We start from the raw sequence: 60,422 nt of genomic DNA on the forward strand, positions 1-60,422 counted from the left end.
GACACTTTTATAGTGAGGCTTTGGCTTTTTTTTTTTTTTTAAAGTAGGCTCCATACCCCGCTTTGATCTCACAACCCTGAGATCAAGACCTAAACTGAGATCAAGAGAGATGCTTAACTTACTGAGCAACCCAGGCACCTTCTGAGTCTCTAGCTTTTAAATAAGGCTTGCCCAACTAGACATCACTAGGTCCATCACCCCAGTGCTACCTTGCATTCAAGGCAGGTAGCAAATTATCAATCAGCTTAACTTGGATTCACTTGGATTAACTCATCAAGGATCAGTTCAACCATCTGCCCCACTTTGACTCTGATGATTTTTTTTTTAAGGTTTTATTTATTTACTTGACATAGAGAGATCACAAATAGGCAGAGAGGCAGGCAGAGAGAGAGAGAGGAGGAAGCAGACTCCCTGCTGAGCAGAGAGCCCGATGTGGGACTCGATCCCAGGACCCCGGGATCATGACCTGAGCTGAAGACAGAGGCTTTAACCCACTGAGCCACCCAGGTGCCCCACTGACTCTGATGATTTAATTCATGGGGGAAAAAAACCTTCATAGAATGTAGTTTTCTGAATCCTAAGCAACATCAACCCAAGGAGCAAGGGAAACAGTCTTGGGCACAAGATTGCAGGAACCCACTCACAAGAGAATATTGACAATAGGCTATGATATAGCATCTACATTACCTCTAGTCCCTTGAGGCTTGGATTACATCACAGGTCATGAAGCTTAAATATAGAAGAATTGTTTCAGATGAGTGGAAACTAAAGAGACATAACAACTAAATGCAACATATGATCATTGATTAAATCCAAGCTAGACCCCCAAAAAAATACTTTTCACTGTAAAAAGCATTAGCATCACAAAGAATTTGGGGAGAAATTTGAATATGGTCTACAGATTAGAAAATAATGTCATAGTAATGATAATTTCCTGATTTTAAAAATTGCACTATATTTGGATAGTAGACTACATTTGTTTTCAGGAAAGACATACCAAAGTACCTGGAAGTACAGTGTGAATGTGCAGGTAGGTGGGTAGGAGGATGGATGGATGGATGAATGGGCAGAGTTGAAGAAAACAGGGCTGGACAGTAGTTAAAGCAATAAAAGACAGGTTTTCTTCAGAACTGTTGCAACAGGGGAATAGAGACCTCAGTGAAGAACTGGGTTCAATTCTAAACATAACAAGGAAAAGTGGGTAATTATAGCCAAGAAGCAGGTTGGGGGAGGTCAGTGCATGGAAAATTATTAAGAGAAGACATAAGGGTAGGAGTAATTCTTGCAAAATAAACTTAAGAATTTTTTCTAAAGACAGACCAAGGTTTTATACATCAAAGATGGGGGATGAGGAATTTGATCAGACATAAAGGTAGGGAGGGTAATCAGATATCAAGTGTAGGAAGTCACTCTGGATTTCGCAGGATTCTTACTAAAACTGAGCAATACAGGGGCCCTGGGTAGCTCAGTCGGTTAAGTGTCTGCCTTCAGCTCAGTTCATGATCCTGGGGTCCTAGGATCAAATCCCGCCTCAGGCTCCTTGCTCAGCAAGAAGCCTGCTTCTCCTTCAGCCCCTCTCCCTGCTTGAGCTCAATTTCTCTCGTTCTCTGACAAATAAATAAATAAATCTTAAAAAAAATAAAACTGAGCAATGCAGGCTCAGTAAGGACAAAAACAGAAAGATGGATAGGTAGGTAGGTAGGTAGATGGATGGATAGAGAGGTGTTTGTAAATGTTTAATAACTGGCTCTTCAGAAGGGAAAAAATTCATGATCCATAGCATTTGTTTGTTTCCTTAGTGTAAATACTTGCACCGTAGACAATTTCAAACTATCAGTGTGGAGTCACTGGATGCAGCAGAGGGAAGAAATACTCACAATCGACTATAGTGAACCATTAACAGCAGTTCTAGCACACCACTGCCTGATGCTTTGTACTAATTTTGCAAATCTACTCTAAGTCTGAAATTATTTCAGAATTCAAAGTTAATAATTTTTAATATAAGTTACCTATATAATAAATGAATTGTAAAATTACTTTTTCTAGACATGGGGTAAAGCATTTTTTTAAACCTTAGGTCTCTCTCTCTCTCTCTCTCTCTAAGTAATGGTAGACCATATATAACTAGTCAAGCTTCATTGGTGGCTTCAACCCACACCTGAAGCTTCTGATGTAGAAAGAACACATACACTGAGGTCACACCTTCCCACCAAAGGGCCAAGGCATGAGGGAGGGAATGAGTTAACACAATTTGCCACTGATAATTTCTAAAGCTACCTGTAATGGTGGGTCAGCTGTGCCCTTTTAGGACAATATTTTTTTTGGCCATAGAAAATAGATTTTTTTTAAGTTTTTACTTAAATTCCAGTGGGTGCAATCTTGATTTCTGGTGTACAATTTAGTGATTCTACACTTACATACAACAGCCAGCACCCATCACCACAAGTGCACGCCTTAATCGCCATCACCTATTTAACCCATTCCCCCTCCTACCTCCCCTCTGGTAACCCTCAGTTTGTTCTCTATAGTTGGGTCTGTTTCTTGGTTTGCTTCTCATTTTTTCTCCCTATGCTTGCTTGTTTTGTTTCTTAAATTCCACATATGAGTGAAATCATATGGTATTTGTCTATCTCTGACTGACTTATTTCTCTTAGCATAATACTCTCTAGCTCCATCCACATCACCGCAAATGGGAAAATTCCATTCTTTTTTATTCATAATATATGAATACACACACACACACACACACACACACACACACATATCTCACATCTTCTTTATGCATTCATCAGTTGATGGACGCCTGGCTATTCCCATAGTTTAGCTATTGTTGATAATGCTGCTATAAATGGCCATAGGGAGATAGCAAAACTAATGGCTATTATGTCACTGATGAAACTCCACATTTTGTTCTCTAGCTCCTGCTTCCTGTACTTGTTTCTTTTCCTCAGACGCTAACAGAGATGGAAAGCTTACTAAACTTATTATTAAGCTTATTCCGTTCTGTTATAGTGACACCTAAAGAAAAAAAAACAAAAGGTTGGAAGCAAAATTTTGTCAACCTGGTATCACAAACTAGACTTTGAAATTCAATCAACCAATTAAATGCATAGACTTCTTAAGTATTCTAAACATACCTTACCTTTGGTAAGGTAAAAGGTTAACTCTAAGTGCTTTTCAAGTTCTTGGTGTTTTATAGAATATAAAATAAATCTTAAAATCCCAATCAAATTTATTAGCCATATACACAGACACAGGAGTCCTACTACAGTGATTGCTGAATTCTAACATAATATCTAAAACCAGAATGGACTGAAAATTTTTGATGAATTCAGATTTAACAATTCTTTTGTTTAAATGAATGAACTCCAAAAATATCACATGGTTGTTTTACACTTGACCCGGTCTGCATGTTGTATCTCATCCAGAACATTTCTGATGGTCTCAACACAAACTTCTCCTCTGTGATGCTTTTTTGATGCAAGATTCCATACATTTTCAAATTCTTCATCAGAAAGCTTGACACCAATATTACATAATATCTCTGCAATCTAGAAAAAAAAATTGAAGGTCAGACTAAGATTTGTGCTTTTATTTTATTTTTTTTAAGATTTTATTTATTTGACAGAGATCACAACTAGGCAGCGAGGCAGGTAGAGAGAGAGGAAGGGAAGCAGGCTCCCCGCGGAGCAGAGAGCTTGATGCGGGGCTTGATCCCAGGACCCTGGGATCATGACCTGAGCCGAAGGCAGAGGCTTTAACCCACTGAGCCACCCAGGTGCCCCAGATTTATTTTTTTTTAGGATTTTATTTATTTATTTATTTATTTATTTGACAGAGAGAGAGAGCACAAGCAGGCAGAGAGGCAGGCAGAGGCAGAGAGAGAAGCAGGCTCCCCACTGAGCAAGGAGCCCAATGCGGGGCTTGATCCCAGGATGCTGAGATCATGACCCAAGCCGAAGGCAGTGGCTTAACCCAATGAGCCACCCAGGCAGCCCTTTAAATTTGAATTTTAAAAATATCTTTATAACATCTAATACTATGGATATTTATCCCCCCAAAATTGTGCACCAACACGTGTATGTACATGTGTGCCTGTTATATATAATAATAATCAGCTATCAAAAATTCCAGTATTTTCAATTCAGGAATCATTTTGTTAATATGAAGATGAGAATATTCAACTATACTAGCCCATATACAAAATTGCTTGCAACTCTTTGTTTTTGGTTGAAAGAAGACTTGCTGGATCTGAGTTCTATCTCACTTCTTATCACTAGGATCTTGTATATGTCATGTCAATCCCTTGAAAATTAGTTTCTCTTCTCTAAAATAGGATCACTTATAAAATGTCTCTTACTGGCCTCTTATAAACCTTATAGTTATAGGTGTGCAAATGTCAGAAAGATAGAGTATGCATGAATAACTGAGCAAACTAAAATTTGAGCATATTGAAAACCAGCAAATTCTGGTTATTAGTAATTTTTCTGCAATGATAATTATTATGGGAAAACATATTTCTTACATCCCAGGGAAAATTTAAGAAAGGAAAGATAAGAACCAGCAGTGGAAAGAAATGTTAGAATGAGTAGAGGAAATAAAAGGTGTGGGAAAAAAATGAAACTAAATTTATTTTTTTTAATATTTTTTTCCATTTATTTATTTGAGCGAGAGAGTGAGAGAACACATGAGCAAGGGGAGAGGCAGGGAGCCTGATGCAGTGGGTGGGGGCTCTATCCCAGGACCCCAGGATCATGACCTGAGCCCAAGGCAGACACTTAACCGACTAAGCCATGCAGGTGCCCAAAATTAAATTTAAAAGAGGAAAAATATTTACTTTGAGGCATACAAAAAAAAAGCCAGGAGGGAAATGGAAAGAAAGGTTAGTGAATAGGAAAGCCAAAGAAATACAAGTGCTGCAGAATACATCTATTAAACAAAATCTTAACAAAATTAAAAGATCTCCTAGAAATGATGTGCCCTCATGGGAAATTAACAGTATAATCAAATACATTTGAAATTCAAAAAAGCAGAGCTGCAAGCAGCTGCAGTTGTACAACAAAAACACCTCAGTGCCCAAGTGCAGAGCTGTGGTTCCCCCCCATCCAGGGGCAGGTAAGGACTGTCCTGACAGAGCGAATTCCAGAAATAGCCCAAGTCAGTCTTGAGCATCCCAAACCTCCACCTCCATTTCCTTCCCACCTCCTCAGGAGGCCTCCCTCCCCTAGTTCCCTATTCCATCACAGTGCACTGATTTGCTATTATTTTCCAGAAGTCCATCCACTCTCAAGTTAGCATTACTACTCAACCACTCATTTGGGTTTTCTTTTTTTCTAGAAGTGTGAATTAAAGGACAACTTCCTAGTTAAAAGAATTTTAGGTATCATGCAACAAGCATGATTTTTGTTTCTTTTGGCAACTATTTCATAGGCCCTTTAGAGTAATCAAGGGAAGTGAAACACTTTGGGAGTGTCCCTTTGAGTTCCTTCATTGGAACACCCAGCAGGCATCTTCTCTGAGTTTCTCCTCCCTTCTTCTTTCTGTCTCCTACCTCAGTGGGGATTAAATGTTGGGATGAATGTATTATAATTAAGGTAGTAGTTAGTAAGTTTTCAAGCCATCAATGCTTCATCTGAAGTGCCAGAAGGTACCATATGACTGTCTCCTCAACCATTCCTAGTTCTGAATATGAAAATTCTGAAGAAGCTATTGCACCCTAGTTTACACCCTGCTTTTTATGAGTGCAGACCAAGGCAGGTTGGCCAAGCATTGCTATTAATCTTTGGCTCTTAGAACCTCAGTGGCTATTCTGACCTAGCCGGTTGTTTCTGTTTTATAACCCACGTAGGAAGAAAATCACCTACAATATGAGGACCATGTTTTCTAACAAACAAAAACCAGATACATGGGTTGACAAATGGTGTGGCAACAGGACAGAATAAATAAATCAGTGCTCTCACAGATAATCTAAGACAGAAGATAGCCACGGTACATAAAGAGGGCACAGAGTGGCCCTTCTCATACTTACTTCTTGGTTTTGGAGATACAAAACCATAAGATACTTACACAAGGAAGGGACCAATCTCTTCTGCTTTTTCTCAACTACGAATAGTGTTGAGTTCCTCAGGATAATGTTTTTCTTTTTATGTGTAGGTCATAGTGGATATATAATGTGAATGTAATGTTTCCTATGATAGAAGAAAAACTGCTCCAAGAATCGTATGAAAACATCAACCAGAACAACCAAACTGAACATTATCCTCAAGAATTCTGTATTTGGGGGTGCCTGGGTGGCTCAGTGGGTTAAAGCCTCTGCCTTCGGCTCAGGTCATGATTCCAGGGTCCTGGGATCGAGCCCCGCATCAGGATCTCTGCTTGGTGGGTAGCCTGGTTCCCTTCCTCTCTCTCTGCCTACTTGTGATCTCTGTCTGTGAAATAAATAAAATCTTAAAAAAAAAAATCCTGTATTTGAGGATCCTGATGACTTTTGTAATATCAAAGCTCACATTTTATACAGTCTAAAATTAAATAGTTGTGGATAAATAAACATTTTCATCTTTGTGTGTTTGTGTGAAGCTGACATTTCTTCCAAATCTTATGAAATAATATGCTGTACCTCTTTTTTTGATCTGGTCTTGAAGAAGTCTCTTTCAAACACTCCTTTCTGGCCAAAGATGGTAGGATGTAGTAAGGAATAGGCATTGCCCTCTTCGCCATAATTAGTTCTATCACTGACACGACGAATTCGGGGGGCAGGAATATCAGACCGAATGGTTGGAACACCATAGATGGGATAACCTAAGACACCAATGAGAAAGGGAAAAAAACATTCTAAAACTGAACTGTACAATATAGTAGCCACCAGCCACATGGAGCAATTGAGTGCATACTTGAAATGGGTCCAAACTGAGATGTGATATAAGTATAAAATACACACTGAATTTCAAAGATTTAGTACCCCCAAAAAAAGTGGCATATTTAATCATTTTATATTGATTAATTGTTGAAAAATATTTGGAAGCTCTATATACTATACATAAAGTATATATACTATTAAAATTTATTTCACCTGTTTCTTTTGCTTAATGTGGCTACTAAAAATTTTTAAATACATAGAACTCCAATTATATTTCTATTGGACAACACTATTCTAAAGGGAGTAGCAAGATCTCATTATACTAGAACATATATAACATGTCTATAAAATCCAGTTAAGAAAAATGCATAAAACTTTAATCATGTCCTTAGTCTAAGGAAGTGATCTTAGCCAACATAAAATAGTCTCTAACTAACCAAGAGTCATCATGCTCAATAATAAGGTATGAGTTGGGATGCCTGGGTGACTCAATCGGTTAAGCCACTGCCTTTGGATCAGGTCATGATCCCAGGGTCCTGGGACCGAGTAACGCATCTGGTTCCTTGCTCCGTGGGAAGCCTGCTTCTCTCTCTGCCTCTGCCTGCCACTCTGCCTGCGTTTGCTCTCTCTCTCTCTCTGACAAATAAATAAATAAACAAATAATAAGATATGAGGTGTTATGAGTTGAACTATATTCTCCCCAGATTTATATGTTAAAATCCTAATCACCAGTACCTCTAAATGTGACTTTATTTAAAAATAGAGCGATTTCAGGATGTCTGGCTGGCTCAGTTGGTAGATCTTGGGAGTATAAATTAGAGCCCCATGTTGGGTGTAGAAATTACTCAAAAGAAAAAGAGTCATTGCCTTTGTAATTAATTAAGACGAAGTCACACTGGAATAGAGTAGGTCGCTAATCCAATGTGACTGGGAGTCCCTATAAAAGGGGCCATTTGGACCCAGGCTTTCACACAACAGAACACCATGTGAAGTTGAAGGCAGAAATCAGGGTGATGCAGCAAAAGCAAAGGGACACCAAAGATTGCCAGCAACACACCAGAATCTAGGTGAGAAGCCCGGAACAGATTCCCCCTCACAGCCCCAGAAGGAGCCAACCCTACCAATACCCTGGCCTCAGACTTCCATCTCCCAAAACCATAGATGATAAATTTCTGTTCAGGTTTGTGGTACTTGTTATGGCAGCCCTAGCAAACTCACAGATGGAGAATGAAGATACAGAGAATTGTTTTGCAAAAGCTCTTCAAATATTTGAAGGTAATCTGCGTATATCTAAGAATCACATGGCTTATGGATTTCCTAACACTTGGCATAGTCTGTGTAACATTCAGTGTTAAGGAAATCATCTTACTTGGGTCATCATTAGCAATAGTTCCATTCAGCCTGCATTTATTGAGACCTCCTGGATGGTTCAAATACAGAACTGAATGAAAGGTCCTAGGCTTTGAGAAAAGCCTAGTGAAGGTAGCAGCTGGGGACAATACAAGGACAGACAAAGGACACTTCTATGTTTGCTGATTGTACTTCAAAAACTCAGCAAATAATGTGACATACTCACAAGTAGAAGGAAGAGCCCCTACAACTGCATTGATCTCAGAAGAAGTTGTCTTATAGTGACTAGAAACTTTATCACTTGGCCTCAGAAGTGTCCGAAGAGTCTTTTCTGAGCTCCCTGGTTCTTTTAAGACAATTTCTTCCGGCTTTATCAGGAGAGTTGGTTCAGATTCTTCAACATTAGCCTCATCAGGATTTGCACAAGCTGGTTTTTTACCTTTAAGCAAAGAGTTGAGGGTGGGGGACAAATTACTGGAAGAAATCACTATTGGGTGCTTGCTGCTCTGTAACAAAATCAGCTTTCCTGGTTAGTTTCTCCTTGCTGGTAGAGACTGAGACTGAGCAGAGGTCACTAATGCCAGCATCCCACTGTGGAAAAGCAAGGGCAGGCCAATGTCATACACCAGGAAATCTGAATGTGGCCTGTTTCTTCTCACCACTCCACCCACTTTAATCTAGAATAAAGCTTTTACATCTAAGACACCAGATGAAAAAATGAAACCTTTTTTTCCCTTTAAAAAAAAAATTAGAGTTTATTTTTATATTTAACTTGAACTACAGGATTACCAGAGTTGTTTCCAGAGTTGTGCCCCAAGGAGAGACTGGAGAAGACGCATGTGGAGTTGTAAATTCCACACATACCTGATGGTGAGGGGGAGCCCCCCACGTATTACAACATTCGGGGAGGCAATGAGAACACAGTGTGAGCTCAGGAACCGATTATATAAATAACCTTCTTCACATCGGTGTATAAAACAAAACCCTGAGGTAAAACTCGAATTGTAAGACTCAGTCCTTTTGAAGATCTGCTTTGTTGAGTCGTTCTGAAATTTAGGAGTAAATTCCTGGCGCACCTTTTTCACAGAGCTGGGAGCTCCACAACTATCACTAGAGGGCGCTGTGGTCTTTCAATCTGTGGACGAACGCTCGGGGTTTGGGGAAAGCCCAAGCAAGGATTATAAAGGCAAATTGGTGCCCCAGTATCCGGTTGGGGTGGGAACTGTGGCAAACCAGAAAAGACATGCCTATCTAAAATCTGGAGCCCCCATTCAGATCCTGGCAATCTGCCATGAACACATTCAGGTCTTGTGTTCCAAAACTTCTAATCTCCTCCCTGCGCCCCACAAAAAGCAGAAATCTGGACCAGTATGAGAAACAGTGTCTCGGAAAACTGTTTGAAAGCCACTGCCTTAGCATACTTACCCCTTTTGGGGCGCCGGGGTGGTTCATTGGGGTAAAGCCTCTGTCTTTGGCTCAGGTCATGATCCCGGGGGTCCCGGGATCGAGCTATCTGCTTGGCAGGGAGCCTGCTTCCCCCTCTCTCCCTCTGCCTGTCTCTCTGCCTACTTGTGATTTCTGTCAAATAGGTGAATAAACCCTTAAAAAAAAAGAAAGAAAGAAAGAATACTTACCCCTTTCCTCTGAAAGCGGAATTGGATATGAGAAAATTCCTGGCAAAACTTTCCTGAGCCCCTGACTGAACCACTGGCCACTGTCTTAGAAGATGGAAAATCTCAAGGACTCCATTGAAAGCGACTGATGAAGTCAGAACCCAAACACTAGGAACAATTTGAAAAATGATCTGGTTTGAAAACAGGCTTCTACTTTCCCCCACTACTCGAAGAGTTGTGCCAAGAAGAAAAAACTCTATCACCCCTTTGTATTTCTGAAAGGACTAGGGAAGAATTGTTTTCTATAAAATCTTCATTAGGCAAACATAATCCCCCTACTGTCCTAGCTGCTTGAACAGAAAGGTCATCTCAGAAACTCATAAGGGCTCCCATCATAAATAAGGCCCCAAATTTGGTTTTGGCCTTGCAGAAAGGCATGACCCAGGAATAAAAGTAAAAACAGTAATAACTTCACTTTTTAGAGGAGAATATTCCAGAGGAGATAGAAATGTAAACAATCTTTTTAAAAAAAGTTAATCCTCTCTAATAATCAAGATTTGAACATTAAAGTGAACAACGTGCCATAATAATAACTAAATTACAAGAATGATTGGAATAATACTCAGTGGTAGCAAAGTTAGAATAAAACCTCACAGATCTGGCTGATAAAATTGCAAATTGGTACAATCATTTAGAAAAGCAAAATGAAAATATAGTTACTTCTGGGACAATAATAACATTCATAAGAAATTAGATATAATTAGAAACAAAGATTTTTGAGAGATGATAATCATTATAGCGTTACTGATATTACTTTTAAAAATCTGGAAATAACCTAAATTTCAAAGAGTGAGGAAATAGCTTAGTAATTCATCTTACATCTGCATGAGGGAACTGAAAATGAAGTTCATAAAAAAGTTTACCATAAAATTATTTCTTAATTCCATAGAAATTTGAAAACTAAATTTTAAAAAGCCAAATAAAAATGGTACATTCACTGTGATTTTATATAGAGAGAGTACATCTATGTGTGTATGTATATACATACACACACACACACAGTGTTAGTGATGCAAGAAGTCAACGTGGAAACAGGAAAATATTTAAATAAAGGTAAAGATTGCTTTTCTTTCTCATATAAAATGCAAAAGAATAAATTTTCTTATGTCAAATCCTAGACTACTACTGAGTTTTCCTGGGGGAGGGGAGCTAATTACTCTAAGACAATGGTTTTTCAAACAGCTTTCTGAGGAACTATCTTTCATATTTTGGATTTTGGTGTAAACTGTTTTGCTTATAATTTTTTTTTTGAAGAGGTTATTGCATGGTTCCAAATTCAAAGACATAAAACACATAGATTAAAATGTGAGTCTTGCTGCCACCCTGTCCCCTAGCTACCTGGTTCCCCTTAAACATCACCAAACTCTTTCCTGTCCTTCCACAGATATTCTATGCATAAATAAGCAAATAATATGTATCTATGTGCATATTTTTTAATATAAAATATTAAAGTTGACAAGAGTAAAGCTCCTAGAAAACTGAAAATATAAAAGCCCATGTAAGAATTCAGCAATCTTTCAAAAATTAAATACCTTTAATAATGACCCTCTCTTCATGCTCTTTAAGAGGCATTCTATCTTTCCAGTTAAGAAAATTTGCAAATTCTAGGTAGTTAATCTGCCCATCATTATCGACATCACAGTAGTCAAAGAGCTGGTCCAGGAGCTTATCATCTAAGTGTAAGCTGGCTTGTTCACAAGCCTCCCGAAGCTCGGCTTTATCTATCACCCCATCTCCATTCTGTTAGACACAAAACAGAAAAAGATGAAGCAAGCATTGTCTTTAAGAGCAGAGTATGCAACATGTATTATCTCATTTAAGAAAAAAGAAAGAGATCACATAAATTCAAAGAATTTGTCTTATTTTTTACATAAGAGCAGTCAAATACTAAGTGAGTTCCTCATTGTGTTAACCTGATATACACACAGTAATTTGAACCCTGGTTGAAGCAGGATGTGACACAGAATCTTTGTTCATTCCACTTTAACATTTTTTTTCTTTGAATCATGCTATTTACACTGTGGCTGGGCAGGTGTAACCATGATTTGTGCTTGACATTTCATTTAACCAACATTGTGAACTCTTGATAGCTTTCTACATTTTCCCATGCTTTCAAAGTTTTTAACACCTCTGGTGTTCCAACTGAGCACTAAATGGTCCTCCATTCTTTTGTCTGGTAATGAGGAGAAATTGGGGAAGTAGTTATAGGCCAAACACAGGGAGGTAGACTCTAAGACCATTGCCTGTTTGTTGTCAACACTCCTGTGGGCAAGAGGGACATGCTAGCAATCTGGCCACAGTGTAACAATTAGCACTAAAATTCATCCTGGTATGGGGAGCAGGGGAAGTTCCACCTTCTTCCAGACAACAGTTAAAGACAGGAGTACCTACACTAAGTGAAAAAGGAGGGAAATTTATGAAGGCTCTGGGCAGGAACTAGTTGGTTCACATGGGAGATAAAAAGGTAGTCTATGTCCAAACCACTCTGAACACTCCCAATCTCATCTGATGTTGGGAGCTTAGCAGGGTCAGGCCTGGTTAGCACTTGGATGAGAGACAAAGGAGCCAAACACATAATGCTTGTTGTTTTAAGATTGTATTGATTTATTTGAGAAAGAGAGAGAGCGCAGAGCAGCAGAGAGGGGCAGAGAGAGAAACAGGCTTCCTGCTCAGCAGTCATGCTCCATCCCAAGACCCAAGATCATGACCTGAACTGAAGGCAGACACCTAACAGACTGAGCCACTCCGGGGCCCCACGTAATGCTTGTTAACAAAGAATGGCAAGACCTGAGGTATCTTACCTCTCAGCCCCTCCTGGAGTCTATCAAACCTAAAACCCACTTGGAGATGATAGTGAAAGATCTGAGTATTTTTGCAGTCGGTCCCGGTTGCTTTTTTTTTTTTTTTTTTTTTTTTTTTAGAGATTTTATTTATTTATTTGACAGACAGAGATCACAAGTAGGTAGAGAGGCAAAGAGAGAGGAGGAAGCAGGCTCTCCACGGAGCACATAGCCCAATGCAGGGCTTGATCCCAGGACCCTGGGATCATGACCTGAGCTGAAGGCAGAGGCTTTAACCCACTGAGCCACCCAGGCGCCCCCGGCTGCTATTAAGGGAGCTTTGACCTTCTCAGAGAAGTTTCTGAGACAAACTTCCCAGAGAAAAGATAAATGACTCATTGACTAGTGTTTCAGCTCTTATGCTCAGGATTAGTTTTAAAATGCTTATGAAGGTGATCCCTGGAGAATGGGGAACTCACCCAACAAACTCTAGATAAATTCCTGCAGTCAGATCCATAGGCCTGGAAAACATCCCTGATGCTTATATTGAAACAGAATGAGAATTTTAAACATATTATCTTGATAAGGGGTTGCAAAGGCCTTGGACTATAGACTCTTTTATGAAAACTTCTGCTACAAGCCCAAGTCAACCAAAAATGCAAACTCCATAGCCCTAGCTGAAAAGCTACCTGGGATATGGCAGTTGAATCAAGAGGTTCTCAAAACTGTAATAGATGGTACCAACAATGATGGCTTCATTGCCCAATATAGCAATTTGTATGGATTGAAAACATGATAAGCGTCCATTCTCTGCTCATTCTCAGATAGAAATCAAGCTTCTGACTGAACTTAAACCATCCATATGAAACCTTTGCTGCCTGGATCCACTGTTGTACCAGACATGGTAACACACTAATCATTAGAAAGTAAATCACACTATGTTTTGGAGGCAAAGGCTACCACACCATATGCCATACTTGTGACTCCTGACAAAAGTTGGCCAGTTTGTCTCATGGGGGGAAGACACATCCACATAAGGCATTGCCTCCATGCTCCTGGCATACTGACTACATGAACCTCTGTGGAATTGCTATCCCAGTTTTATCAGCCAACGCCAAGCATAAGCGTATGGCCCATGAAATTAATCTAACCCATGTGCTTTGCTTTCTGGACCATTCTCTGCCTGACAATGGTGTGTCTTATAGCCAAAGTGTTACTCAACAATGAGCTGTCAGTCAAGGTATTCAATGAACCTTTCCTACACCCAGCCATCCACAGACACCTGATAGGACTGAGCTTTGGAAAAAACTTTTCAAAAATTGTCTAACTTCCTCACCAGCTTCTGGCTCACACAACCAGTTTTATCACTGAATGTACCTGTCTCCAAAAAGGAATAATCTCATCTCAGCTCCTTCCTGGATAATGATTAGAATAAAAGGAATTGATCCTCAACTTTCTAGGCAACTAATCTTTGACAAAGCAGGAAAGAATGTCTAATGGAAAAAAGACAGTCTCTTCAACAAATGGTGTTGGGAAAACTGGACAGCCACATGCAGAAGAATGAAACTGGATCATTTCCCTATACCATACACAAAAATACTCAAAATGAATGGAAGACCTAAATATGAGACAGGAAACCATCAAAATCCTAGAGGAGAACACAGGCAACAACTTCTGTGACCTCAGCCATAGCAACTTCTTGCTACACACGTCTCCAAAAGCAAGGGAAACAAAGGCAAAAATGAACTATTAGGACTTCATCAAGACAAAAAGCTTTTGCACAGCAAAGGAAAACAGTTAACAAAACCCAAAGACAACCAACAGAATGGGAAAAGATATTTGCAAATGCCTTATCAGATAAAGGACTAGTATCTAAAATCTATAAAGAACTTGTCAAATTCAATCCCCAAACAACAAATAATCCAATCCAGAAATGGAAAGAAGACACCAATAGACAATTGCTCCAAAGAAAACATCCAAAAAACACATGAAAAAAATGTTCCACATCACTTGGCATCGGGAAAATGCAAATCAAAATCACAATGAAGTACCTCCTCACACTAGTCAGAATGGCTAAAATTAACAAGTCAGGAAACAACAGATGTTGGCAAGTATGTGGAGAAAAGGGAACCCTCTTACACTGTTGATGAGAATGCAAGCTGGTGCAGCCACTCTGGAAAACAGTATGGAGATTCCTCAAAAAGTCGAAAATATAGCTACCACGTGATCCAGCAATTGCACTACTGGGTATTTATGTCAAAGATACAAAGGTAGTATCCAAAGGGGCACTTGCACCCGAATGTTTACAGCAGCAATATCCACATTAGTCAAACTGTGGAAAGAGCCTAGATGTCCATCAACAGATGAATGGATAAAGAAGATGTGTTATAGATATACACAACAGAATACCACTCAGGAATCAAAAAATGACATCTTGCCATTGGCAATGACATGAACGGAACTAGAGGGTGTTATGCTAACAGAAATCAGCCAATCAGAGAAAGACAATTATCACAGGGCTTTACTCATATGTGGAATTTGAGAAACAAGACAGAGGATCATAGGGGAAGAGAGGAAAAATAAAACAAGATGATACCAGAGAGGGAGACAAACCATAAGAGACTTTTAATCCTAGGAAAAAATCTGAAGGTTACTGGAGGGGAGAGGGATGGGGTAACTGGGTGATGGAAAAAAAATAAATAAAAAGAAATTAAAATTTTCAAAAAAAATAATAAAAGGAATTAAAATAATATACTTATTTTGAAAATTTGGGACTCTACTGTGACCACTTGTTGACATGATGAGTCTTTTTATTTCCTCTCCAGATTTTAAATTTCCTAAGTGGAAAGACTGCATATTATCTGAAATAATGTTTGATGTACAGTGAGTGTTCAATAAATAACAGAATTAATCCTCTAAGCCAAGAAGATTCATTTAGAAAATCATGGCTTACTTATTCTGTTTTGTTTTGTGTTTTTCATTAAAGTAAATCTGGGCATTCAATAATAAAAGATTCAAATAATCAAAAATTATCCTACAGCTGTACTAGAAGACCCACATCTTATTACCCTCTCAGAAAAAAAGAAAAAGAAAAAGTTCCTAGAGGACACTGAGCACTGCATTGTGCATATTAAAAGTTAACCATTTAAAAGGTATATCAACATTAAATAATTCTCAGTAATTTCCTCCCTGCTTAATTTAATTTTATCATAAGGAATATGCCTGGTGGTTCACTAAGATAATCAGCAGCTATTAAGATGATCATTTTGCCTATAATTACATTTAAAGTGAAGAATTTTTAAAAAGCAGAGCTCTATGTATTGTGGTAAGTTCTCTGATTCATATCACTACTATCTAAATTTATCCTGCTATCATCTATCATCTTTGTAAAATACTTGTATTTATGTAAAGCTTAAAATGTACTTATTTGAGCTTACATATTTTAATTCTGAAGATTCATTTTTAAATTACCTATAAATAGCAATTGGTCTCTATTAAAAACCAGAGAAACAGTTGAATACTTACATTTTCTTTAAACACAACTTTGTGAGACATATAGTGAGTGACTGATTGGTGTTTGTCCCTACATAATTGGTACAAGCCTAAATGAGATACTTAACCCACTTTTTATTCATCAGTACAATACATGCACACAGGCCTCTAATCTAAAAACAAATAAAATGAATGGATTAAACTGAATAAGCCAATGAGTAATCAAGATTATTTTAAGATAAAAAATGTGAAGTATAACTTTTCTAAAATTGTGCTCAACATTGGAAGGGGGATACAAATATTATCTTTTCTTTTTGAGATAAAATAAAATTATTCTACTTTTTTCCCCCTTCTCATATCAAGATTATGATGCACTGCATCATTGCAGGTTTATTTATGAGCTTTTATTTGTTTAAATTAGACCCATTCTAAAGTAGTTTCAGGCTGCCTAGAAAAATAAGTACCATTAAAAAGAGCCTCAAAATTGAGGAAATCAGGACAAAGAGAAAATCAAGATAAAATAAAATAAGAAGAAGCACACAAAATGTGTGCTGTTAAGAACATGTTCACAAACTAGATGTACTTTGTTGAATTGGCTCTGAGCTTCCTGATGGCCAAGTCAAAAAGGTACTCACAATCAGTACAAAATTCATGCTGTTTATGAGGTAAAAACAAACCAGATACATAAATGAAGCATACTTATTTCCTTTAGGAAGACTGGGTTTCTTAATAAAGAGGATACGTGTGACAAAAATAAATAACAACACCATGGGCATAGAAACAAAATTGTGTGATGTTTCATAAGAGGTTGACACAATAGTGTACCTTACTATAGCTAAAGGCAGTGCAGCTTTGTGAAAGCAAATCTGTGATGGCCTAAAATGGTGTGAGGGAATTATGCAGGCCCAGATTGATCTGACTTTATGAAAGGACACAATTTAGAGTATGTTAGAAATGGAATCATCTTACACTCTCAAAACTGAAACTACATCCTGCTCCCCCTGGGGAGAAGCATTCCAAGCTTGACTTGAATGCAGACTGTCAGCCCTACATGTACATACTCAGTTTTAGGTATAGCCGGCCTAGACCCAGGAGTCTTCCCTGAGGATCTATGATGCCTGCCCCTCCCCCACCACCACCCCCTTGCTCCCAGCACAACACAGTTCATTCTGCCACGGTGGTTCTCAAGTTGTATCAGAACGGCCTGCAGTGCTTGTTAAAACACAATTGCTAGGCCCCAACCTGGAGTTCCCAGTTCAGTAGGTGGGCCTTAGAATAGACATTTCTAACACGTTCCCAAGTAACCCTGGTGATGATAAAAGGACCACACTTTGGCAACCACTGATCTACTCCAGGGATCAGCAAACTTTTACTGTCAAGGGTCAAAAAACAATATTTTAAGTTTTGCAGGCCATTCAGTCTCTGCATTTGTAGTGCAAAAGCAGCCATAGAAAATACTTAAAACAAATTGCCATGTAAAACTATTTACAAAGACAGGTGGTGGGCTAGATTTGACTCTCTCCAGCCATAGTCTGCTGACCCCTGATCTACACCAACCTGCCAGGATCTATAAGTCATGCATAGTCCAAAAAACTCCATTCAAATACTGGCCTTATCATAGTGCCTGAAGGCTGCCAACAAAGTGTCAAAGTTTTGGCAGTTAAATTTCTTCAAGTGATGTCGCACAGCTGCAATCAGGGCTCTCTGTCTATCCTTTCCTCGAAGATATTCACCTGGAAGTCTGTTATGGATGAGATCACCAGCTCCTATTAAAGCGGGAGGGGGGAGGGAGACTTTTATCTCAATTTAAAGTCTGTTAATATTATTCTGATCCTAAAAAAGAGAGATCTAGCAAAGTCTGTGAATGGAAAAAAAAAAAAAAAAAAAACCCTCGTGCCTAAATCTGACATTATTATGCAGCAGGACAGAAAACCCTTATGTATAAAAAAGTACATAAAGTAATTGATAAGGCTTAATATTTCTGTTTTATGTGACTTCTCTGCTCAGTGAAAAAGTTCTAACAAAATTAATTTGGGCCGGGGGTAGGGAGAGTGGGAAATCATCAGTCCTATTTGACTATCTTTCCTAGGACTTTAAGCCCTTGTCTCTACCTCTTTGCACACATTTGTCTACAATGCTGAAGATCTGAAAGCTAGGAAAGAGTCCATGTGGGGGCCACACTATATGCCTTGAAGTTTACTAAACCTCTGGGATCCCTTGCAAAAATTGAACTCAAAAACCCTCTTCCCTCCTAATATGAATTTCCAGTCTGCCTCCAGTATGGCTATCAAGCTCCCATTTCTCAGCCCTGCTTCCTGAGAACCACCACCTGCACACCGACCCTCACCCACAATTCTATTAACTGAGTCCCGACCCACAACCCCTCAGTTATCTGGAAGTAATAAACTCTCCAATCCACCTGCTACATTCCTCTAGGCCTGGCCCTTGTTTCCATTTATCATTAATGACTTAGGGGAACTTCCCCAGATTATGACACAAAGAAAGTACAAACATAGACACTGCCTAGAAGCATTCCTTGCCACTCCCTTTTGGGAAACATTCCTTGGATGTTAATGGTGACAGCAATCAGACTAGAGTTGACTACGTTGCTTCAGATGTTATGGCTTGGTAGATGTCACAAGACGGAACCTTTTCCCTCACTTCATTTTCTCCTGGCCTGTACTCCTCCCTTCCTGCTTTGTTGGGGCAGGATTATGTTGGCAGTTGGCTATGATATTCTAGATGGAATAATTTAAATCACTACATTTATTGCAGTTTACGGCAACTAATATTTATACCTACTCTGTGTAAGGCCCTGTATTAGGCTCTGTCAAGAGTCTCTTTTAATAGATACCCATTGCACCTCTAAGATTCTTACTTATTATAAAATCAGGAGCTGATCTCACATATTCTGATAAAAGTTACATTTTTACAGGTAGATAGGGGTGAGAAGCCCTCAAGAATGCTGGTTCCAGGAACTGGGCAAGTGCCTCAGACCAAAACATCTGAAATGGAATCAGCTACCATCAGATCATCCTGAAGTGGGCCAAACACAAGCAAGGCTCTGTGAGAGGAAATCAAGACAGTGAGACTGATTTTTGACAAATAAGCATGGCTTCCTCTCCTCCTCCACATTCCTGCCTCTGACATAAACACTGTGGGTGGCTCTTGTATATAATGGAGATCTTCCTTCTTCCACAAGGTGGCTCTTGGTTCAGTTTTTATCTTCAGAGGCCTTCCCTCTCTATTAATATGCAAAAATAACCATCTGATTGGTTGTTTTTTCAACTCCATGGGTTTTCCCATCATAATCCCACTAGGTGTAACTTCTGTTGAGTGAAATGTATCTGATATCTTCTTCTGGCTCTGCCCTGAAAGAATATGTTTGAAGCTCCTGTCATATCACTTGTAATTACTAGAGTCATCTCTCTATATAGCTAAAATCAAGAGCACAAGTTCTGACTCTGGGAGACCTATGACCTAGCTATCACACCATGGCTGTCAGAAAAGCCAAGCAAGCTCTTTAATTGTACTCTGCCTGCAACCAGTTCCCATTCAGCAGCACTGTCCACCAGTCCTGGATTTTCCTTTTACTTGCCTCTGCTCTGGTGCATCCTAGGAGCAGGCCACAACCCTTGCACTCTTCCTGGAGGTTTCTTAACATAACCAATAACTACAGGCCTTAGAGATGAGACATTCCTTGTACTGCTGCCTTTATTTCCATAAGTAAGCGTAAAGGAGAAATTAGGGCCCAGTTAAGAAATCAAGATGTTTCTAGAAGCAGCAGCTTTCTACAGAATAAATGCTATCAGGTTTTGTTTTGTTTTGTTTTTTTTTAATGCTATCAGTTGACCCCAATAATAGTCACAAAAGGGAGAACCTGGAGTTAATCTGCATCCATCCATAAACTCCAGGAAAAGTCCAAAGAGGCCTCAGTGTCCCCTTTCATAGTTAAACTATGCAGCACCAGTGCTGCTACTGATACTTATATATTTTTAAAATTATTAATGTCAGTGTTCTTCCTTTTCATTCTGTAACACTATCTCATTCCATTTGTAGGGATAACTTTGATCCATTATTGGAAGATTTGTCAATGTTGTCAAATTGTCAAAATGATAAACCATGTGTTGGATTCACCAATTCATGCCATAAATATTTGTGAAAAATGTACTGTGTGCTAGACCCTGAGGATCCAACAGACAGTAAGACAGAGCACACACCAGCATGGAGCCTCCCTCAAGAAAGCAGTATTTACCACGATTACCTATTTATTTTTTTAGGCCAGTTGATGGATTTCCTAAATCATCTCTTAACCACTCTTACCTGTAAGACAGCCTCTATGATGAACAGGCATACATCAAACATGTAACAGTTCATCTGAAGACAGAACTGAAATACAATCTTCTAATTAATGCAATTATGATAGTCTAAAATACTGTTTCATAAGCTCAATAAATATATATTTTGTCAGTGAATGGGCTTCAGCTAAAACATTTTCAGTAGCGGTTCTCAAACCTTAGCATACACAAGAGCCTACTGGATTAGAATGTCTGGGAACAACTCTCAAGAACCTGCATATTTAATAAATTCCCTGGATGATTTGAATGCAGGTGGACTACAGACTATATTTTTGAAAACCGCCAATATACAACCCAATCCTGATAAGCTTTAGCATAGTCTTTCCTTTGGATGTCTACCATATAGATTGCTTAGAAATAAAGACAAAATCTTGGCAAGTTTCTTCTGCCGATTTATAGCTTAACTGATTGATTGGCTGGTAGGAAGGGAGTGGTTCTTAATTCTGTGATCGAAGAGTACATTGGTTTCTCCAACTTGCATGTGCTTAGAATTAATCCAGGAATATCGTAAAATGCAGTTTCAGTTTCAGGAGTCTGATGTGGAGCCTGAGATTCTGCAATGCTAAGAAACTTACAGGGGACACCAACACGGCCAGTCTGCAGACCACATTCTGAGTAACAAGGGCCTAGTACAGTGCTGGAATTCATTAAAAAGCTGCCTCAAATCACCTTGGCTTATTTAATACAAGACATATTTATTTTCTAAATAAAGCCTTGACTACACTGAGCCTTGACTACACTTTAGGTATTCATTCACAAAAGCTTTAAACTGTACCTATTTCAAACACGATATGAACATTTTTTTGTGTGTGCTACAAACTGTTCATTAATGTTAATGTAACATTTGAAGCCTTTAAAATTAGAAGTTTGAAGGAAGGAGATGGTGAATTCAACCACATAACTTTGTGAGGATGTTACTGTTTTTTTTAAGGAGAAAGTTTGTATATTTACCATACTCCTCAGCACGAAGACAAGCTCCAAATGTGTGGTCTGGGGGAACATTCATTGTTTCTGCAATGCTATCAAAGAAAACAAATCCTTTAGTTAAAATACTCACCACATGGCATCTCTGGAATTTAAAATATGCTTGCCATATGTTTTTAATAGCCTGTATTTCTCCTGTAACTAAACTATGAAGATCAAACAGAAGTTCTCCTGCCCATCTTCCGTCTAATCTTCCACTGCATAGGCAATGCTTAAACACCTTCCCTAGCTTTCAAAAGCCAGGATTTAAAAAGAAAATTAAGAACATACTCAAAGCAGAATATGGAAATAGAGACAGATAGGAAGACAGACAAGAGACAGGGAAGAGAGAAAAAATGTAACATGGTAAGTTAAATTTCTAACACCCCAGAAATAAAGCTTTACATAAAATTCTCTTGCCCTCCTTCTGTGAATGCCCTCTTCATCTCCGAGGACTCAGCACCTTTCTAGAACCCCAAGCCCTAGAGATACTAAGAGAGTTCCCTGATGAACACAAAGGTATGACTTTCTTACTTAATGGATAGAACCTAATTGAAAACAAACCAACATTTACCCCAAGAGTGCTTCATCCAAAGACATTATCAATTTAAACAATTATTAACTTACGGGTCTAAAACTCTTCCAAGTTTATGCTGAAACTTTTCTTTGAAATCATCAACTCTTTTGGATATGATCTGAGCTCCTTTTTCCCTATAAAATTAGAAAACTGTCAAGCATTTCTATTACCAAGTATTCCTGGAAACCAAATACATATATACAATGAGGAATATCCAAGTGTCGTTTGTTCTTTTTTTTTCTTAAGTATTATTTATTTATTTATTTATTTATTTATTTACTTTAGAGAGAGAGAGCACCAGTAGGGAAGGGAGGGGGCAGAAAGAGGGAGAGAATCTTAGGCAGACTCCATATTCAGCATGGAGACCCACACGGGGCTTGAACTCAAGACCCTGAGATCCTGACCTGAGCTGAAATCAAGAGTTGGACACTTAACCAACTGAGCCATCCAGGTGCCCCTTGGAATACCATAGTATCATTCGGGCCATCAAAACATACACATAATTTCAAGAAAAGTTATATGCTAAAAAAAAAAGCTGTGTATGTTCATTCTTCTATCACTTATATTCTATTATAAAGATAAGTTTACAATTGAATAAAACATTTGGTCTAAAGAATAAGACAAGCAGATTTAAAATTTTTTCAGTAAACAGGGGCACCTGGGTGGCTCCGTTGGTTAAGCGACAGCCTTCAGCTCAGGTCATATCCTGGAGTCCCGGGATCAAGTTCCACATCAGGCTTCCTACTTGGTGGGGAGTCTGCTTCTCCCTCTGACCCTCCTTCTTCTCATGCTCTCTCTCTCATTCTCTCTCTCAAATAAATAAGTAAAATCTTAAAAAAAAAATTTAATTTTTCAATAAACAAAACCAAGGTGTTAACATCATCATCAAAAAATTCAACTACTGGGGCGCCTGGGTGGCTCAGTGGGTTAAAGCCTCTGCCTTCGGCTCAGGTCATGATCTCAGAGTCCTAGGATCGAGCCCCAAGTCAGGCTCTCTGCTCAGCAGGGAGCCTGCTTCCTCCTCTCTCTCTGCCTGCCTTTCTGCCTCCATGTGATTTCTGTCTGTCAAATAAATAAATAAACCTTAAAAAAAAAATAATGCAACTACTAAAATTTCTAGAAGAAAATTAAGCACCAAATAAGTAAATAACAGAAGTATATAAACAGATAATTCACATCTAGTAAGCAAATATATGGAGACTAATAAATATATAATAAAATAATATGAAAGTGGTACTTTGAACACAGTACATAAGCAAATAGAAACAGACAGACAGACAGAAAGAGAATACCCAACACTGATTGGCACAACGTATGATAAAACACTTGGTAGATAGCTTGTGCAAATTGCTATAATCCTTTTGGAAATAATTTGGTAACATGATTCAAAAAGCATAAAAATGGTCATTCCCTTTTATCTATGTCTGAGAACCAGTCCTAGGAAGATAGTCCACACAATAATGTAAAATGTGGGAAAGTTACAGATATAAAAATGATTGTAGCCTCACTGACTACAAAGGAAAAAAAAAAGGAGATAAATGTTTGATCATGGAGGGCAATTATGTCACATTAACAAGAATACACTTCACATGCATTTTAAATGTTAGTTATTAAGAATACACAACAATATAAAATTATTTTATGTTAAGTGAAAAAAGCAGGATATAAAATAGGATTGTGCTCTGATTAAAGCTATGCAAACGTTTACACAGGAAGCTACACTAGAAAGAAATACATTAAAAAGATAATAGTGGTTGAATTTTGGTGACAAGATTATGGGTGATTTTATTTTGCCAGTTTTCTGTAACATAATTTCATTACTTTTATCACCGTGATTAAATGAACAAGGTTTCTTTTGAGAACTGGAAAATTACAACACTACTATTTAATAACATTAAAATTAACAAACTCTTTATTGTTTTGTTAAGACTAAAAACAATGAACATTTAATTCTTAAACTTCATTTGCTTTTAAAACTATTTCCTCTACTAGAAATACTGAGCTGAATAAATTTCTGGAGAAGAGTGACACTCTGTGGAGAAACAAAAGATGAAATACAAAGTAATTCATCTCTTCTGTCTTCATTTACTTCCCATGAGTTCAAAAAAGGGAAAAAGAACAATATGGTATAGTCGGAATAAATCAATGGCAGTTTAAGGTCCATAATTTGAACAAATAAAGTTGATATTCTAAAAACCAGTTCCAAAGGCATAATTAAGAACATGCAGGGATGAAGCGGGGAAGGAATATAAATCACAAAGCCTATTCCTTTTGCCCTAAAATTGCCTGGATTATGTTTCTGGGAGAAGTAGGAAGTATCTGCAAGCATGTCTAAATATCCATAACTGCAACATCCATTGCACAGCCTCACAGTGTTCACTAAACAACTTGAAATAAAGGCTTCCATGTGAATTATTTCAATCCCACACACACTCACCTATCACATGAAGATTCTGATTTATGAAACCAAAGGTCGTAAAAAGAGTACAGATGGAGGTAGCTTTACAGAGGAAATACGCCCCTTAAAAGTTGAGTGTAAACCAAGTTTACATAAAAATATAAAATTGAGATACCTTGAAATGTAAACATACTTAAGGGTGAATTAGTGAGTTCTTTTTTAAAGATTTTATTTATTTATTTATTTGAGATAGAGACAGAGTGGGAGGGGCAGGGACAGAGGCAGAGGGAAAGAGAGAGAGAATATCAAGCAGATTTCATACTGAGTGTGGAGCCCAGAGCCTAGAGCCTGTTACGGGACTCAATCCCATGACCCTGAGGTCATGACCTGATCTCACAACCCTGAGATTATGACCTGAGCCAAAACCAAGAGTCAGACACTCAACACACTGAGCTACCCAGGGTGCCCCAGTGAGTCCTTTTTAAAATCCAGCAAACCAAAGTAATAATTATTGTTTTAGCAATAATTAAGTTTTGAAATATAAGAAGTATGATCAAATAAAACATAGTTCCAGTAACAACGTTTCCTTGGGGATAGAAACAAGTTGGATGAAAATGAACCCTGAATATTACCTGCTTTTACAAATTCAGCGTATTTTTTAAATTTTGATATAATTGGCATATAACATTGCATTGGTTTGGGGTATACTCAGTGTATTTTTCTATGACTATCCCACCAAAACATTGATAAATATGTCCTTGTTAATAATCTAACGGTTCTGCTCTTAAGATTTTCTTAAGGACCACATTATCAGGGCACCTGGGTGGCTCAGGTCATGATGCCCAAGTCCTGCATCGGGCTCCCTGCTCAGGGGGAAGCCTGCTTCTCCCTCTGCCTGCCACTCCCCCTGCTTAAGTTATCTCCCTCTCTTTCAAATAAATAAATAAAATCTATTAAAAAAAAAAAAGAACCGTATTATTGTTAATGTGTTTATTTCAGGTTTTTTATAAATTGATAGCAGGTTTCTAAGTGGGATAAACCATATTTTGTTATCACCCACTAAGCATTAATTTCTATATTCTATTTAATGATATTTATCAACAGTCCTTAAATATTTAAATAAATATTTAAATGACTTCATTTTTCCTTTATATGTGGTTTAACTGCTTTAATATTAATCAGTTAACAAATATTTGTTGTATGGCCTCTTTTGTACTCCAAAGAAAACTATCTCATATGGGTTTAATAGAATATTATAAGAACTTATTTGGTGTTTGTGTTTTACCTTTATTGTTTTTGAATAATTCAAGTATTGGAAACTCATTTAATAAAAAAGTAGAAGAGGAATGGAAATCGATATTCTGTGATCACAGCATCCAGTGGCTATAAACCTGGTATAGTGGTTAGGGGCAGTCTCTGGAGCCACACTGCCTGGGTTTTATTCCTACCCCTAGGACTTCTTAGCTGCACACTATTGGGTAAATGATTTAACTTCTGTGGACCTCAGTTTCTTCATCTGTAAAATGGAAAGGATAAAAATTATAATGCACCTACCTCCCAGAGTTATTGGTAGGATTAATTCACTACTATGTAAAGCACTTAGCCCTCCACATCTGTAACAGGGAGCTCCTATCACCGGGACCAGACAGACAAATGAGCCAGGCAGTTTGGGTATCTGTGGGAATGCAAACTTTACCCGCACACTGAGACCCATGGAGTCTTGGATGGCCAGTGTCTTCTTTAAAGAGGGCAGAGGGCAAAACAAATCCACTCCCAGCACTGATGTGTAGAAGTGCAAGTGCAAGGTATTAGGTTCCTGTGATTGCTGCAACAAATTCCCACAAACCAGTGACTTTAAACAACAAAAACTTTCTCCCACAACTCTGGAGGCCAAAAGTCAGAAGTCAAAATGTCAGCAAGGCTGTATTCTTTCCAAAGGCTCTAGAGGAGTGTCTATTCATTGCTCGTCCAACATTTGGAGGTTATTTGGCATTCTTTGACCTTTCTTGTGTTAAGGTCATATCACTCCAATCTCCTCCATGAACCTCTCCATCACCTCTTCTCTATGTATTTTCCTTTTCTTTCTCAAATATCCCTCCACCTTCCTTTATAAGGACACTTATCACTGGGTTTAGGGTCCACACCAATAATCCAAAATGACCTCTTTATCTCAGGATTGTTAACTTAATTACACTTATAAAGACCCTTTTCATACATAAGGTAACATTCATAGGTTCTAGGGATTAGAATAAATATGTGTCTTTTGCGGGGGAGAGCACCATTCAAGCCACTACTTCAGTATTTCCAATCTTCTGATTTTTTAAGCATAGTAAGAAATAAGAATTTTTATTGCTAACCTCTCAATGCTTAAATATCGGCTTATATATACAATATAACACAGAAAATAAAAAATTAAGGAACTTTAATTTTCTAGGTAAGTAGTCATATATAGAATTAAGCCATAAAAGGTCACAGTTTACAAGAGCTGAATCAAATACTCAGGTGCCCAAATAACTACTAAAAAAAACCAAATGATAAATGACAGTACAATTATATGTGATAAGATTGTGTTCTAGATATCAGAAAGCTGTATCTTTAAGAAACATGAATAGGGTTGGGGTGCCTGGGTGGCACAGTGGACTAAGCATCTGACTCTTGGTTTCAGCTCAGGTTGTGATCTTGGGGTCGCGAGATCTTGGGTTCATGAGATCAAGCCCCATGTCGAGCCCCACATTGGGTTCTGCGCTCAGCAGAGTCTGCCTGTGTTTCTCTTCCCCTCTCCCTATGCCCACCCCCTCTAAAATAAATCGTTAAAAAAAGAAAAGAAAAAAAACATGAATAGGTTTGATTCTATAGATGAAAAACATACATATATCTTCAGATCTGCTATTTATAAAGGCATGAAGTAATTTAGAATGACACACACAGTATCATGGTTATCTCTGCAAGAACTGGACATTTTGGAAGACATACTACTATATATATTTTCCTATTAGCTTTATGTTTGAACCATGTCAATGTATTACTCCCCTTAAAAAATAAATTTAATCAACAACTTGTTTATTTTTTTTTAAGATTTTATTCATTTATTTGACACAGAGAGAGATAACAAGTAGGCAGAGAGGCAGGCAGAAAGAGAGGGGGAAGCAGGCTTCCCACTGAGCAGAGAGCCCGATGCGAGTCTCGAACCCAGGACCCCAGGATCATGACCTGAGCCAAAGGCAGAGGCTTTAACCCACTGAGCCACCCAGGCACCCCAACAGCTCTTCTTTAAAGTCCATGTGACATATATTTAATACCTGTTTCAAGACCCAATATAATTAAACTTACATTTGTAGCTCATGGAGCCAATATAAAGTTTTTGCCATGGCTCTTCCATCATTAAAATGTGGTGTTGGAACCCCATACAAGTTAAACCTATGGAAACTTGATGGGTTATACTTTCGATTCTTTGCTTCTCCTGTGAAAAAAAGAGGAAGCAACACAAATAACCTTATCTTGCCAGAAGCACATTATGCTCTCACTGACGCTGAAAATGGGAGTGGGAACTAAATGCAATTGTAACAGTGCCAGGATTGCACAGATTTGGCTAGAGGACAAGCACCCTCCTATGTTAGCTGGGAGACTGGCAAAACAAGAGTTCCTGTGTTAATACTTGGTTAAGTAAGTCAAGAAATGATGTAGGAGAAAGACATATAAATGATGAAAAATTCAGGCCCCATTAATGTTACAGAAATCCTGAAGATCAGGGGAGGTACTGCAGTGCTTTGAGACCCCAGCTGTCCTTTCCATTCTGCTAAGATCTGAAAGGCTGTTGTTGTGTACTTGTTCTCACAGAGATTTGGTGAGATCATCAGAACATTGCAACCCTCCTTTTTCATTATAATCACTTATCTCATATTAGGAACTGAAGCCTGAGTACCCAAAGGGAGGTCTTTATATTTAAGATCTAATACTGTACTTTTTTCAAATCATGATGTAGTATTAGTTTTCTATTCTTTTTTTTTTTAAGATTTTATTTATTTGACAGAGAGAAATCACAAGTAGGCAGAGAGGCAGGCAGAGAGAGGGAGGGGAGGAAGCAGGCTCCCTGCGGAGAGCCCGACGTGGGGCTCGATCCCAGGACCCTGGGATCATGACCTGAGCCAAAGGCAGAGGTTTTAACCCACTGAGCCACCCAGGCGCCCCAGTTTTCTATTTTCTAGATAAGAAAAGTAAGACTAGGGGTGCCTGGGTAGTTCATTCGTTGAGTGTCTGCCGTCGGCTCAGGTCATGATGCCAGGGTCCTGGGGTCAAGCCCCGCATGAGGCTCCCTGCTCGGTGAGAGCCTGCTTCTCCATCTCCCACTCTCCCTTCTTGTGTTTACTATCTCGCTATGTCTTTCTCTGTCAAATAATGAAATAAAGAAATGAGGGCGATTCAGCCTCACTAGTAATCCAAACAATATAAATAAAAACAAAAAATATGTGAAATCATAATTTGTCTCTCAGTTAAATAAAAATAAAGAAGATGGGAAAGCTCACTATTAAGGAGGATGTGGAGAAATGTAAATTCTAATATACTATGGGTGTGAGGGCAAATTGGGGCAGCTATTTGGGTGAATGGTTTAACTCTAAGAGTAAATACTTCAAATGCTCATAAATCTAGGAATATATCCTTAAAAAATACATCATATTCACAAAGATATATAGGCAACATTACTTGTAATACTGAAAAATATGGTATAGATAACTGACATGAAAATGCAACTAAGGTATTTCATTAAATGGGGGAAAAGGAAATAGAAAAAAGTATATGCAGTGGGGAACAAAACACACGTATATTCTCATATACAAACACACAAAGAAAGGCATCTATGGAAGTATCATCTGGGGGTGCCTGGGTGGCTCAGTGGGTTAAAGCCTCTGCCTTCGGCTCAGGTCATGATCCCAGGGTTCTTGGATCCAGCCCCACATTGGGCTCTCTGCTCAGCAGGGAGCCTGCTTCCTCCTCTCTCTGCCTGCCTCTCTGCCTACTTGTGATCTCTGTCTGTCAAATAAATAAAATCTTAAAAAAAAAAAAAAGTATCACCTGTAAAAGATTGGGAATTAAAGAAGATTTTCTTTGTATTTTAATTACTTGTAATGACTAAAATTAAGTATATTTAAAAGATATTATATATTTGTTATTGAATGGTGCTCTTGACATAGTATTTTAAATAAAAAACATTTAATGTATAAAGCAAGTTCCCCAAAAGCATGGAGAATATCATCCCTCTTAAGGAAAGGTAGATGGCTTATTGCATGCAGGTTAGAAAGATGTTCAATGTATCAAATATAGTTATCTCTGGATAATGGAATTTCAATGTTATATTTACTTTCTCATTTTTTTGAGATTTGTATGTGTGTGTGTGTGTGTGTGTGTATTTGTTTTAATACTTATTTAAGTAAAGTAAACTCTACCCCCAATGTAGGGCTCGAACTCATGACTCCAAGATCAAGAGTCACATGCTCTTCCAACTGATCCAGCCAGACACCCCAAAGATTTGTTTTAAATAATTTCTACACCCAACATGGGGCTCGAACTTACATCCCCAAGATCAAGAGTTGCAGGCTCTAACAGCTGAATCAGCCAGATAGATGCCTGCCCTATTTTATCGAGATATTTAAATTCTCTACAATTATTATGTGCTTTTTAATAAAAAAATAAAGCTACTTTCATTAGGAGAAAAAATAAGGACAATATTAAAGAGATTGGATTCTGTGCCTTTTCAAGAGGTCAATGAGACTTCCATAAAAATCAGCAAATGAAGGTAATTTCAGTCATTTTATAGTCTATTAGAGCTCTTTTGAAAATAAAAAAAGAAATCTATACTCATTATCCTCCAACTGCTAAATGCATATAAGATATCTAATTACAGGTGGTCTACCTGTATTTTACAGGTTGTATTGAAAACAATTGAAAGTTATTGAATTTTATTGTGCAATACATACTAAACTTTTTCAAAAAATGAATAAGATATTTTCACAAGAGAGGGAGAGAACAAAGGAGGAATAAGGGAAGGGAGAACTGGAAGGAGGAAAGGAAGAAAAGGAGGGAGACAGGGAAGTAGATGGGGTACCAGTGACTGGTGATGGAGTAAAGGGAAGCAGGAGCGGCATGAAGGGGAAGGCAGAGATGATCTCAAGACGGGATGTGCTCAAGTGTAGGGGAAGCAGCAGAGACTGGCCATGAAAAAAGAGAATGACAGATTCCAGACAGCAGAGCAATGGGCATAGGAAACAGCACCAGCTATGAGCAGAATTAGGAGGAAGGGCACAGAGAAGAACTATGGTTGGTGTGAGAGGCTAGAGGAGGAGGAGAAAAAGTAAAGAATTAGAGAAAGGAAGGATGAGAGCATCCTTGTGCTGCAGTAAAAGGTAAGTCTTGCTTCTAGTTAATGAGGATTGAGCTCATGAATCAGTCACATACAATCCATTGGCTTTCTCAGGACATACATCAGAGTCCAATTCCCAATCTATTATATCAAGATGCCACTTAACATCAACATGTCAACAACTAAGCTGTATTTCATAGCACTGTAAACATCTAATGCCTTTTAGTTGTGCTATAGAACACTTCTAGTAATGAGCTACATTAGACAAGATCACATAATAGTAGTCGTAGTAGTAGTAGTAGCGGTGGTAGTAGTAGTAGTAGTAGTAGTAGTAATTGAGCACCTACTATGTTCTAGGCACTACGGATGCATTTTGCAGGTACTCACCTAATCCTCACAATATTATTATCACCATTTAAGAGATTAATGGACAAGCAAGTATTTGAAGCTATTCTATGTGATTCAAAAAATTGTGTACTGACCATTACCCAATCTAAGTCCTTAGAGTAATCCTGACATTTGAATAAGGACAGTATTTTTTAAGCCTAAAACTAAATGTAACCTTTCTTAGATGTTTTTCCTTTAAATAATACATACATTTCTACATCTGATATACAAAATGTCTAAATATATGTGTTCCTAGTTATGAGGGTTTATGACCTTATGAATAAGTTACTATTTACTGATCACTTACTATATGCCAGGCATTGCTTTATGCACATAATCTCCTTTATTCCTCTTCACAAATCTGAGAGTCCTCAGGTCTATTTTACACAGGGAGACACTTACCCACATAATAATCATTGTGAGAAACAATATACAAATCATGTCCTTCCTTTCCTTCCTTCAATACTTCTTCGTAGGATTTTGGTGGATTCACCACATCTCTAGCTGGTAAGTCTGAAGGAAGAATTAATGAAATCAGTTTTAAGGTAGCTTTTATCTATTTATAACATATTTAAATTGACCAGAACAAATAACAATGAGGTATGCCAATGACACAAACTACATGGGCATTCTGAGAACACAAATGAAGATTTAGCAAGAAAGACAGGACACCACCTACGTGTTACTGTCCTAGGGACTCCCACTTGACCTGTCATTCCCTCAAATTCTAAATAATATCCCAACTGTGTATTGGCTAACTATTTAGGTTATTCTGAGCTGTATTCCAAGCCTGGTTAAATTTTCTGATTCTGAGATGCTCAGGACAATTTTGATTTTAGTTTGCTCCAAACTTCCCAAAATGTTCTAAGCAAATTTGAATCTCAGTCAGTTTCAGAAGCCCTGATGCCTTGTGGGAATAAATTTGGTGATAGCTGTAGATTGAAGCATATACCCTAAGTCTGTTTTGATCTGAGTATCCATCTTCAAAGTAGCCAAAAGTGCTTGGGAAAGCACTGGTATCGGTAAGAAACTCTTCCTACTGATCCCAAACATAGAGCAATAAGTTATTTGTTTAATAGCTGCCTTCCCAAGACTGGTGGACCCCAGTTTTATATACTGTGAATTATTTTGTTTTTATTGTTTATGTAATGATTTTTAAATATAATTCCAATCATAATTTCATTCTTCTCTCTCAACCTGATAACATAGATTCAGAAGTTTTCTTTCTTTTGGACTTCTGCTAAGACTTGGGGTCTGTAAACAAATAATTAAGAATACTAGAAAGTGGATCCACTCAAAATAATCCTGTAAAGCAGTATTTTTTTGTCTGATATATGAAATATTACACCTATGAATAGACAGATACACGTTTTGGAACATTGCTTCTATTGTATATTTAAATGAGGTACACCTTGACAGTACTTTCTTATTAAATGGTCCAATCCTAGATGGTAGTTATGACACAATTACTGTAATGCTGTAATGCCATGTCTACATAAATACAATTTTAAAATCTTATTATAAAATAAAAGGATACATCATCTGCTCTAAAATACATTTTTTAAAGTTTTGAACTTTAATTTTAACTTTAGATCTGATATGATCAAGCTGTAGACTTTGAAGATTTTACATCCCAAGAGAGAGGCATAATTTATCTCCACAGTGGTGATACTGTGTTAAAGAATATAATCTAATGGACCTTTTGGTGGAAAAAAATATAAGATTCCTGAGGTAGAGCCTTAATGGGTACAAAAGAACAAAGAGAACCAAATTTCTTTCCAGGATAAATAAAAATGGAAGTTGAGGTCCCCTTCAGTAAGACCACGAGAGAGAGAGAGAGAGAGGAAGAGACATGAAAAGGAGAGGAGGAGATAAGTGTGAAACAGGTGGAAGGTAAAATGCCCAACAACATGGCAGAAGGCTGGGGCTTCCGAAGAAACAATGGCCTGTGACCAATTCCATTATAAGTTGTTGTTAGTTGAAAGATGCACTCTACTTCCTCTCATAATGAGAGTGAAGCTCTGCTCTACAAGCTGCCTGCATTTAGCATATGTGGGTAGACACTGTGGATCTGCTCAGATGGAGAAAAGTCCACAGCATTTGACAAACTTAATTGTTCTGTGGTCTGCTTCATAGAGTTAGGAGTTATGAACACATCAGGGGCACCTGGGTGGCTCAGTCGGTTAAGCTGCTGCCTTTGGCTCAGGTCATGGGTTCAGGATCCTGGGATCGAGTCCCGCATCAGGCTCCTTGCTCGTCAGGAAGCCTGCTTCTCTCTCCACCTCTGCCTGCCTCTCTGCCTGCCTGCGTGCTCTCTCTCACTCTCCCTCTCTCTCTCTCTGACAAATGAATAAATAAAAATATGAAAAAAAAAGAGTTATGAACACATCAGAAGCATTGGTGGAGATAAAACACACAAATGTATGTCCAGGGAGAAGGGACTGAGGACTTCATAGCTGGCTCCAGTATCAGTTTTCTTGAATCTCTCTCCTTTCTCTTTATACCATCTCTATTACTCATTGCATCTGTTTCCAAAAGCTGAATTTTTACTGCCATGGTACACATCAACTCTAAGGATTCTGGATCTGAGAGTCATTTTCTTGCTATGAATCATCATTTACACCACCACCAAGTGCCGCATCAACAAGATATTTAATCCTGCTTTCTAAGAAGACATTGATTTTCCTTTTCTTTTCTTTCCTTTTTTTTTTTTTTGGAAGACATTTCACCATCCAACTCCCCATCACTTTTTTATTACCTCTGATGACTGTTGTCCCAAATGTTGTATTGAGCACATCCAGGCCTTTAGGTAATCCCGGTGTTTGATCATGAGATTTTCCTAGGGGTGCCCGTTGATTGCTAAAATATACTGATTCCTTTTTATCTTTAAGTTTCTGTTGAAATGTTGTTATAGGCTGCGGGTTGATCAATACCTTTGCCTAAAGAAATCATATAAAGCACAGATATAACAACAAAAAAAGCAAAAATCTGAAAACTGAAACTAATCCATAACTGGGAAGAAGAGAAAGTGATTGTGGAAAAACATTTAATTATCCTTGCCTTTCCTCATCTCTTCAAATCAACTGTCAGCATTGAAGCTATGTAGCTGAAACATGCCCTACATGAACTTACTTCACTGAGGCCCTAAGGTTTCTAAGAAGAATGCCCTGGTTATTTGATGCGGATTCTAGAAAAGCGGAAATGACAAGTACAAGAATCACATGATTGCCACGAGCGCTCTCCAGAGGTATAGATCGGGTCTTCAAAATCTAGACTGCCCAATTAACACAGGTAACAGTCAGCCCACTCCCCCAAATTCTATACAAGCACTCCGCTGGGCCTCGAGGTTCTATCACCCAGCCTTCATCCTCTCTGTTCTCTAACAAAGCCTGACAGCATTTCTCTTTAGCCTGAGAAAATGGAATGCAACTTGGCTTGTATTATCTGAGGTGAAAATATGTAGATTGTCTCTACAATCTAATTTCTCTACAGTCTGGTGGCTGTTGCTGCTTGGATTGTTTTTTCACTACTCAAAAGTAAGAGTGGGAAGGAAATTGGAACTGATGATTTCATTAATACCTCATTCATGCATTTTCACCTTAGTAAGTTAATAATGTACAGGGAAAAAAGGAAAAGAAGTTACCGGTATCGAAATTTTAGATCTTATTCCATGTGTCAAATAAGGAGCAATTTGGGGATCCTTTGCTCTACCGTAAAATACTCTCTCAGCTCCAGCAGGTGGATATCTATAGTTGAAAAATTTTTTTGCCTCAGGTGGAGTAATTAGCTATAGTGAGACAAGAAAATAGAATTAAGAACAGTTTTTTAAAAATATTAGGATTAACCTATCCCAATCAGTGAACACCATTGCATGAGTGTAATAAGTCCATGGGGAACTACAGACCCATATAATGAAACTTCCTAAAATGTGTTTTATAGAAATGAATGTCATATTTCAAAAGTTATATCTAGAAAACAACCAAGAAGTACCCAGGTTAAAAAGCATACCATAAATGACTATTTTCTATAGAAATAAAAGGTATCTCCAATGGTTTTTATAGAGCTAAAAATTGTAAGCCTGGAGTTTTCACTTCCTTGAACAAAATCATTAGAAGTTCTCAAAGTGCAGTAAAGAATCAAAATTGACCACATTAAGTTTATACAGCTTTCTTAAGGAGCATTGAGAGTTGTCTTAAGAGACAACTGAAGAGACAAACCTAAGGGTTTACAAAAATGCCTATTGAAAATGCTCACCCTGGGAAGTTTTTCAGTCAAACAGGTTGCAACTCTGTCTCCAACAGGAATAACTTTTCCTGCCTAAGGGGAGAAGCAAACAAACAAACAAACAAGTAGTTGGTCATTGTCAGGAAAGAGGAGGAGTATTTTGAAGAATGGCATTTATTTTGAATCTTGCCTATGCATCTTATGCTAGAAAGTTACTTTCAATGGTTTAACACAATTAAGAAAAATATGCAATACATCAAATCTAAAGTAATCCTGATTTATAATATAAACATTAAAGCTAAATATATATAAGTATACCTTTTTTACAGTGTTAGCTTTGTCAGTGTCCAGTTATGGGATCTCTGTGACATGCTGAGGGAGTCAACTTTCAGAAATAATGTTTATCAGTTGTACTATGTCATCAGTACAATGGGAATATGGCTGTGTTCAAGCTAAATTCAAGATAAAATGTTAGGTACTTCTGAGTGTGTGTGTGTGTGAGTGTGTGTGTGTGGTATGTTTGCATATGCATGTATTTCCACTAACACCCTAACTTTTCACATAGGCAAATATGTCATTTCTGGCCAAGCTCCTTCAGTGAATGGCCCCAATGCACTGGTTTCCTTCACTTAATTGTTTTTTAGACTTCTTTTTTTTTAAGATTTTTATTTATTTATTTATTCATCAGATACAGAAAGAGAGAGAGAGAGGAAGAGGGAGAAGCAGGCTCTCCGCAGAGCAGGGACCCCAAAGTGGGACCCGAAGCCAGGACCCTTAGACCATGACCTGAGCCAAAGGCAGCCGCTTAACCCACTGAGCCACCCAGGTGCTCTCCTTCACTTAATTTAACTCGGGTCTTATCTGTCCTTCCTTTGCCCAAGGCAAAGATTACAATTATTCCCAGCAGTGTACTTTTTATCTATTTCTCCTTTGTCATTTCAAGACAGCTGATTGTTACTTCTGGAAAAGGATAAGTTTTGGGTTTTTTTAATTAACATATAATGTATTATTTCTTTCGGGGGTACAGGTCTGTGATTCAACAGTCTTACACAACACACAGTACTCACCACAACACACCTTCCCCAATGTCCATGACCCAGCCACTCCACCCCATCATCCCCACTCCTCGAGCAATTCTAGTTTGTTTCCTAGGATTAAGAGTCTCTTGCGGTTTGTCTCCCTCTCTGGTTTCACCTTATTTTATTTTTTCCTCTCCTCCCCTTTGATCCTCTGCCTTGTTTCTTAAATTCCACAAATCAGTGAGATAAAATTTTCTTTCTCTGATTTACTAAGCTAAGTAATTAACTCAGCATAATACCCTCTAGTTCCATCCACATCATTGCCGAGTGGCAAGATGTCGTTTTTGATGGCTGAGGAGTATTCCCTTGTGTATGTATACACCACACCTTCTTTTTTCATCCATTGGTTGTTGGACATCTAGGCTTTTTCCATAGTTTGACTACTGCGGACATTGCTGCTATAAACATTGGGGTGCAAATGCCCCTTTGGATCACCACCTTTGTTTCTTTGGGGTAAATACTGAGTAGTGCAATTGCTGGGTCAGATGGTAGCTATATTTTCGACTTTTTGAGGAACTGTTTTCCAGAGTGGCTGCACCAACTTACATTCCCACCAACAGTTTAAGAAGTTTCCCCTTTCTTTCCTGTGTGTGTGTGTGTGTGTGTGTGCGCATCATATATGTGTATATATGTTATATATATATGTATACATACACACACATATATATATAATGGAATCTATAATGGAATATTACTCAGTCATCAAAAGAATAAAATCTTGCCATTTGCAACAATGTGGATGGAACTAGGGGGTATTACACTAAGTGAAATAAGTCAGAGAAGGACAAATACCATATGATTTCACTCATGTGGAATTTAAGAAACAAAACAAATGAAAAAAAAAGAAACAAAACAAATGAAAATAGGGGAAGGGAAGAGAAAATAAGATGAAAATGGGGGGAGCATAAGTGTTGTTTATGTAGGAAATAAAATGTAGGAAATAAACTGAGGATTGCTGAAGGGGAGGTGGGTCAGGGGAAGGAATAATTCAATGATGGGCATTAAGAATGACACTTGATGTAATGAGAACTGGGTATTATATGCAACTGCTGAACAACTAAATTCTGTTCCTTTTTTAAAAAAATTCTATTCCTGAAACTAATAATAAAGTATATGTTAACTAAATTGAATTTAAATAAAGAATTTTTAAATACTCTGATAGCCAAACAAAAATAAATAAATAAAATAGATTGCCTGGGTGACTCAGTTGGTTAAGCATCTGCCTTTGGCTCAGGTCATGATCTTAGGATCCTGGGATCAAGTCCAGTATTGGGCTCCCTGTTCCACAGGGAGTTGGCTTCTCCCATTGCCCCTTCTCCCACTCATTCTTTCAATCTTTCTCTCTCAAATAAATAAAATAAAATAAAATCTTCAAATAAATAAAATTTTAAAAATTAAAAACTAAGGGAAAAAACTTCCCATAATGAGTATTTTGGATCTTCGGAGGAGCATGGAGAAATCAGGATGGAAAAAAGCAGAGAGATTAACATTTGGGTGGATGGATGAATGTGTAGATGTTGGTAGGGGGACAGATATATTAAATAAATGGATGGCTAGATGAAAATAAAGACACATGAGGTGTCTGCATATGTCCAACTCTTGGTTTTGGTTTGGTGGTGATCTCAGGGTCATGAGATCCAGCCCCACATGGGCTCTGTACTCAGCTCAGAGTCTGCTTAAGATTCTTTCTCTCTCTCTCTGTTTGGTCCTCGCCCACCATGAATATACTCTCTCTTTCTCTCTAAAATAAATAAATCTTTTTAAAAAACTGTGTAGGGACACCTGGGTGGCTCAGCTGGTTAAGCGCCTGCCTTTGGCTCTGATCATGATCCCAGGGTCCTGGGATCACGTTGGAATCCTTGCTCAATGGAGAGACTGCTTCTGCCTCTGCCTTCTGTTCTCCCTGCTTGTACTTGCTCTCTCTGACAAATAAAATCTTAAAGAAAAAAAAAAAAACTATATAAAGAGACACATGGATATAGATTGGATTGTGGAAGGTTTTTATTATGTTAACTGTTGAGTGCAGAATTCCTCTAGGGCGAGAACCATCGGTTTAAGAGAGTACCTAGATAACATCTCCGGGTATAAAAGAGGAAGCCCACAGACATGACTAGACAGAGAATTTAACTGCTTTGCTAAAAAGTAGGTAAAAATATGAACTATTGGGGCGCCTGGGTGGCTCAGTGGGTTAAAGCCTCTGCCTTTGGCTCAGGTCATGATCCCAGGGTCCTGGGATCGAGCCCCACATGGGGCTCTCTGCTCAGCGGGGATCCTGCTTCCTCCTCTCTCTCTCTTCCCACCTCTGCCTACTTGTGATCTCTCTCTGTCAAATAAATAAATAAAATCTTAAAAAAAAAATATGAACTATTGATGGGCTAGACTAAGGAAGGAAGGGTTAAAGGAAATAATAAATAAGACTGAGGAGAAGATGGGAGGAAGAAAAGATCTTGCAGCTAGTGAGAGGCCAGGAGGCATAAGACAAGAAATCAGCCAATGAGGAGGAGTCCAGCTTTAATGCCAAATCTTAAGTAAATTTTACTCATAAACTACACTATGTGAAAAAAAACTTACGTAAAAAAGGATAGGGACTGTGTTGTAAATTGGGTTAAAGCAGAGTACAGAAAAGGGAAGAGATATACAAGTGATTTTTTTTTTTAAAAAGACACATTTATTCAGCGTCATGATCAGACTATTACATTTAGCAATCAACAGCATGGGTGCAAAACAAAAAAATCCTCATTAAAACCCTTTGTTGGAATGCTTTACACTTTCCACAGAACAGAAACTAAAATAACCTGTTATACAATTAGTCACAAATACAGTCCTCGAGTTTTTTTGCCCATACACATGAGTATTGTCTAAAACATGTCTTCTTTGTAGCAGCTAGGCCCTGCCACCACTGTGCTTGGCTGAGTTCACAAATCTGTTGTAACCTGTAGCTTCCCTGTCACTTCTCTGGCTCTCCTCTCCTGCTAAGCTTTGTTTCCTGGCAGTAATTAAAACCTTCTGCCACTGCCATAGCTGCTGCTGCTGCTGGAACCACCATAACCACCTTTGTTTCGTGGTTTGGCGAAGTATTGGCCTCCACCACCATAAGGGCCAGAGCTTCTGCCTCCAAAATTGCCTTCTTTCATGGGTCCAAAATTTGAGGATTGATGGTTGTAATTGCCAAAATCATTATAGCTTCCGCCACCTCCAAAGTTGCTTCCACTACCACCGCCATAGCCGCCTCCGCCTCCTCCGTTGTTATAGCTGTCATAGCTGCCACTCCTGCCATAGCCACTGCCCTGGTTTCCATAATCCTGTCGACCATTTCCATAGCCTCTGCTTCCTCCAGAGTAACCAGGGCCGCCTCCTCCATAACGACCATCATTACCAAATCCGTTATAGCCATCCCCACTGCCACCATATCCACCACCACCTCGACTGCTACCAAAGCCACCTCGACCACTGAAGTTTCCTCTGCGACCAAAGTTGTCATTCCCACCAAAACCACCTCCACGACCACCACCAAAGTTTCCAGAACCACTTCGACCTCTTTGGCTGGATGAAGCACTAGCCATCTCTTGCTTAGAGAGCGCTTTCCTTACTTCACAGTTGTGGCCATTCACAGTATGGTATTTTTGAATGACAATCTTGTCTACAGAATCATGGTCATCAAGTGTTACAAAAGCAAAACCCCTCGTTTTTGCCACTGCCTCGGTCAGTCATGATCTCAATCACTTCGATTTTCCCATACTGTTCGAAATAATCTCTTAGATGATGTTCTTCAGTGTCTTCTTTAATGCCACCAACAAAAATCTTTTTCACAGTTAAGTGGGCACCAGGTCTTTGAGAATCTTCTCTTGAGACAACCCTCTTTGGTTCCACAACTCTTCCATCCACCTTGTGTGGCCTTGCATTCATGGCAGCATCCACCTCCTCCACAGTGGCATATGTGACAAACCCAAAGCCTCTGGAGCGCTTGGTGTTCAGATCTCTCATTACCACACAGTCCGTAAGTGTTCCCCATTGCTCAAAATGGCTCCTCAGACTCTCATCGGTTGTTTCAAAGCTCAGACCTCCGATGAAGAGCTTCCACAGCTGTTCAGGCTCTTTGGGAGACTCTGACTTAGACATGACAGCGGTGGGAGGGGAGACTTTAACGATGCTTACTCAGCAGCGTCCACGGGCAGAAAGGAGTAATCTAACGAACGTATCTCTACAAGTGATTTTTTAATTCAGCTAAAAATTGTAAGAAATCTCAGAAATATCATGAAACATAAAGTCTCTCCTTCTATACCTGCTATGGGAGCTCCAGCCATTCTTTTAAATATTCAATGGAAAGATGGCCTCATTAGGCTAAAGAACATGGGGATATTCAGGCAGCTATTTATGTGAGTGATAGATAGAAAGAAGGATGGATTGATGGATGGATCAATCAATCTGTGGCCTGTTGGGTAATTCTATTTGGCTCTCACTGGCTTCCCTTCCAAATGTTTGACAGTAGATAATCTCGATTTTCATCATTGTAAACATTTTTTGGACAGAAATGCCCTTAGAATTCCTCATAGACAAGGGGCGCCTGGGTGGCTCAGTGGGTTAAAGCCTCTGCCTTTGGCTCGGGTTGTGATCCCAGGGTCCTGGGATCGAGCCCCACATCCGCTCTCTGCTCAGCAGGGAGCCTGCTTCCTCCTCTCTCTCTGCCTGCCTCTCTGCCTACTTGTGATCTCTGTCAAATAAATAAATAAAATCTTTAAAAAAAAAAAAAAGAATTCCTCATAGACTTGGCCACATGAAAGCAATTTGACTACAAATCAGCAGGACATCAGATGTCCTCATGCCATTTGACTGGAGACACAAAAATGGAAACCATTATGTCTGATTTCTATCTAGAGTGTCTGACAACTCTCCCTCAGCCCACCTCAGTCATGAATCTTTTTTTATTTCAGTTGTTCTCAAAGGCCTATTCACCAATTTGAGGTATGAAGGGTAGCAGAATAAAGATTATTGCGAGCTGATTATTCTAAGAAACAGCAGGTGAGAAAGAAGTGCTGAAAACAAGAGTAGAAGTTACCCTTTCATAAGGGATATTTACATTTTACAAAGGAAATTATTTGTAAAGGTATCTCTCTCTCTGTACCGGGAAGAAAAGAATGACTCTAAGTCTCCAGCCTATCAATGGCGAAGGCTGACTTAAATCTGCATAACAAATTTTACCCTTGTTTACCAGCATTCTCCTGGCAACTCCCCAAAACTTGACTTCCCTTTGCCCAAACATCTTTCTTTCGTCTTTAACTTAAGATGGTATTTAAGGAGGTGGCTTGGGCCATCTCGGGGAGTTAGTCAGTCTTTCTGGGTATATTCCATGTATTCATGAGGTATATATATTTTAAAACTTCTGTTTGTTTTACTCTTGCTAATCTGTCTTTTATAACAGAGAGTTTCAGCCAAAAACACAGAAGAATAGAGAGGAAATTATTTCTCCTCCCCTATAGTTTCTCTACCAAGCCCCACAACATAAATGTGTTTTTTTTCTTCAAAGCCTACACTTTGAATCTAGCTATTCCAAACATACTCGCCAAGTTTGGTGAAAATTTGTTGTGTCATTTTTCATTCTGGTCCACTAAGTGGCAAACAATGAAATTGTGTTTTATCTATATAGACATAAATTAAACACACTAAATATAATTAGTAAACACATAAATTAAACACACTAAATAAATTAAACACTAAATATAATTAGTAAACACATAAATTAAACACACTAAATAAATTAAACACACTAAATAAATTAAGCAAACTAAATACAATAGGCAAATAAATAAATTATGGTATCTTCAATTGATATACTATTGTAGAATCATTTAAAATGTTGTATATAAATAATTTTGAATGGTATAAAAATGTTCATGACAAAATGGGAATTAAAACAAAGATGTAAATTTGCATGATACAAATACACAGACTCACACCTCTATATGCAGCAGTACGTACAGAATACATAGACAAAAATTGCTAGTTGTGATTCTGCTTGAGAGGTGAGATTACAGGTGACTTATTTTGGTTGTACTATTCTCAATATTTTATTACTATGTATTGCTCTTTTACAATGGAAAAGAAAGCAATAAAATTACTAAAAAGTCTATAACCAACATCAACTAGAAGAAAAACAGCAGCAAGAGCACTAGAAACTAAAAATGATAATCAAGTACATCCAGACCCAAGACAGAATTTAGGAGCAGCTTTAATGGTCACCTTAAGTTTTACTTCCTTAACTCTAAAAGGTGGCTTAGAGTGATCCTAAGGACCTCCCTAACCTGAGAAGAAAAATTATCTTCCTGGAGACTTTTTGTAGCCACAGGGGGTATCAGAATCCAGCCAAGAAATGTAACCAAATATTAAGTGTAACCCTACCCGCCAACAAGCCAAAAAACACACCCTCTCCTACTGTGAACTCCTAGCAGGGACCTCTTCTTGCACTGCCAGGGATGGGTAGAGCTCCTTAGCACTGTGTTTCCCAAACTTTAGTCCCATGAACACTTATAATTAATGGATATATATATTTTTTAAATTCTGCTGGCAAAAACTTGAGAAATGCTGGATTAGTAATGTACATTTAAATCTCGAAAGGAAGGATCATTTAGTGATTTTCCACTAATTTGACCTTGGAGGTTTTATTTATCTGTGACATGAAACTAACCTTGCATGCAAAGTCATATAGGAAACCCCAGCTGGAGTTTCATTTTTCTCAGTGTTTCTACTACTGACCTCATTTATAAAAATAAAAGTCATATTTTCCAAGGTTGGTAAACAAAGAAAAATCTCCATATAGGCAAGACAATGGGTTTTCAATCACATAAATCTTGTCCTCTTTCTCTTAAAGGTTTCTTCCAGTTACTATATCTCGACCACAGATTGATTTTAGAGAAAGAGGTGCTGCACCCTTAACTCTTGGGTTCAAACTTACATTAATGCCGCACAATATAACTAAGGCCAGCCTGGAATAAATACTTTAACAATTACTGATAGATTTTTCTAAGGGGAGAGAGAGAGAGGTAGATAAAGTCTCAAACCCAAGGAAGATAAGAGAAACTGTTTTATAAGAAATATTTATCTACATCTTGGGGGTTCCTGCAGAAAGGACTCCCCACCTGAATTATCACTTACCTCCATATAGCATTGTTTTCGCACCTATCACCCAGAAGGATAAGCCCATGCACCCCCAACTTCAAGTCAAACATTTATACATAATACAGATACAGAGAGGATGACATCTGGTTCAAAAGCACTAGAAAAATGAAAGCCTGTTATTTTCTTTCTTTCTTTTCTTTCTTTTTCTCTTTCAAAATTAACTTCTGTCTAAGTAATACATGTTCTTTGCTCAAAAATCAAAGGGTTGTAATAAAAAATGGCATTTCTCTGCTCCATTTGTACCTAGTTCTACTTTCTAGGGCCAGCTGTCTTCTATACTTTAAGCCATTTCTTCTGATACTTATCTTCATGTTTCTAAACCCTTGTACTGTTATATATTGATTACTTTCAGATAATCAAAAAAAATCCAATTAATTTCAGATAACTGCTACCCTTTTATGATGGAGAATGTTGTAGCTCTCTTCCACCACCACTACACTTCCCTTCTCTCATCCTTAATATGGGTACATTATACTTTTTAATAAAGCCAATGGTGTTTATATTATCATAACTGTTCACTCTTGAACCAAGAAGGTATATTATATATATTATATCATGTTATATTATTTTTTCCTAGTCATAGCCTTTGCATTTGTTTTGTTAACATGTCTATTTCTAAATTTTTCCAAATGCTTCAACTGATCTGTCAAATTTCCAGAGTACTTTTGTTTGTTTTTTAATAAACTCTCTCCTATAACCCTTCCTCCTCCTGGTTTAATCTTAGCTGGTTACTTTTAGGCCTGGAGCACAGCTCTTGTCCTGGGAATTTTTTTTTTTTTTAAAGATGTTATTTATTTATTTGACAGAGAGAAATCACAAGTAGACGGAGAGGCAGGCAGAGAGAGAGAGAGAGGGAAGCAGGCTCCCCGCTGAGCAGAGAGCCCGATGTGGGACTCAGCTCCCAGGACCCTGAGATCATGGCCTGAGCCGAAGGCAGCGGCTTAACCCACTGAGCCACCCAGGCGCCCCGTCCTGGGAATTTTTCTTTTGCCATTCTTCAGAGCTAAATTGCCCGTTCCCTAAAACCTAACTATTACTCTTTTGGGTGTATGCCCCCATTTCACTGAAGTAATTTCTTTAGTCATTGCCCAAGAAAGAATACATGAAAAGTCAACTTCTGATTCCATCTGTAAAAAACAAAACAAAACAAAAATATGGGCTCAAAATGGAGCCACTTCTGTTTAGCCCATGTCAGCAAACTAGGACTTGATATCTAACCTAATTGCAGTCTCAGCCAGTCCCAGGAATGGAATTTTAAATCAATCACTCTGGAATTTCCTGAACAACATTATTAAGGTCATCTGCTTGATAGACCCCACCCTTTCCCAAAGAAAGGTGACCTTGCCTGTAATAATCTTTTCTCTTTATTAATGACTTCCTTGTCCCCACCCCCTTCTGCTTATAAAAACCTTCCATTTTGTACAGGTCCTGGGAGCTCTTTTCCACTTACGAAAGGGGATGCTGATTAGTTCATGACTTGTTGCAAAAAGCCCATTAGATCTTCCAATTTATTCAGTTGAATTTTTTAACAGATTCCTGAAAATATCTTTATTCTATCCTTATGTTTGGTTAATAGTCTGGCTAGGTATAAAACACAAAGTAGCAAATAATTTTCTCAATTTTGAAGGCATTATCCAATGTCCCTTAAGATGTGGTGTGGGGTGGGCGCCTGGGTGGCTCAGTGGGTTAAGCCGCTGCCTTCGGCTCAGGTCATGATCTACAGGGTCCTGGGATCGAGTCCCGCATCGGGCTCTCTGCTCAGCAGGGAGCCTGCTTCCTCCTCTCTCTCTCTCTCTCTCTCTGCCTGCCTCTCTGCCTACTTGTAATCTCTCTCTGTCAAATAAATAAATAAATCTTTAAAAAAAAGATGTGGTGTGGGGGGCTCCTGATGTCTCGGTCAATTAAATATCTCCTTCAGCTCAGGATCAGGTCATGATCCCAGGGTCTTGGGATGAAGGCCCACATCAGGCTCTCTGCTCAGCATGGAGCCTTCTTCTCCCCCTCCCTCTGCCTGATGCTCCACCAGCTTGTCAAATAACTAAAATCTTAAAAAAAAAAACGTGATCTGGGACACCAAGTGGGCTCGATTAGTATAGCATGTAACTCTTGATCTTGGGATTCTGAGTTCAAGGCCTATAGTGGGCTGGGTGAAGACATTACTTGGAAAAAAAAAAAAAAAAAGAGGTGGTCTTGCTGTTTAGAACTCTAATGCAGTTCTGGGACCTTGGGTGGCTCAGTCGGTTAAGTAGCTGCCTTCCGCTCAGGTCATGATCCCAGGATTCTGGGATCAAGTCCCACATCAGGCTCCTTGCTTGGCAGGGAGCCTGCTTCTCTCTCTCCCTCTGTCTGCCACTCTGCCTGCTTATGCTCTGTGTAAAATAAATAAAATCTTTAAAAAAAAAAAAGCAGACATTAAAAAACACAAAGTCTAATGCAGTTCTGAATTTTGTTCCATTATGTGTGACTTTTTTTTTTTTCCATGTGGAAGTATTGAGAATCATCTCTGTATCCCCAGTTTTCAGAAATTTTGTTACAATGATGCATGCTATGGGTTCTCTTTACTTCATTTGGAATTAACTCCTTGTAATCTTGGTTTGTATCCTAAATTCAAAGAAATTTTGCTCTATTTCCTTGATAACTTTCTCTACTTCATTTTATCTATTCTCTCTTTCTGTACATAATTCTTTGTTATTGTTGTTTTTAAAGATTTATTTATTTGACAAAGAGAGAGACAGCAAGAAAGGGAACACAAGCAGGGGGCTGGGGAGTGGGAGAGTGAGAAACAGGTTTCCCTGCTAAGCAGGGAGCCAGACTTTGGGCCCAATCCCAGGACCCTGGGATCATGACCTGAGCCTAAGGCAGATGCCCAACAACTGAGCCACCCAGGCGCCCCTCCTTCTGGACCTACTTTTAATCAAATGTATCTGAATATTTCTAATCTTCGTCTTAATGTCTGGGAAATGCCTTTTTTTTATCCTCCTGATTTCATTGAATTTTTAGTTAGACTATATTTAGTTCTGAAAAGTTCTGTCCTTTATTTTTTTTTTTTTAAAGATTTTATTTAAAGTTCTGTCCTTTTAAAAGTTGCCATCTCATTGTATGGATGCAACATCCTTTATCTCTCAAGTAATATCTTTTGTTCACATTTTCTTATGTTCCCTCTGTGTTTGTGTGTTTCCTATTACCTTGTTTTGGCCCCTTGCTTTCAAGCTGAAGTCTGATCATTATATTAAAAAGTTAAGCACTACAAAGATGATTAGTAGCTCTGTGTGTGTGTTGCAGGATTTGTTGAGTTTTAGGTTTTCCTATAAGGTGATCAGATGATGAGGCAGCCTTTATTTTGGTGGAATCCCCAGTATCATTTTTTTTTTCCCTCTAGAATATTCAGAACTTCAGCGAATAGTTATAATGGTAATAAGAGCTGATAATTACAGACCACATAGCAATGTGCTAGACATTGTTCTAAGTGTTTTATATGTATTTATTTGCACGTATATTTTATCTGTATTAATTCATTTAGTACTCAATGTTTTCCACAAAGTAGGTGTGCAAATGAGGCACAGAGAGGCTGAGTGGCAGAATTATACTACTTAATATACTGGCAGATTCTTGAACCAAAGCAGGCTGGCTTTCAAATCTCTCCTCTTACTCATGATCCTCCACTGCCTCTATGCACTGCCTACTGGTGAGAGGGCTGGCTTTCCTCCTCACTGTTGGCCCTCCTGGAGCCCACTGGGAGAAGCAGCTGGGGAAACCGCATTACAGAAAGTACACTTTGACTTATTAATGTCCCATTTTGGGGAGCTTGGGTGGCTCAGTGGTCTAAGCCTCTGCCTTTGGCTCTGGTCATGATCCCAGGGTCCTGGGATCTAGCCCGGCATCAGGCTCTCTGCTCAGCAAGGAGTCTGCTCCCCTCCCCACAGCGCCACCCCCCACCGCCACCTGCCTCTCTGCCTTCTTGTGATTTCTCTGTCATAAATAAATAAAATCTTTAAGAAATAATATCCCATTTTCAGCATAGACCTATACCCCTGACTTCCCTTGGCCTTGGCATCTTTGACATTAAAAACTGTTTTGAGAAAATAGATCCACACATTTGTTGGAAGGGAGGGAATCAGATTTGGTGTGGAGAGGTAGGAAGTCAGGACAGCATAGGATGGAAAAGTGGACCTAGAAACCAAACTGTGCTGAATATGAACATTCAACTTATCTTGACTTTCAGATCCAAGCTTTACTACCCTTTCTTCCGAGGCCTGAGCTTCTCAGGGATTATTCCAGGCAAACTAGGTCATACATGGTGGAAATTACCACCTGATTTCCCTCAAATTTCATTTTCTTCTGTGTTACAAAATCAGTTGTCATATTCATTGCCTCTTTTCTAAAGTTTATTGAAATTTCTTTTTTTCTTCATATTTTATTTATTTATTTGTTAGAGGGAGAGAGAGAAATTGCACACACAAGGAGGCACAGAGGAAGAGGGAGAAGCAGACTCCCCACTGAGTAGGGAGCCCAACATGGGACTCGATCCCAGGACCCTGGGATCAGGACTGAGTCATGATCTGAGTCAAAGACAGCTGCATAACCAACTCTGCCACCCAGGTGCCCCTAAAGTTTACTGAAATTTCTTAACTATTGTCTCTCTTCCCTATTTTACTTTTTCTTATGGTTTATTATCTTTAAAAAAAAAAACTATTACAGGCATCAAAAATCAAAAAATTAGCACTGATATAACATTAGTATCTAATTTACAGACACCATTCAAATATCACCAATTGCTCCAATATTGTCCTTTATAACAAAAGGAACAAACCCAAGAGTACAGTGTGATTTTTTGGTTCCTCTGAGCAGCAGATACCATGGTTAGGCATATAAGAGATTTATTAGGGAAAACACCAATGAATGATAACAGGGGAGGAGTGAGTAGGGAGAACTTTCAGACTATGATACCCCTGTGAAAGGAGAGAAGGAAGTGTTAAGAAGGAAGAGCAAGAAGGACACCTGAGTGGCTCAGCTGGCTGAGTGACCGACTCTTGATTTCTGCTCATGGTCTTGGGATCAAGTCCCGCGTCTGGCCCAGTGGTCTGCTTAGGATTCTCTTTCTCTCCCTCTCCCTCCGTTTCTCTCCAAGCTCATACATTCATGTGTGTGCACACTCACTCTCTTTCAAATAAATATTAAAAAAGAAGGAGGAGGAGGAAGAAGAGCTTCAGACTACCTCAGAGTTCTGAGAAAATTTGGCCAGCCCAATGAGTGGTTTCTGAGACTAAGTTTCCCATTAAAGAAATCCAGTTGGGTAAAAAGAATCCAGTCCTAGGATCCCTGTCACATTCAATCACTGAGAGCATCAGTGTGGCAATAGCTTCATGGGGGCAGCAGGAGGAAGCTATCAGTTGGCCAGGCTCCCCACAGCAGGTCCTCTTGAAGGGACATAGGAGCCAGGCACCTCCACACCTGCATAGGCACCACACCTGCAAAGCATTTAGTTGCCATGTCTCTTTTGTCTTCATCAGTTAGGAACAGTTCCTAATATTTCCCTGTCCTTCACGACCCTGACTTTTTTTTTTTTTTTTAAGATTATTTATTTATTTATTTGACAGAGAGAGAGAGATCACAAGTAGGCAGAGAGGCAGGCAGAAAGAGAGGAGGAAGCAGGCTTCCTGCTGAGCAGAGAGCCTGATGCGGGGCTTCCTGCTGAGCAGAGAGCCTGATTCGGGGCTCGATCCCAGGACCCTGGGATCATGACCTGAGCCGAAGGCAGAGGCTTTAACCCGCTGAGCCACCCAGGCGCCCCACGACCCTGACATTTTTTGAAGACAGGCCAATGTTTTATAAAATGTCCCTCAGTTTAGGTTACTAGTGTTTTCTTATGATTAAAGTTATACATTTTTGTCTGGGATATCACAGAAACATTGCTGTATTCTTCTGTCAGGGAGGACACACTGTTAATCTGTCCTATTACTGATAATGTTAACTTTAGTTACTAAATGAAGGTGATGCCTGCTAGGTTTCTCTTCTATAAAGTTATGTTTCCTTTGTAATTAATAATTATTCATGTAAATATCTAGTTCCTCACCAAACTTTCACCTACTATTTAATATCCATTGATGATTCTTGCCTAAATCATCACAACTATGAGATGATTGCCAAATGGTGACGTTCTAATTCTAACATTCCATCCACTTTTATTAATTGGAATTATATTACAAGAAGCTTTCTTTTCTTGCTATTTATTCAATCATTCATGTATTTACATGTGTCTGGGCTCATGGATATCTATTTAACTCAATGGCAATTTTATTCAATGTCTCAAATATAACAGTTTGGTCTACTAAGAGCTCTTTCAAGCTTATTTCTGTGCCCCTTTAACACATTTGAATTATTCTTTGAAAATTTTCTTAGTTTTTGGCTCTTAAAGTGTTCCAAGATCATATTGTAGTGCACCAACCCCAGTCAGCCATTCCTCCAGAGTCTTGATTCCTTTTAATACAGAATGGTATTAAAAAATCAAGATCTGGTTTTGGTGTGTTCATTGCTACCAGATAAACATTGCTTCTAAGTCCTCTTAGAGGACAGAGGTAAGAAATGTATGTGTATATACACTCTCCCACATACTAGCATCTTTATCAATTTTATAATATTCTATTTTTTTAATACATGTAGATACATAGATATGGCTTTGGACATGGACACTTACCATAAGGTTGTACCAATACATCCAAATACAATCCAATACACAGGATTCCTTTTATCCTTCTCCTTTTCATATTAGAGCAATTTTTTTCTCAGTGAGAAACCTGGCTCCTATTGTCCTCAATATACCCACTTACTTTCTCAGCCTTCTGTATGTAACCAAATTCCCAACTGCACTGACCAACTCCCCGCTCAGCCACCCCCTTTCTCAGTTCCCAATCATACCAGTCCAGCCTCATTTGGCCACCACCCCAGTCAGTCCCCATTATTACAGCTTTCAGTGACCATTTCATGTGATTGGTTCCCAAGATTCAGGTCAACTCAGGAAGATTGATACAAGACATTTTTAACTACTGAAGACCCACTGACCCATAATCATCACACCACCTTCCTCTTCCCAAACTCAGTGTGGGCTAGCATAATGTCCCATCTCTCCCGCTGGGCCTTGGTCAAGATCACTCTGTTTTACCCAGAGATCACCCTAATTCTGAATTTCTTAGAGAAAAAGTTAGGAGTGATAAGATTAATTTCTTTCTGCTCAGAAGGCCCTGAACCTATATGCAAATGAAACCACTCACTTCTCAGATTTCTACAGACATTGGTTCTTTGCAAATTCTGACAAAATGGATATTTTCTGTGAATAGCTATGAGGTACTCTTAGTGAATATGAAAAATAAGGCACCCCCATCACATGACATTTATATTATAAAATCATTTGTCAATCTCAGGTCCATAAACTCTAAGTTCCTTGAAATCAGGTATTTTTGTAGCTATAATGCCTAAATACTGTCAAGTCATTGTAGACAATATAGTTTTTTTAACCTTTATTTGAACCTTTCCTTCCTTTTTCCCCTTTGTACCTCAGGGCTCAATACCGTTTACCAAGGCACTTTGTAAGGTTCAGTTCTGTCTAATAACTCAATGTTTCTGTCACAGTCAGTGCATTAATGGTGATCAAGGGACAGTCTCAGGATGTCTTGGAGAAATAACCATTATAGAGATTTTGATCTCTACCAGAGTGTTAAGAGCCAAGAGCCCTTTTATGAGCTGCACAGAGAGGACCTCTCTTTATCAGAACATTTTCAGTTCTTGAAGGACACTCTAAAAATCTCTCCGCAGGCCACCATTTCTTGGAAACTTTTCCTGAATACAGGTCCTTGTACTACACCAATGACCGTTTTATTAGCAGGACTAGAAGGCTTAATGGGGGTCTCATAAATCCATCAGAGCAGACCTTCACATACAGCTCAACACCAACTTTGGGCAGCAACTTCAACAACAGGATGAGAGTCCTTCCCATGAGATGTGTCTGCCCCCCTTCCCTCAACACCAGAAAGGCCTCTGACTAAGATGAGATCCCAGTTCCCTGAATACACCTTAATGCAAAGCAATGTCCTCAAGGATTTTTAGCAGGTTCTTCACAATAGGAATTTCCATCTGAACACTCCTCACAGTCATGTGCTTGAAACTGGGTTTTGAATTCATCCATATGCACTTCCTTCCTTCGTTAAGACTGTATGAACTCAGGGTCACCAAACAGGTAACCATCTCATCCCTTGGTGAGGATACTGAGGGATCTCCTGTCCTTCCCCTTTCAGCTATGTGAATTCTACCCAAGCCTACCAAGAAATAGGTAGTATACATAATGGATAAACAGTTACAAGCATAAAGACAACTGGAAATAGGGGAAGGCTTCCCATATCCTTTTACCAACATTACTCTCATACCAAACTCAAAGAAATATGGTACAAAAAGAAAACTACTGTTCAATCTTACATGGGATCATAGACGCAAAAATGCTAGCAAAATAGGAGCAAATCAAATCCTGGAATATGTTATAATAGTAATATATTAAAACCAGGTAGGACTTAGCTCAAAAATATGAAGATGGTTTGCTATTAGAAAATTAATGGTTTTAATTTAGAAAACACGTATTTCAGCAAATGTGGGGAAAAGCTCTTCAAGGTTCAAACTCTATTCCTAATTTTTAAACACTTTTAGCAAACTGGGAATGAATATACGTATCCTTAATTTGCTATATCAGAAATCTCCAGCAAAAATAATACTTGACATTGAAACATAAAAATCATTCCCATTAAAATTTGAAAAGAGACCTCACTTTCAATATTGCATTATTGGTCAGAAGCAATGCAATGAGATGGGAAATAGAGATAGGAGGTGTACATACTGAAGAAGGAAAGAAAGTATCGATATGATTGCCTACCTAGAAAATCCAAAAGAAATAATTGTTAGGTAGGACACAATGGGAGATTACTCAAATAAGAGGTTTGAAAACTATCAGCAGAAGGGAGGAGGGGAAGGGACAAAAGCGGGAAAGGAATGTGTTTTGTTTTGCAGAACCAACAGTTCCAGCCAAGGAGATGCTTAACTAGGTGTTTCACCAGCTAGCCCCTTGTTAGGTGGGTCCTGCATGGTAACACCTTGAGCCAGTTTGAGCTGAACTGGATGGAGGTGAGAACCTGTGCAAAAAACCCCTCTGAGCTGTCCTAAGGATACCTTTAGTTCATTATAATATTAAGTTCCCTTCCTATGAGCACAGTTTCTGTCATTTTCTGAACATACAATGTATGCACTAGCATGTTTACATGGGAGGCATGTGCAATTAAACCAAAAGTGCGCATGCAAACTCCCTGTCCCCACCCCAATACACTGAATAAAAGTTTCCTATACTAACCCCAAGGGAGACAGTGCTTTGAGAGCTATTTCCCTGTCTTCTTTCTTGTAACAATAAAAAGTTCTTTGCTTTCAATATTTCCTTGGGTTGTGCTCAATTTGATGTACCCCAAGCAGCAAACCCCTTGAGTTCACTTCATAATGAGAAGCAAATAAGACAAACAGGAGTTGACCAAGAAGACCAGATACAAGAATAACAATGAAAGAAACTTATGGAACAATTTTCAGTCTCATCACAAATCCAATAAATGTAAATTAAAACAATGCCTTACAAATCATTATTAATTTTTAAAATTCTGTGGTACAATCTTTTAGAGAGGGATTTGGCAACAGTAACTAGAAAAAGATCCATCCTTTGGCTTCTGCTGAAACTCTATCCTGAGGAAATATTCCAAGACATATAAAAAGATATATACATAAAGATGTTCACAGGCTATTTTTATAGAAAAATCTGGAAAAAATCTAATGTCCAACACGAGAGTAAATTAACTAAAAAATCATATATTAGCTTAAAGAAATACTGTTTTTTAGCATTAAAAGATCTTTTTAAGGTCTCTCTATTAACACTGAAGTTGTATTAAATGATAATTATTGAAAAACCAATAAAAACAATTTGTATGTTTGGCATAACAACTACCTAAAAACACATTTGGAAAAAAGTGTCACAAGAAATGTAGTATAGTCAAGAATTCAGACTCTTGAGTCTGAAGTTGTGACTTCAAATCCTGAGACTACCACTTCCTAGCTATATGACCTTCGCCACATTATCTAATTTGCCTCAGTTTCCTCATCTGTAAAATGGAATTTAATAATAGCAGCTGTCTCATAATTTCGTTATGGAGGCCAAAGAATTTATACCTGCAAAGCTCCATGAGTAGTGATGTTGATATGGTAAACTGCTAGTAAACGTTCATGTGAATGCCGCAGAATACTGGTAGGCATTGTGTGAGGGTAATAAGATTCTGGGTGTTTTCATTCCTGTTTTCTAAGTATTCTAAAATATTGTTATTTTTGTTTTATAGTAAAAATGGATATTTAAATATTAAAATTATTATTTCTAATCCACACTAATCTTGACTTCTCTTGACTTGTACCCTAATTTCATTTCCTCCTGTTTATCTAGGATCTGGTTCCACCCATTATTTCCTTTGTATTATCTTAAACTTCTCTACTGATTCACTAAATAAATAAATAAATTCCTAAGTGGAGTCTTTACTCCCTTCTTTTCACTGTCAACACTTAAGGAAAAAACAAAATTCACAATAATTTTCTCCAATTTGAATTTCCTCTTCACTCTTCAGTATATTGGAATCTGAATTCTCTCTCCATTATGCCATTCTACCAACGTTGCTAATTTCCTTAATGTCCAAAGCTAATTAATCTGTATCCTCTTTACCCTAGCACAGGTGTTTTAATACTGCTAGTCACTTTCTCCTTGAAACTGTCTACCGTGTCCGATCACACAGAGAAAGGAGGATGTGAGAGGAAGAGGAAGCACAGGTTTAGAATTGCCTCTGTTGGAAACCAGAAGCTGGTATCTGCCCGTGTGTGAGATCAGGTCTGAAGCCATAGACTGTGGGACCAATCCAGAAAGAAGAAGCAGGTGTGGTCAAGTGAAAGGCTGTGGCTGGGGAAATCCAATAAGGGAACCAGAAAGCAAAGTGGGTCAAAGACAAAAGAACAAACACTCTGAGTCCCAAGGGGAACAAAAAGTCTGTAGACATAGAAAAAATTCTGCAGAATCCTTCTGACCACTTTCAGCAGAATTGTACTGTCAAATCTCAGTGTGTGGAGTCTTTTATTCTCAGAATACCTCAAGGATGCTTCTTTTATGTTCCTCAATACCACCCTCTTGGACTCACTTTTTTCTTCTGTTCATTCTCCAATTTAATCATCCTGCCTTCTTTCAACATATATTTACTAAATGACCACTATATGCCAGGCATTATGATATGCCATGAAGCTGCACAATAAATAAGACCCACTCTTCAAAAGCTCACCTAATTGACAATTCTTTCTTTGACCACTGCATAAATATGTTTCCCAAGGTTCTTGCCTAGATTCTTCTCCTATCCTACCCATGGCTCCAACTGTCTCACATTACCAACCATAACCTTGGATTCTTCATCTGATATCTTGCAGATATTTCAAATTCAGGATGGCCAACACCAGATATTCATTTGCCACCAAACCAGAAGAGATCATTATCAAACTAGAAACCCCTAAGTCATCCATCAGCTTTCCTAGCTTTCCTTTCTTTCACCACATAGAACAACAACTGGAAGGCAATTCTTTTTTTTTTTTTTAAGAACTTTATTTTATTTTATTTTATTTTTAAAGATTTTTTTCCCTCTTCTTCCTTTTCTCCTCCTTCTCCTTCTTTTCCTCCTTCTCCTCCTTCTTTTCCTTCTCCTCCTCTTTCTCCTTCTCCTTCTTCTTCTGTAGGCTCCACACCAACTACAGAGCCCAACACAGGGCTTGAACCTACAACCCTGAGATGGATGCTTGAACTGAGATCAGGAGTTGGAGGGTTAATCAACTGAACCACCCAGATGTCCCTGGATGGCAATTTTTAACAATATCTCCTACAAAGCCTTCAAAATTGCACTTTCTTCTCTATCCTAACTCTACATGAATTTTCATCCACAATTACTTTGATAAAGCCTTCTAACTTTTTCCTGTCACCCAATATTACCCCCTTTGAGTCCACCATTACTGCTGATATCAAAATTATCTTTCCAAAAGGCAAATTTTATTCACCATTGCTTCTGTTTCCATATGTTCTGGATGTTTAGATTTCTTCCACATATTTCGTTTTCATCTGTATCTCTCTTTTTTTTTAAGATTTTTATTTATTTATTTGACAGATCACAAGTACGCAGAGCAGCAGGCAGAGAGAGGGGGGAAGCAGGCTCCCTGCTGAGCAGAGAGCCTGATGCGGGGCTCAATCCCAGGACCCTGAGATCATGACCTGCTGAAGGCAGAGGCTTAACCCACTGAGCCACCCAGGTTCCCTGAGCTCAGATATTTCTAAATCAGCTCAAATATTACTTGCTCTGCAAAGCTTTCCCATCTCCTTCAAACAGAGTTGCCCAATCTTTCCACTGAGCTCTGTGCTTAGAGTATATATCTATTAAGGAAGAATCAAATTTGTTTTCTACTCATTTGGAAACCTATATAACATTTGTTCAGTTATCAGTCTCTAACATTAGAATGAGTGTCTAAACCTAGAGTGTATGAATAATGTGGTTTTTGTTGTATATTTTCTTGTATCCAGCAAAATGGCTACCACTACCACAAGTCTTTGCTGGAAGAATAAATAATCACAGAATATATAATCAATGCGGGAATTTTTCTTTCATTATATGACTATTAGGATACAACATGTATCTTGGTGAAAGGGTTGAGGAAATGCAGATTGATCAATAAAATGAAGGTCAAAGGAGAAGTCAGGAGGAACCATCGGTATGGTACACACAGAAAACAAAGCTGACATCTAGGAAGGAAGGCAAAGAATGAGAAAATATCAAAGTGAAACCTTGAAAGAATCCAATGGGACAAGGAATTATCAGCAGCTCAGCGAAATCTTTACAATTTGACTCCGTGAATCCAAACACGTCTCATCAGTTTATCATCTTGATAAAGACATGGATATACAAAGTTCTTAGGGAAAGTACTAGAAAAAAACACTTACAGTTGGCCAGCAAGGCATCCGATCAAAAAATTTCCCAGAGTATATGGGTCTGATGCGATCTGGAGGTTCTATTCCTGGTTCAGTGTTTTCAGCCTCCTTTCTCTCTTCAGGTTGTTGGGCAAACTGGCTCTCAGAAGGTTCTATCACCAAGCCTATTTGCGGCCCTGGCTCTTCTAGTTTGGGTAGACCAGTGTCCACCTCCACAGGAGGCTTCATCTCTGTACTGGGCTTGATCACCACACAGGTCTCTTTTCCCAGTTCCTGTCTAGGTTCTAAATCCAAAGTAGGCTGCTTCCCCAGTGAAGCCCTTACTCCTCCAAAGGAACCAGCCACAGAACCTCTCCTGCTCCCTAGAGCCTGTGGACTTTCACATACCATGCCCAAGTGAGGCTGTATCATCCTTCCAGAGCACCCTGCCAGAAGACAGTCATTTTCTAACCCCATTCTTCCTGGTAACATACCTAGAGATTTTGTTTCCTGGGAGGCTGAGACCCCATAGACTCCCAAATTACTCCTCTCCGGGAGGGTCCTAGAAAGATTCTGTATTTTTAATTTCATTTCAAGCTCCTTGCTCAATGGAGATTTTGTTTCTGGTGATGCTATCCTCTCCTCAAATTTATTACTATCCAGGAGGCTCTCCCTACATGAGGAATCTTCTTTTCCTAATCCCACTCTGAACCCTAACTCCGTGGGAGATTTTGTTCCCATGAGGACCCCCCTTTCTCCTGAGTCATCCTTTCCTTCGTCCGTGAGACCAACCTCCATACTCTGGGGACATTTCCTCTCAGAAACCCTCATTCCTTCAGCTGCACTCATCTCTAAGGGGAAAACTGCACCTGGCTCAATGGAAGTTCCCAAGCCCTGGTGGTGCCCCAACCCTTTAGGGAACCCCACTCTCATGAAAGAACACATCTCCACTCGGACTCCCTGCCCACAGCTTCCTGCCTACCAATTTACGCGTAGAGGAGTTCACAGAGGAGAAGCAGACGAGGGTCTGTTTACCGGGTTACCTAGGAAACAGGGGCGGGGCTTGGCGCGCAATTGTTTCATCAGGCTGGTCTCTACCCATTTCTCCCTCTGTCTCGGTCCGTTTCTCTCCCTCTCCTTTCTCTCCCTCTTTTTCTTTCTCTCCTTCCCTCCTTCCCTTCTCTTTTCTTCCTCCTTCCTTACTAGATCTGAAGGGCAAGAAAACTTGAAGGATGTGGTCTTGGGCACTAGAGAAAATGCTCACCAACTTCTCTTCAGTTTTGCAAGCAACTCACTCTCCCTAAGATGGGTTTAGCCTCGGGCCGCCCCCTGGCCATTTGCCTATTAATTTTACTGGCGAACAGGGAATAAGTAGCCATTTTTCGGTGGTGACCATTAATTTTAGGTCCTTCGTTATGCAAGAACGTGCATACTGCATGTAGTTCTTTTAGCCTAAAGAACTACCTTGAATTCTGTTATTATATTTGGTACCTGTGGTAGAGAAAAAAGTCTTTGAGAACATTTACACTTTAATAACCAAGCTTTAAATAACATTGAAATAAAGTTTGAGATGTGTTACACAATAATGCATACTGACTTTTTAAAATACTGTGGCAAACTCAAACTCGTTTTAAGCACGCGATTTTTTTTTTTTTTTAAGTGTGTGTGAGAGAAGGGTGAGGGACTGAGGGAGAAGCAGACTCCCTGCTGGGTAGGGAGCCCTAGGCAGGGACCCATCCCAGGACTTCAAGATCATGACCTGAGGCAGAGGATTAACAGCCAGAGCCACCCAGGAACCCGGTTCAGCATGGGATTTTCTTTAAATTGTCAGGTTTTACATTTATTTATTTACATATTCTCTTCACCCAGGGTGGGGCTTGAGCTTGCAACCCCAAAGTCGAGTTGCATACTCTTCAGACTGAGCCAACCAGGCAGCCCCCTTTGTCAATGAAAGTCTATTTGGTGAATATTTGTAATTTCTACACATTCATGGGAAATACAGCACCTAGCTTGGAATCAGAACAGAATTTATAGGATTCCAGTCTTTTAGAAACTATGAAGGACTTGTAAAATTTAAAATAAAAAAAAAAAAAAGTTAGGAGATATTATTTCACATTTGAAAAAATTTGTATAAAGTAATTTTCAGATAATTAATATAAATATTCTTCTCCCCTTAAGCATTTTAAATGACTTGATAGCATATAAATGAAGGTATGTCTATGGATGAGCATTCATTCAATTCTTTCATTTTACAAATAACTATTAAGTACTTACTTTGTGTCAGTGCTAGGAATATTGTGAAACACAAGCCAATCCCTATCTCTTGGAACTTACTTTCTAGTGGGGATGGATAACCATCAAGTAAACCAATAAATAAGATCATTTCACATACTGACAAGTGTAGTGAAGAAAATACTTTCCTATAAAGGGATGCTGCTTTAGAATTTGTGGGCTTAGAAGTTATTTGAACTGAGGCTTGCTTTAAGCCCTGCTTTTTAAACATGACTAACTCTGTTCCCATAGTCTTTTTCTCATTGCCTTATCACTATGCCTGCAATTCCTTCAGTTAGAATTACCTTTAGGTTTGTCTCAGATAGTCCCAGTTAAAAGAACATTACCAGTCATTACCATCTTTGATTCATTCTTCAACTACACAATGGTGGAAACATTTCCCAGAAGAGAAGGTAGAAGATACAGATAGGTAAGAGTGCTGGAGATGATAGATGCAAAGTACTAGGAATTTGTGAATGGGTATTTAGAGATTTGAGAGCAAAGGAAGCATTAGGGCTGTGTTCAAGTCTATTAACTTCATTTAAGGCCCATCCCTCCACTTTGTAGCTTCCTTAACAAATTATATCAATAAATAGGATTCCACATTTGACACTAAAAATATACAATTATCTGTTATCTTCAGTTACCTAGGGGTGAGGAAGAAAACACAAGCATATTATGAGTGGCAGCACTAAGAGCAACGATGTACTGTGGCATATCAGTCTCTCCAAAATTGCCAGTGGAACTTAGAAGTGCTGCCATGGGAGCAGCCCTCTTCAAGGCAAACATTATGACTAAACTATAAAATACTGTGAAATGTATTTATGAAGGGGGTAAATTAAAAGACAAAATTGGTAGAAAAAAATAAATGAGGAAGCATTATCCTAGAACAATGAAATGGGGTGTTCCTAACAATTTAAATTACAGTATCCATGTGTTATTTGTGAGGACTTCCTCAGTCAAATGCTCATCATTTTAAATGCAATTAAGTTCACAAATATTTTGAGGTCCCTATTGTCAAAAATCCTTTGTGAGGAATTGAAATGATGAATAAATTACTGTCTTGGTCCTTAAGAACTTTAAAATCCTAATAAGATTTTATTTATTTATTTATTTATTTATTTATTTATTGGAAGAGAGCAGAGAAAGAGGGAGAGACAGAATTTTAAGCAGGCTCCATGCCCAGTGGTTCAGGAGGCCTACTCAGGGCTCCATCTTACAACTCTAAGGTTGTGACCGACTAAGCCATCCAGGGCCCCCTCCCCCAATGAGTTTTAGATTCCCCAATGGGAATGAAAATGTGAGGAGAAAAGTCTACGCACTATAAAATAAAGCAGATAGATATTAGAACCATCATAGGGAGTAAAGCAAACTATTGAAACTATTGGAAAAAGATAAATCCCGTAGAACTACAGTTGACCCTTGAACAACACAGTTTTGA

The 60,422-nt window shown here is 38.6% G+C and overlaps 1 protein-coding gene and 1 pseudogene across 2 annotated transcripts; both read right to left on the bottom strand.

The window, feature by feature from the left end:
• Nucleotides 1-3,214: 3,214 nt before the first annotated feature.
• EFHB (EF-hand domain family member B) lies at nt 3,215-58,222 on the bottom strand. 2 transcript variants are annotated; one of them, XR_006609247.1, is made up of 14 exons: nt 56,744-58,222; nt 35,444-35,506; nt 34,833-34,976; nt 33,948-34,128; nt 31,592-31,702; nt 27,778-27,907; nt 22,100-22,183; nt 21,461-21,528; nt 17,763-17,917; nt 11,412-11,619; nt 8,433-8,645; nt 6,617-6,798; nt 6,067-6,188; nt 3,420-3,551 (listed from the first exon to the last, which is right to left on the bottom strand). XR_006609247.1 is itself a non-coding variant. In XM_045088952.1 (13 exons), the coding sequence occupies exons 1-13, from the start codon at nt 57,653-57,655 to the stop codon at nt 3,378-3,380; spliced, it is 2,625 nt and encodes an 874-aa protein (XP_044944887.1). In that variant the 5' UTR covers nt 57,656-58,219; the 3' UTR covers nt 3,215-3,377. The 2 variants fall into 2 exon arrangements, 1 of the variants encoding a protein (XP_044944887.1); XM_045088952.1 differs by lacking the exon at nt 6,067-6,188 and having other exon boundaries at nt 3,215-3,551; nt 56,744-58,219.
• On the bottom strand, nt 39,445-40,715 carry LOC123394469 (annotated as a pseudogene).
• Nucleotides 58,223-60,422: the final 2,200 nt, after the last annotated feature.

The sequence above is a fragment of the Mustela putorius genome, unplaced genomic scaffold (genome assembly GCF_011764305.1).
Source record: "Mustela putorius furo isolate JIRA1106 unplaced genomic scaffold, ASM1176430v1.1 tig00003834_pilon_pilon_pilon, whole genome shotgun sequence".
NCBI lineage: Eukaryota > Metazoa > Chordata > Mammalia > Carnivora > Mustelidae > Mustela > Mustela putorius.

Excerpts from the sequence above, each read along its gene's own strand:
- EFHB (XM_045088952.1), bottom strand. The coding sequence starts at position 57,655 with ATGTGTTCTTTCATGAGAGTGGGGTTCCCTAAAGGGTTGGGGCACCAC. Across the intron at positions 34,129-34,832 it reads GATCTAAAATTTCGATACCG|GCAAAGGTATTGATCAACCC; the intron begins GTAACTTCTTTT and ends TGATTTCTTTAG. Across the intron at positions 31,703-33,947 it reads TGGGACAACAGTCATCAGAG|ACTTACCAGCTAGAGATGTG; the intron begins GTAATAAAAAAG and ends TTCTTCCTTCAG.